The sequence below is a fragment of the Erpetoichthys calabaricus genome, chromosome 2, assembly GCF_900747795.2.
Source record: "Erpetoichthys calabaricus chromosome 2, fErpCal1.3, whole genome shotgun sequence".
Taxonomy (NCBI): Eukaryota; Metazoa; Chordata; class Cladistia; order Polypteriformes; family Polypteridae; genus Erpetoichthys; species Erpetoichthys calabaricus.
Window position 1 is genome coordinate 196059873 of NC_041395.2, and position 72089 is coordinate 196131961.

Genomic DNA, 72089 nt, shown 5'->3' on the forward strand with positions numbered 1-72089 from the left:
CATAAGATAAGAAATAAAAGTGCAGCACTGATGCAAATAAGTAATAAGAAAGGCATAAGGGAACCATTCAACATTTGAATTCAAGAGGTAGTATTGGACTCTGGTGATATTCTGTCAGTGACGGAAGAGATGGAAAAAACTAAATTCTGGAGACTGTTAATTGGCACTACTGGCTCAAACAGAAGAGTCTTTGATTCAGATCCATTGTTTGGATACAGTCTGTGTGGAGACTGTACTTTCTCCCAATTCTTGTATATGTTTCGTTCTTTCTTCTCTGGTTTTCCTTCCACATCCCAAAGAAGTGCTTGATATGGTAACTGGTAAATCTAAATAATTACATTTGAGTTTAGGTTGTTTAAAAGTAAATAAACCTGTTTAATCCAGTTCAGAGTTCCTGAGGGCAGAATTGTACTCATATTTGGAACCATCTCTTGGCTGAGTACCAGCCCATTGGTGCAGCTCACTTATGCTTCCACCCCCGGTCATGCTCCCATGGGACAGTTTGGAATCACTGATTAACCTTCCCTGCACATTTGTGGGGATGTTGGAAGGAAACCAGTGTACCAGGAAGGAAACCCATGTAGGACTGAGAAAATGTGCTAATCCCATACAGACAACCAAACATTGCCTCCATGAGGCAGAAGTGCCACACCTTTAAAAATTAAGACAAATATATTTATGTTAAATTAGTAGAAATAGTCAACAATTAAACAAAAAAAACAAATGGAATAAAAACCAGGAACCCTGCATGAGGTGGGTATTAAACCCTTGTATTAATGGCTACACATGACATGCACTCAAAATGGTAATAAATGACAAAGTTTTACATTAATTGTAATAATAACGAATTGGTAGATTAAACTTCCTTATGACCACAGGGACATTAATGATAACAAATTGAGAGTAAAATATAGAGGTGGTGGTCAGTTATGTTTCTTATCTAACAACAAAGAAAAAAAAATGCACCCACACTATCTGGCATACTCCAACAGCGCAGGCAGCAGAGAGACACCCTCAAACATTTTTTATACTGTACATGACCACACCCAGCTCCTGTTTCAGTTTGTGACTCAGAGACAGACTAGTGTGCCACTTTAGAACCCACTAAGCAGTACAGTTGCATATCTTTATAAGGACAGAAATGAAAGTATACACGTGTTGAAGGAAGGTGACCTAATGGATTGTTTGTCACATTAAATTAAATAATCAAGGAGTCCCTTGAATAAATCAACCAGTTTTTTTTTAATGGCACATTGTATAGTTTGATATGTATACATCTGCTCTACACATAATTGTTATCTGATTGGCATTACTTCCTTCTCCTATTCATCTAACCCAAGTTTAGCTCAAGGAGTAGGTCTCTGTGCCTTAACATTGTATCGATACACATATTTTGGTGATGCTAGTTCTGGAAGGATTGTTTGGGATTTGGTCCATTTCTGTGACAAAAACAAATGCAATGATAATGGAGCTTCACAATGATGAGTCCACAGGGACAGATGATTCAAAAATATTGAAAATGAGAATGTTTTGTTTAAGAGGCCTTTTCCTTTAGACAGTGCTTCATGTCTAACAGACTGGATAGGCTCCACCCATTTTTTATTATTACGCCTATTTGGGAAAGTCTCTGCTGTATTATTACAGGACTAGAAGAAAGACTGCAATCTGAAAGGTTCACCTCAGATTAAGAGGAACCTATCCTGGCAGTGGAAAACTTGACCAATTCTTTTCCCTTGCATGTATATCTGAAGGGTTATGTAAGTTTGTCAGTTTTGCCTACATCTGCTTTGTGAACTTATAGAAAATGTTTATGACTGCATTTCCTCTGTTATCTTGTGAAGGATAATACAAGAATATGGGGTTCTGCATCATTGCTGTTTGTTGATGATATTGTCTAATAGATATTTACAATATATATATCAGATGAAGCAAAAGATAAAACAAAAACAGAGAATGAAGTTCAATGTATTAAGTATGAGATCAACACAGTGATGCTGAAGGTGTCCTGTGTGCCTGCAGCTTAAGCTAGTGGGAGTTTTTACTCTGTCCAAGTAGATTTCCTTTATGTGTTCCTCCTTCCTCCTACATCATTCAAATTACTTAAAAACATTAAATGGGCTCTATATGAGCAAGTGTGAGTGTCATAATTAGTGTCCCATCAAGGAGAAGATGTGGTACCCATGCCTGTATCCTTTGTTGCATTCAGTGCTGCTGGGAAAGGTTCTGGTGACTAAGTAACACTACATTAAAATGAGATGGGTCAGGAAATTCATGAATTAATAAATAACAGAGTCTGAGGATGTCAGTTTCTGAACCATAAAGTTTTGGAAGTAAAACCACAGAGTATGTTAACTGAGTCCACCCGTGTCAGATTTTTTAATCTTCAAATGAACAATATATTTTCTGAAACTGCTTTTTTCTGATGCTATCAATATCATTAGATTAGATTAGATTTTAATTGTATTGGCATTGAACACAGTACAAGTACCATGCAATTAAATGCATGTTTGCATCTAACCAGAAGTGCAAATAGAATTTAATAACAAGTAATCAGATAAATATAAATAAGTACAGCACTGAAGGATTGTATAGACAAGAGTAAGTCAAACGTATATACAAAGTGATAAGTGAGAGTTGAAATACAATATGGCCAGTGTATTCAGTAAGTACAGAATTTATAGAACAGAATAAGTACAGTAAAATCTGAAAACAGTTTAAATAACAGAAACAGTAATGTGCAGGCAGTTACTGTATATAAGTACAAATAAAGGAGTGCTCTGATAGCTCTAAGGTATTAATGGTTAAGTACTATACCACAAATAAGAAAGACCTGCGGTGGATACAGACTTCTACTATGTCTGTATCTGTATACTATGTCTGTATGGTTTTAAGGTGATTTGGGAAGGGTGAATTTTAAGTTCAGCAGGGTGATAGCTACAGGGTAGAAACTGGTTTGTGAGCCTGCTTGTGTTGGCAACATAAGCTCATGACTTTTGTACTGTTTCCTAGAAGGTAAAATGGTAAAGAAAACACAACTGGGGTAAGAGGGGTCCCCAGTGATTCTACCTACTCTCTGCAGGCACCATTTGCACTGGTAGACCACAGTGGGAAGTAACAAGGCACCAATGATATCCTGGGCAGTTTTCACCACTTACTGTTGAGACTTCCAGTCTGTTAGCATGTAGTTACCATACCATACTGTTTATACAATTGGCCAGAATGCTCTTGATGGTGCAGTGATAGGTATTCACTAGAATATGACAACACAGTTGAACTTTACACAGACTCTTCAGAGAGTAAAGGCACTTCTGTGCATTCTTCACCAAGTCAGAGATGTTGAGGGACCACGAAGGATCCTCAGAAATGTGAACAGCTAGGAACATAAAGATTTACACATACTCATCCACATGAATTCCCATTTGCAAAAAATACTTTTTTGTGCACAGGGATTGGTAATAATGGGGATTTGATAAAAAATATACATTTAAATATCCACCAATAACAGCTACTGTGTTAAAAGTGCACATAAGGCCAGAAAAACACTGAAATGTGTACCAGTATAAAGGCAGCATCTACTGTTCCCATCATGCCATTTACCTGCATGGAATGGTGAGGTAATGAGTTGCCCTGGGAAGGGTTCAATGCAAGACATAACAATGATTTCTATCTGTTCTAAACTATAAGATTCTTCAAGTTTACAAATTATAATATGCAGTATCTGATGTGGTATGGGCTCTGGCCTTGAGCAATCCTGTAGGTAGGTAGGTAGGTAGGTAGGTAGGTAGGTAGGTAGGTAGGTAGGTAGGTAGGTAGGTAGGTAGGTAGGTAGGTAGGTAGGTAGGTAGGTAGGTAGGTAGGTAGGTAGGTAGGTAGGTAGGTAGGTAGGTAGGTAGGTAGGTAGATAGATAGATAGATAGATAGATAGATAGATAGATAGATAGATAGATAGATAGATAGATAGATACTTTATTAATCCCAATGGGAAATTCACATTCTTCAGCAGCAGCATACTGATACAATAAATAATATTAAATTAAAGAATGATAATAATACAGGTGAAAAAAAAAACAGACAATAACTATGTATAATGTTAAATATTAACGTTTACCCCCCCTGGTGGATTTAAAGAGTCGCATAGTTTGGGGGAGGAACGATCTCCTCAATCTGTCTGTGGAGCAGGACAGTGACAGCAGTCTGTCACTGAAGCTGCTCTTCTGTCTGGAGATGACATTATTTAGTGGATGCAGTGGATTCTCCATAATTGATAGGAGCCTGCTGAGCGCCCTTCGCTCTGCCACAGATGTTAAACTGTCCAGCTCCATGCCAACAATAGAGCCTGCCTTCCTCACCAGTTTGTCCAGGCGTGAGGCGTCTTTCCTCTTAATGCTGCCTCCCCAACACACCACTGCGTAGAAGAGGGCGCTCGCCACAACTGTTTGATAGAACATCTGCAGCATCTTATTGCAGATGTTGAAGGAAGCCAGCCTTCTAAGGAAGTATAACCGGCTTTGTCCTTTCTTGCACAGCGCATCAGTATTGGCAGTCCAGTCTAATTTATCATCCAGCTGCACTCCCAGATATTTATAGGTCTGCACCATCTGCACACAGTCACCTCTGATGATCACTGGGTCTATGAGGGGTCTGGGCCTCCTAAAATCCACCACCAGCTCCTTGGTTTTGCTGGTGTTCAGGTGTAGGTGGTTTGAGTTGCACCATTTAACAAAGTCATTGATTAGGTCCCTATACTCCTCCTCCAGCCCATTCCTGATACAGCCCACGATAGCAGTGTCATCAGCAAACTTTTGCACATGGCAGGACTCCGAGTTGTATTGGAAGTCCGATGTATATAGGCTGAACAGGACCGGAGAAAGTACAGTCCCTTGTGGCGCTCCTGTGTTGCTGACCACAATGTCAGATGTGCAGTTCCCAAGACGCACATACTGAGGTCTGTCTTTAAGATAGTCCACGATCCATGCCACTAGGTATGAATCTAATCCCATCTCTGTCAGCTTGTCCCTAAGGAGCAGAGGTTGGATTGTGTTGAAGGCGCTAGAGAAGTCTAGAAACATAATTCTTACAGCACCACTGCCTCTGTCCAAGTGAGAGAGGGATCGGTGTAGCATATAGATGATGGCATCTTCCGCTCCCACCTTCTCCTGATATGCAAACTGCAGAGGGTCAAGGGCGTGTTGAACCTGTGGCCTAAGGTGGTGAAGCAGCAGCCTCTCCATGGTCTTCATCACATGTGATGTCAGAGCAACAGGCCGAAAGTCATTCAGCTCACTAGGACGTGATACCTTTGGGACTGGGGTGATACAAGATGTTTTCCAAGGCCTCGGGACTCTCCCCTGTTCCAGGCTCAGGTTGAAGATGCGCTGTAGAGGACCCCCCAGCTCCGATGCACAGACCTTCAGCAGTCGTGGCGATACTCCATCTGGACCCGCTGCTTTGCTGGCACGAAGTCTCCTCAGCTCTCTGCTCACTTGCGCTGTTGTAATTATGGGTGGGGATGTCTTTCCTATGCTGGTATCAGCAGAAGGATGTGTGGAGGGTGCAGTACTCCGAGGTGAGAGTGAGAGTGGGTTAGGGTGGTCAAACCTGTTAAAAAAGTTGTTCATTTGGTTTGCTCTCTTCACGTCTCTCTCAATGGTGGTATCCCGCTTCGAGCTGCAGCCAGTGATGATCTTCATCCCATCCACACTTCCTTCATGCTGTTATTCTGCAACTTCTGCTCCAGCTTTCACCTGTACTGCTCCTTCGCCGCCCTGAGTTGGACTCGGAGTTCCTTCTGCACGCGCTTGAGCTCATGCTGATCACCGTCTTTAAAAGCCCAATCCATGGCTTGTTGTTAGCATAGCAGCGTACTGTTCTTACTGGAACTACAATGTCCATACAGAAGTTGATGTAGTCAGTAGTGCAGTCAACAACTTCCTCAATGTTCTCACTATGAGATCCCTGCAGGATATCCCAGTCTGTAGTTCCAAAACATTCTCTCAGAGTATTCTCAGCCTCCGGAGTCCACTTCCTGAATGATCGTGTGGTTACAGGTAGGACTCTAACTTTTGTTTTATAGTGAGGCTGAAGCAGAACCAGGTTATGATCTCCTTTCCCAAGCGCAGGCAGCGGGGTGGCGCTGTATGCATCTTTAACGTTTGCATAAAGTAAATCAATAGTCTTATTTCCCCGGGTGTTACAGTGCACATACTGGGAGAATGCAGGTAATGTTTTGTCCAGCGTCACATGGTTAAAGTCTCCAGCGATTAGCACAAGCGCCTCAGGGTGCTGCGTTTGTAACTTAGCAACAGCGGAATGGATGATGTCACTTGCTGACTCCTCGTCTGCCTGAGGAGGAATGTATACAATAACAACAATGACATGTCCAAACTCTCTGGGCAAATAGTAGGGACGTAAACTTACGGCCAACAGTTCGATATCCCTGCAGCAAGTGGAGATTTTGACGTTAACATGTTCAGAGTGACACCACGTGTATTAACATAGAGAGCGAGTCCTCCTCCTTTGTGCTTACCACAGGTACTTGCATCTCTGTCCGCTCTAACTGTGCTAAACCCGGGTAGCTCCACGTTGGCATCTGGGATGGTGTTATTTAGCCAGGTTTCGCAAAAACACAACAAACTGCATTCTCTGTAGGTCCTTACATTTTTCACCAGCGCAGCCAGTTCGTCGATCTTATTTGAGATTGAGTTTACATTCCCCAGAATCACAGAAGGCACCGAAGGCTTGAAACGCCACTTTCTCGCAAGCCGCTTCTTTTTTAGCTTAGTGCCGGCTCTGCTGCCACGATATCGCCTTCTTACCTCGTCGGGTAAATATGGAACCACACCGGCACTGGCATTTGTTCTCAGCGCCCGAAGTTGAGTACTTGAATAGGCGAGTCTCGGCGTGTTAAAATCCATGCCCACGTTGTAAAAGTAAGTGTGTCCAGGGAAGGAATCCACATAAAATAAAGTGGTAGGAGTGATCAATAAATAAAAATAGAAAAATAAAAGTAGAAAAGTACACATACATATACAGTCATACACGGAGCTGCTGAAAAGGCTGCCACTCACGGCGGCGCCGGATGCACATATTGTAATAATAATAATAATAATAATAAATTATTGAATTACTTGGATTTGGTAAAGAATAGAATGAATGAAAGAAGTTAATAGCATACACACTCCCTTAAAGACTAAGAAAAAAACAGAAAACCATTTTCCTCTATGGAAGTTAACCTATTCCTTTAACACCTGAGACATGAATAGCATAAACACTATGAGTTTACATGATTTTAAGCTGAAAACCAGGAAAAAGGGCATATGTGCATGTACACATGAAGCTGATAACCAGCAGAAGAATATAAACTGTTGGTCTGCATTTCTGCCATAAGTACTGCTACCTTACAGCTCTAGAGGCTTGAATCTGAATTCATGGTATATGTACCACTGTTACAGAGTTTGTCCATTCTGCCTGTGTACGCATGGGTTTTCCTTCCTAATTCAAAAAATACAGTATATTCAACTTATGTTGGATGCTCCAAATTTAACCAGTATCCATACACATGGCAATATTAACTCCATAAACCTATGAGTGTGTGTGGTTCTGTGTGAGATTGTGCTTTGCAATAGACTGACTCTCCAACCTGAGTTAAACTGTGCTTTTTGCTCTGTACTGCTGGAGTAAGCAGTGACTCTGAATTTCATAAGCAAGAAAAATTAATGGATGGATCCAAATTGCAGTATAGTCTCAAATGAAATAAAATTAAAAAGAATAAATTTAAAATGAATCAAAAACAGAGTCAGCATTTAAAGAGGGGATTACCTGAACTACCCCCCTCCCACCAAAAAATATGAGCTCCATCTCCCAAAAGACAAGAATAAGAACACATTTTTATAAAAAGCAGTAACATAAATAATTAAATGTTTATTCAATTGCATAAAGTATGTGAACACTAAGACTGACGAGAAAGCTTAAGAAAAGTAAAAGAACACGTACAGAACTGCTAAAATGTATTAAACAATGTGGTCATTATACAGATTACTAAAAACAGAAATAATCATGTGTTCTGCAAACAGTTTAATGCCTGATTAATAGCGTGCCCAACAGCATGCATTGCTCAATTCACAAATACTGAACTTGAAATGCTTAGAAGCCAGTCAAGTTCATATGTTTAGCTATGATGTTTTTCTGCTTAAAACTGATTATGGGATCAAACAGGACAAACCGGTTTCAAAAAAGGAACCACTTTTGTATATAGTTTGCCCATATGCTTATCACAGACTTACACTATAGAAAACTATGTAATGAAAATCTAATGTATTGTTGTCACTACTTAGCAATTTAGTTACATTTTACAAATGGTTAAATACAAGAAAACATTTCTTTTAGGTACCATACTTCTCTGCAGCTGAAGCAATTAGTATAGCAATATTTATTACAAAGCCACAAAAACCTACTTATAAGATCTTTTCATTCAGAACATCATCTTAAAGCACCTTGCCTATAATGGCAAAATTGTTCACATATTACTAAAATTAGTGAAAAGCAGCAGGTTATGTGACTCACTCAGTGTCCTTCTCCATGGTGGTCTGGGAGACCTTGACTTGCATGCTTTATTGGGTGCTTCAGTACTATTGAGTTCAGTTGACTGGATAGCAACATAACTAACAGCTCTCATTACAAGCAGACCCCTTATCTGAGAATAATCTGTTTCTCTTATTAAAATTTCTGTACAATTTCCTCTCCAAGACTCTAACTTCAGATCAATGATTTCAAGTGATCTTATGGTTGAATTCTTCTGTCCTATAGCATGGAAATTTTATTAATAGACATTATGCTTGTTTGAAAATATGTTTCAAATGATTTTTAAAGAAAGGGACAATCTAGTCATTTATGTTAGCATGTCCACAAATAATGGGTCCTGTGAAGTAATAGGTTACACCAGGTTACACTCATTTTAGTCTACCATCAACAAAATCCTTGTAAATCATTGTTTTCCAATGTCTATATGTGGCTTGGTTAACTGCCACTATGGGTTCATTCTGAATGTACAGACCTTGTAAATGAACAGGAAAGTTAGTTAACCTAAGTTAAAACCAAAGTTTAAGAATGAAAGCAAATACTAAAAACAACTACAACCCTCCAAAGAGCAAAATGGAAAGGTTCTCACAGGATAATATTAAGTGGATAACAAGCAGTTTGAGACTAACTGATTGAAATTCGTATAGCCTATAAATTTAACCTATCAGCACAGGCTGACTAGACATTATGTGAATCTGCATACTAAACACTGTAGTTCTACTCATGAAGAGTAGATGAAATAGTCCTTTAAAATTCCTGCACCATTCCATATAAGTCTAACAGAACATGTGCCTCTCACCAGAAACAATTTTTTGAGAGACTGACACGATCATCATACTCAGACATTTCTTTTATACAAACATATTAGATTGACCGGGAACAGAATTGTTTACTTTCAGGTCTGCTAGATTTATATACTATTTTTAACATTTTATGAAGTCATGTATTGACTGCTGTTACTCAGACCTCATGGTTATTGTGATATTCTTTGCTAGTGGCACATTTCTATAATCTTTTGATGATGATAAAGATAATAACAAAATATCATCATGACAAGCTGTAAAAATGGCACATCAATGTTTTTTTTGTTTGATTCAATAATGTTGCCTGTGTTATGTTCTCTGCAATTAAATGAAGATATCAGTTTCAAAAAGTGCTATAATAAAGCACATGCCATTATTAAAGATTTTGACCGCCCTGAAAAAAATGTTCTGTTCTTTTCCTTGTGACAAACAGATTTCACAGACGCTTAAGAAATACAGAAATATTGTAACAAACAATAAAGACAACTACCTCAAACACACACAAGAACAACAAGGCTTTTTATTCTGTCCAGTCAATTCTTCCCAATCCTCTCTGCAGTAAAAAGCCACAAATATACAATAAATAACACAATTCTTAAAATTCTTCCTCCTTCTCTCCTTAGTTTGAGTGTTGCCTGCTGCCTCCCAACTCTGACTTATCCATGTGTGGCAGTGGGCTTCCTTTTATGCCAAACCTGGGGATGCTTCTGTGGCCATGCCATGTCTTCCAGGATCACTTCCTGACCATAATGAAAGTAGGGTGGTCCTCGCCTGACAGCACCCTCTATTAGAACGTAGGAATTCTAACTGGTGTCCTGACTGGGTTCTCATGTGAGGACCACTGCCACCTAGGACATGGGGGATGAAACCACTCCCAAGTTCTTGGTTTTGCTGGCCCATCCATTATTTTATACTGACTGGACACATAGTTATCTTTTCGTCCAACCGGCCTCTTGAGCCTCTCATCCAGGTAATAAACCATGCTCCTCCCTGGCCGGGATGTCCATTTTTGTTCCACAAAAAGAAAAAAAAAATTCTGACTTGACAAATGATAAGAAGGTTGCAGTAACAGTGAGGCATTATAAAGTCCTATTGTCATAGGTATGAAGGAACCCCGATAGTGTTTCTTAAAACACTTCTGTGGAATAATTTGTTGGCTGAAAGTACTTAGTGATAAGTGTGTCATAAAGAGGATATGCAGCATTGTTCATAAAAGCACTGAGTTTTTCTCTTCATTCTCACCTGTGTTACTACCTCCAATGGGTCATTTGTGAGTCCAATAACTAAGCCTGCCTTCTTAATTAGCTTGAATTGCTGATCCTCTCTTGAAGTAAAGTTAGCAACCTAGTACACGCTAATTTAGAAAATCACACTGGCCATCACAGAGTTGTACAATATGTAAATGCCACAACCCATATTAAAGGAATGCAGTGTCCTAAGAAAACAGAGTCTTTTCTGCTCTTTCATTTCTACTTCCACTGTGTTAATAGACCAGTCCAGCTTTCCTTCATGTGGGGCACCAAGTACTTGTAGCAGTACACAACCTCCACATTCACTCCCTGTATAGTGACAAAGTGTAGATAAAGTTTGGTACAGCAAAAGCCAATAACCCCTTCCTTGGTTTTGCTGATATTGAGCTGCAGGATATAATTTCCATCAAGAAAGTGATCATAACTCAATTCACTTATCTGACCGATTAAACGCAATAACAGGTCAATCATTGCTTGACCTGTTATGAGGAACAGTCAATGGTTTATTAAACACTGTCTTAGCTACTATGTCACACTGCCTCAGACCATGTATTTGTTTAAAATGCTACATTTACACTACTGGTCTGATGGGACTTACTTCTCATTTTTAGCATATACAGTACATATTATCTCTCTTGCTTTGAAAACCTTGAGGATGCTCACATGTTATTCTTGAAGCAGATATAATTTTGCCATTGTCTGTGCAAAGTAATTTATTAGCATTATCAAATAATGTCTTAAGTAAGCAAAGAGGAATGAAAACTGTCTGAAAAAACAAGTCAATGAAATTATAAAGAATGAATCTGCTTAATTTCACTTTGGGGACATGTCTTCATGTGAAATTACTGTAGATGATATTACTATAATAATATGTATATGAATAGATATCTCCTAATAAGCAACAAAAGTCAACAAACAGCTACATATTGAAGGTAAAAATTCACTTTTTCCATTGTATTACTTATGCTAAATATTACAGAGGAAAATTTTGGACAAGATTAAATAAATAAATGTATTCTGAAATGTGACATTAGTCACAGTTGATTGGTGAATTGTTGGCAAAAGGCATGGTTAAAGATGTGGTTGGGCATGTCTGTGACAGATAATTGTGCAATAAAACATTGCACAGACTTACTTAGTGAAGTGGCTACTATAATTAAAGAAGCTCTAGATTTATAACCAGTGTCTGCTGTAAATATGGCCCTTGATGGCCGAAGATTTATGTCCATGCTACCAATGATTCAATTATTACAGCACTCACTAGAACCCAGGACCATAATGTATCATATGCACAAGCAGTAAATTCAAAAAGATAGTAATAGATAATTTAGTGATAACAACAGCTAATAATAGAGAAAACTGTACTATTTTCTTATGTGGTTTATTTATTTTATTTTGTTTACATTATTTTACCAGTAATTTTAAGTTGCCATTACATTGTTATTTCAGAGTGCTACTTCTAAAAACTTTATATTTGCATATATTTTATAATCTAACAAAAGGTTCATCATTCCACTTTTAAATGGATGATATCCTATAATTCTTAACTGCCCGCCTCTGCCAATAGCAAGTGCAGTCTTCAATTCTCTAAAACATTCACAAATAAAAATTTTTTCACTCAAAGCATTTATCCCACAAGTCACGTTAACCTTTTCCTTTTTAAAGTCCTTATAATCTGATTTATTTTATGCTTATTTCCTTATTTTATTTATAGCTTCCCAAATACCCCATAGAAATGCAGCTGATTTCATACCATTTGCCCATCCCAGTGTTCGTAGCAAAATAACTGAATACTTAAAGAGCAATTTAAAAGAATATTGAGTAGCACAAACCCATTCTGGTATACTACAAATTATAATGATTTTTTTCTCAGTGCGATTTGCATGCAGCAGAAAATTAGGATGGTAGAATTAGTGCAGTAATATGCAACCTAATTACAATGACGTGTTTTTTAAGAGTAAGAACTGACTCCAGATAAAAAGATTAAATTTAAACAAGAATCAGAAACCACTGTGACTCTCTCTGACCACAATGGGTGAACTTTGGAGTGGAGCAAAACAGTTACTTTGAACGCATCTATGTCCAACGAGCTCTGTTTTGTTAATACCTGTAATTTCTGAACATTTTTGAGCTGAATGGACAAGCATATTTTTGTCACTTAACACTGGGGCATATGGGCAAGTATATTTATTTTGTTTGATTTGCGCCCATAGGGAAATGTAACTTTCACATAAGTTCAAAAGCCAAGCAAAATGACACCTTTTATTGGCTAACTAGAAAGATTACAATATGCAAGCTTTCGAGGCAACTCAGGCCCCTTCTTCAGGCAAGATGTAATCCACAACTGTTCAAGAAATACACAGATATTACAAAAAACACAGCCTTGTTCAAGTGCACAAAAAAACACAAAAAAAAACTTCTGACTCGGTAATCAATAGTACAATTTTTTTTTTGCAGTCACTGCGCAGCTGAACAGATAGTCGCGCTGAGAACATGCACGCACACACGTTTGAGCTGTATTCAATGGTAATTATGGTAGAGCCACACCCACCAGAAGGTTTGTCAAACCAATCGTGGTTCTCTGTCCCGGTTCTATGTTTAGCCCCACCTACATGTGTACGTGATGCCGGAAATAACGTCACAAACAAGGCTTACAATAGTAAGCGGTACCGGGAGATAAGTGTCACCTTTGCTAAAAAGTCATTTGGGAAGGGAGTGGGAAGCTGTTGGGGCACCCGCTCAAGGTAAGCAAGCTAGGCAGTGGTATTAAGCTACAGCTTTAATACGAGTATATCTTGCTGATTAATTTACAAATTATCGCGGATTGTCTTGTTTTGTGCATGTTCAGCTCGTTGATTTCTGATGATATGATTGTTGAACTGTCACGGAGCCGTGGAGTTTTCTGGAATGTGAACCTGCAGTAGATTATAGCATGTGGTCGTATCTAAGGCTTAGTGTTCATCCAGGTAGACGCGAGTTCAGTTTTTTAACTCCTCTGCGTGTTTGAGATTGACCTTTGCTGTCCGTACGAGTTAGACAGAGCACATGGCTGCATACAGAGCAGGAAGCGGTGACCTTCAGCAGCACATGTGCTTGGTCTCGTTAAATAATCCTGTTTTTACCTTGTGATGTTTCATCTTAATAAAATGTATAATTTAACATTCATCGTAAATACAATAACTTTTATAAAGTAATGCACAACAATTTCTCATGTAATGCATATATCCGTTGTACGTCGTGCTTCCTGTCTGCTGCGGTATTGTTTCAGTGCAGTATTTTTTTAGTCTTTAATAAGGGAAAATAGACGTTTAAGAGAATACAGGACATAAAGACTGTTGTATTTTGTTCGAAGGAACGTAGTACAAAGAATTGCTTCTGCCACAACTGTCATGTTCGTGTTCATAATCACAAAACCCCCTACGTATAATCAGTGGTATTAACGGCCAAAAATACAGTTGTGAATTTTAGTATGAAGTTGGTATCTTCTTAACTCTGCATGAAGTTAGTTGACATTCGTTTAGAATCTGAAATGAGAAAGCCTACATCAAAGCGCGCCATAGGTTATATCTTTTTTTAACGTTTACCCGATTAACCCTATACCTCAGGATGTATTTGGGATTTCAAAGATGCCAAACATGTTTCTGAATAATAAGGCGTAATAGTTAATAGTATTTTTTTTTCTGCTTCTTCATAGTAAACATTGTATCTAGTTGATTTATCTTGCAGCACGATGTGAATGTTCAGTTTATCAGATGACCCATCATTTGCCAGATTAATTCCATGCTGCCGTCATCTTGTGTATCTGAGAGTTCAGTACAGTAGTCAATATTGTGGTTTGCACCGTGAATTTACACCATAAATGTCCCTAAAATGTGTTAAATGTGGAAGCAGCGGCACAAATGCAAAAACTGTTATTTTCCTTCACTAGTATGTAAGAGTGTTTTTAAATGTTTAGTATCCTAATCTAATCCTTATGTAAATTACTTTGTATAAAATGTACTTTGCTTTGTCAAGTTCAAATTTGCATTTACCTTTAATTTTATATCTTGGAATGCTTATTTCAGAATTGCTTTTCTCGGATGATAAAATTGAATAGAAATTACCTTTTTTTGTATTGTCTCAATTTAATTGTTATCTTGTGTTTAAACTTTCACAGCGTCGTTATTTTTCTGTGTTTCTGATTAATTCAGCCTGTTTGCCTTCCTTTGGAAAATGTTTGAATTCAGTTAGCCTAGTTTTTATTTTTTTTTATCATACTAAACTTCCTTTTGCTGCTTTGAACCTGTCATGCTTTATCCTCACTGTGACTCTCACATGATCAGTCTGTGGGATCTGTGCAAAAGACGCACGCAAGATCTGTTAAGTCCGTTTCATTTATAGAAAAATCTGTGGCCTCGGTAAGCTTTTAACAATTAGTTGCCATTTTCATGTATGGGAATTTGTGGTGAATGGTGCTTTGCACAGCTCTGAAATGTAGATTTAAAAGGATGTTGCTATACTATAATCCCATAATCTACTGTCTTGAGTCGTCTGTCTTAATCACAGATGTGTAGGTGGCAGTTTTTAAAGAAAATACTTTTCCCTTCTATTCATACATTCAATCGATTACTTTGTTTTTGTTTACTTTTTGAGTAATATACAACATATATAAATGCATTTTACCAAAACAATCTATTGGCTAATCTTGGTTTTTGTACATCTTGCAAAACGACAAAAGTACAGTAAAACCTCGATTATCCGTCAAGGGTCGAGACCAAGGCCATGACGGATAAGAGAAAAGACGGGTGACAGAACAGCTACTTTAAAAATGATAGACAGTAGAATAGTATTTATTTACAAAACAAATATTAACTAAATCAATTTATATAATGGTGTAATGACCACCATAAAAAGAAATTGCAATTTTTTCTACATTTTACTTGGAGTCTTCGTACCGTAACAAACGGTGCATGTCTTAATTCCCGTTATTTGGGTTACGGAGCACATCTCCAAAACAATAAAAGGAAGCTTTACCTAACCAGTGATTATCCCCTGCCACTCGCGTTTTGTTTTTTTTATATACCGCAAACACTGCTACTTATTGTCTCCTGGCTCCCAAGTCAAAACTTCCTTACGCCTCACCTTCCTTTTCCTCCTAACTTCTGTCGCTCATCTCCTAACCGACGTGTCCGCCCCTCACAGAACGGAAGCCCTTCACCCAGTCCTATCACTTACATAGCATTCCGCCCTTTCTGCTTATCACAAGCTGCCTGCACATTAATAAAACATAATGTATAACAATTTAAATAGATTACAATGCAGAAGAACATTAACATTAATGCAAAATAACATTCCCGTTAGTGGTTTCCATTTTCGACAAGTTTTACAATTTTGTCGACATCCTACTCTGTAAATTGAAGCAATAATTGAAGCTCTTTTGCCGTTTCGTAAACCTTTAATAATTTTTTTTGGTGACCATTCCAATACCACACGCATATTTATCGGCTATAACAATGCATAGTAGTTTCATTATAACAAAAGAGAAAAGCTATAAAACACTATCAAAGCTGAAGGTATGTAACCGAGACTGATTTCAGAAAGCGGCATGACGCGAACTAGCAAATGGGAGAGTTGTCCTACTTGCAGCTTACTGCATGGCAGTAGTAATCGGTAAGCACTGGTGTGCGCAACCCTTTTTTTTTTTTTTTTTTATTTATTTCTTTTTTTGCCCCGATGGTTAATCGAGGTTTTATTGTAATACATTTGTATGGACGTTTTACGAATTTACCAGACTTTTGTACAAATTATTTATACTAAATGTGTCCTTCATGCATTGAGTTTATTTGCAACTATTTGATTTGATAACACTGGTGTTGTCTACCAGCTGTTTGGATCTAAATGTGCCTGCTTTTTAATTTGGCAGAGTGACCTGCCCTTGGAGTGGGGTTTTAAAATTGGTTTCTATAGAAGTACAATTTTATTGTTATTTAATATAATATTTATTCCAGATAATGTTAAAGTTTGCTGCACCTTTTTAATGAGTTTAGACCATTTAGTACTTTTTTGATTATAATCTTTTGCTATGCTGAAGATGTACAAGATGTATACATTTAGTAAGTCATCCAAAATTATTGTGTTATGGCTTTCTTTTTGGTTAAATGATTATAGAGTGACTGCGGTGCGCTGGCGCCATGCCCTGGGATTTGTTCCTGCCTTGTGCCCTGTGTTGGCTGGGATTGGCTCCAGCAGACCCCATGACCCTGTGTTAGGATATAGTGGGCTGGAAGATGGATGGATGGATTATACAGTGATTGGTGTAATTTCTTCAAACAAGTTAATCATCCTGATATTAGAGCTAGACCGCTGACTAGAGGAGACATTTTCATTACAAATAATATAAAATTTGAAACCTTAGCATTCTATCAAAATTAAGAATACTGTGCTACAAGATAGTAAGCTTTATATTATTCAGGTAAAGCTGGTAGGTCAGTTGGTCAAGGGCAAATAGACTTGGGCATCTCTGTTCTTGTTTGTTTTTCTTTCATTTCTACATACACCTGGCTAACCATTAACTTACCTGGTTAAAAATGTTTGTCTGTACATGCATATATACATTTTGACGAAACTGCATGGACCCAAACTACATACCGTAGGTGTACTTGGTGAGTGGCACCAAATAAGCTCCATAAAAGATAATACTAAGCATAGTGTTGCATGGGCAGACGGCCTTTAACAAGCAGAAAAGGTGTCTGGTGATTGTTGATGTAGATGACCTGCACAGTAACTTCTAGTGCTCTGGCAGTTTGTCATTCAAACAGTAAACTGGTTATTGGGGAATTTCTTTCATAGTGTCAGGTAATTTTTTTTCTTGTAAGATTAACCTTTGTAGCACACTCAGTGGTTGGTCAGCTGCATCTGTCATTGGTCTCGTTTGGCTTATTGTTAGGGGGAATGTCTCAAGTTCGACATTTGGTTCTTGTTAAATTGGTTTCCTTGTTGTACTGCTACTCGTTTTAAAAATTAAGATTAAACTCTCAAGTGGTGACTTTTCAGATTGCTGTTCCCAGACTTTGTGGAAGACATCAGCTGCTTATGCTAGACTTGAAAGCATAACTTTCATATATTAAATAAACTATATTTAATACATTCTGATATGATTTTAGTACTAATTCAAGAACAGATTAGTTTACACATTCTGGTGTCTATTGTAATGTGCTAGTACTTTGTGATTATTTTCATTTTTTGATGGTTTTACAATAAAAAAAATGATCAGTTACATTTTTTCCCATTTCTTTGGCTTAAATATTAGAAATGTCCATGCAGCAAAATAAATTATAATTCCTGCTAATCGCACAGGTCTTTCAAGAATGGGAAATCGATTGGCCTAGTGTTGGGTAGCCTTCCTGGAAGGGTGTGTATATGGTTATATTATCTCAAAAGTGTATCGTCAAAATGCTAGTGGCCATTATCTTCTAAGTGCATTTGAAGGAAAAAGGCCAAAATTTTGACTTTTCTAGGAAAAGTGTTTCTGTGCTCATCCTCCTAAATGACTTATTCAAATTTCAGTGAACCTTTTGGCTTTATTCAAATTTCAGTGAACCTTTTGGCAATTCATTTATACAGTTTGTGTAAATCTGTAGTTTTTATTTTTTTATTTAATTAAATCTTTGTGTAAAAGTGTTTTTACATGTAATGAAGTTAGTCTTTTTACTCTACCTAAAAACATAACATCAGTACATAATGCATGTGCTTGCAGTTGTCACTAATACATCCCATCATTTTACTTTGTCATGAGAGTTCTCCATTGTGTATTCCAGTATTTATATAAAAAAAAAAAAATCAAATGCATGTTTTTGTTTGAATCAGATTTTTCATAAAATGTATGATTGAGCAATTTAAGGCAAACACTTGGCTTTGGAAAGAGGGTTGTGGAGTTCTCTCACATAGTGTAAGGTAGCTTTCATTATGTGGAACATTGTTTGAGTAGATTTGTATTGTTATATTAATTTGGCACATATTTGAATTATGGAATGTTTAACTCAAATTCTAAACATTGTTTTGCTGATATAACTGTTTGGTATTTTTCAATAAAATTTTCCTTTGAAATACAAGTTTTTCATTTGAAGTTTTTAATTTTTTTTAGAGCAGGATGGTGTAAAATTTAATTTCCCCTTGGGGACAAATTTATAATCTAGTGTAATAGTGGTGCAGTAGTTGGAATTGCTGTCTCTGACATTCAGGAAATCCAGCCTGGGCACATATAAGTTTATTTTTTTTTCTGTGTAGTAGTGTTTTTTTTTTTTTCTCCCTCTCAAATCCCAGGTAATTCTAAACACTTTCTATGTGAGTAAGCACAGGGTTGTATGAGAGTGTGTCCTACAATGGACTGGGTCCCTGTCTAGGTTGGGTTCATGCCTTGTGCCAAGTTCTTTTAGGGTACTGTAGTTATTTGCCACCCTCTGCCCTACAAATTAGATTAATGATCAACACTTTTAAGTTGGTAGTTCCCCATTTGCCTTCAGAATAACCAGTACACTGACTAGGCAAGGTATTGAATATGTCTGTCAGGAATAGTAGCCTGAGCTAACCCTAGATTATCTGATAGGTATCACAGATAAAGTGATGGCGAAGTTCTCCAAATAGGTTGTGCAAGCCTATGCAGTATTAAGAGGAAAAAAGAAGAAATCTAAGATCTGGTGACCACATTAAGCAGAATTCATAGGCATGGTTTGTTGGGAAAAAAAAAAAAAAAAAAAAATTACTTTTTTACAGCTCCATTATTAAGGTAGATAAAGACCACTTGTATATGAGTACACTAATACCATTAGGTAAATCCTAACACAATAATGTTCAGATATTTGACTTTTGAATGTTGCTGTATCTTATCAAGCAACCTAGGTTGTGCTACAAAATGTTCCTTACACCATTACACCTGCTAACACCAGCTTGTGTAGTTAAAAGCCACCAGGATGAATTTGTGATCACCATAGGATAATTGGCATATAATGATCTTGCCATTAGAATGAGCTGTCCAATGGGTCTGGTTCCTACCAATGCAGTGATAGTTTTTTCTTAGCCTTAGTGTCCGTTTCAGTACCAGTGTTGTACTTTCTAACCTTTTTTTTCCACTGATTTCAGTAATGATTTTCACTGCCAGTGTTGTACTTAACCTTGAGTTCACTGATACAGTAATGGTGGACTGTTTTTGGCTGGATATTTTTTTTCAGTCTGTCTTGAATGCAATGGCTGTCTGTTCATATACCCATGGCATACACTGGCACAAGTGAAAAAAACCCAGTAAGGTGGCTGCTGCTGTTACTGTAATACCAGCATATACATGTAAGGTTATTTACATGTTTTAGTCTTATTCATGCTACCTCAAAATTGTGCATAGACATCGCCTTTTGGTATTTTCTGATCTGCTTTAAATATCATGGAGCTATTGCCAAATAATCCAGTATGTGGTAGGTGAAGGGGTACCCAAGAAAGGCACCAATGTTGCAAGTCCATAATGTAATATAAGATCACCTGTTGTTACCTGCTTGTTTTATCCACTGCAGTTGTATTGCTTATGAATTTGAACTTCAATTTTTTTTCCCCCAGGTATTGTTACACAGTAAGAAAGTTATTCAACAAGGCACTAATGGATCACGCCCGGTCAACAATTCAAAATTTAGTAAGTTATTTCATTTACATGTAATAAATCTCCTTTATCAGTCCTTTTCATTTAATAGAAAAAAAAGCTGTAAATGAATTTGTCCGTCCTGCGGTGGGTTGGCACCCTGCCCGGGATTGGTTCCCTGCCTTGTGCCCTGTGTTGGCTGGGATTGGCTCCAGCAGACCCCCGTGACCCTGTGTTCGGATTCAGCGGGTTGGAAAATGGATGGATGGATGGATTTTAAGTGTCTTTGGCATTCTCAACAGTAAGACTGAAAGTATTCAGGTACGATACATAACACACAAATTGTTACATAATTTAATTTTTGTGTTAGGTATTGTGACAGCAGAGGTTGAAGTAGTGAACAGGTCAACCAGTAATTTTAAGATTAATATATATATTATGAAATAAATGTGTGTTTAAAAGTGCATATTTATAAGTTGCTATATGGAGACATTTGCCCAATACATTGTTAAACCTTTAAACACAAACAGAATGTGATCAACATCATTAATATTGACAAAGTTCCATGGTTCCATTTTGCATCACCTTTTTGTATGTTAAGGATATACTAGCCATCTTTTGCTCAGGGAGCTTTGTTATAGCTTGGCCATTAATTTTCTCCAGTCCTGACTGGGGCAAATCATGAATCTGTGAAAACTGCAGTAGTACATAAGGAATGGTTCCAGCTGAGGTTTCTTGCTCCTCTGCTTTCTATTCATTACATCAGTTTGTCAGTTCTAAATTAAGTACTTCAAACAGTTGTATCAATTGGCTTTGTCAGGAGTATTCTAATTTACTGGAGTACAAAGCTCTTTCTTTGACATAATATTGTGAAAACAAAAATTCAAAGACTAGAGGTACAGTGTCTCACAAAAGTGAATACACCCCTCACATTTTTGTAAATATTATCTTTTCATGGGACAACACTGAAGATATGACACTTTGATACAATGTAAAGTAGTCAGAGTACAGCTTGTATAACAGTGTAGATTTGCTGTCCCCTCAAAATAACTCCACATACAGCCATTAATGTCTAAACCGCTGGCAAAGTATCTAGTATAGGTATTTTTGCAGCAGTGCTAACTTTTGTGGTATGGCATCTGCTGGAATGTATTATTTTGTTATGCTAATAACATATTGAGTTTTATTTTACTTATATAAATTCTTAAGTCTGAATCTCAATCTGATTATTAGGTGGTCAGTGGTTGGTCAGCCAGTCCGCAAACATCCCCCACGTCCTCTCAGTTGTGAGAAGCAGCTCATAGTTATGTGATACATTGTGTGTGTGAGAGTGTGTGTATCTCAGCCTGCATAGTAATTTACGCTTTCAACAAAAAAGATAACAGTGGTATGTCTCATTTCCTAGGAACATCTGAGTACTGGGGTGTTTTCTGAACAAAGATTTTTAGTGAAGCAGTATTTAGTTGTATGAAATTACATCAAATGTGAAAAACTGGCTGTGCAGCCATCAAATTTAACTGAACTTGGGAGATTTTATATGGAAGAATGGTCAAAAATACATCCGTCCAGACTCTCATCAAAGGCTATAGGAGGTGTCTAGAGGCTGTTATATTTGCAAAAGGAAAGTTCAGCCAATGATAAACAAAAATCCAAAGAATTTAAGAGGGGTTCCCAAACGTTTTCATGACTGTATATAGGTACATACACATCTCTGTATCTATATCTATGTATATATATGTATATGTATTGCATTCGTAGTCCGAGTCTCAACAACCTGAATTGTGTGGGTGGTTACCTACCAGGTAACGCTTGTGGTTGGTCTGCCATTCAGCAAACATCCGCCACGGTGCCCTCTTTCAATTGCGAGAAGCAGATCATGGAACGTTGCATAGTTTACTGTCAAATAAAGCAAAGAGTACGCGACACGTGTTTCGCCCTCATTTGGGCTCATTAGGTGTACACGCTCTACTGCTCCCCTCTCGGATATATACAGTATGTATGAAAAAATGTGTATGTATATAACCATTACTGCATTGGTTCTCATGCTTTGTAGAAAATTCTAATAGTTGTTCTTGGTATATTGACGATACATTACCATAAAAATATTTTGGTATTAAACTGAAAATTTTAAAAATGTTTATTGTCAAGCAAAATAGACTTTGAGTATCAAATACAGGTTTTTAAATTCCTCAAAGGCACTGATAAAGTAGATCCAGCAGAATTCTTTCAACTTAACGGTGAATGGTATACTCAAGGACAACAGTAAAAATTAATGGGAATTGTATTTAAGACTTAAGCCACTTCTTTAAACAAAAGTTGTGGGAATCTGGAACAAACCACTGAGCGATGTAGTTCAGGTGAAAACCTTAACAACCTTTAAGAAGTAGCTGGATAAGATATTTGATTAGCTTAGCTATTGCATAAGTAAATGAGCTTGATGGACTAAATGGTCTCATTTCGTTTGTCAACTTTTGTATGTTCTTATTTGTATTGCTACCCTCTGCCTTTTATCTTCTGGATAAGTTTTAATACTGTAAGAAGTTAAAATAACTCTTATCTCTGGAATAATAAAAAAAAAATGCTTTTTTGAAAGTCTGGCTCCTTAATTTAAAGTTTGGTTTAATTATTTTTTTGTTGTTTGTTTTACTTGCTAGTTTCGTGGTGAGCCACGTACATACACTCGTTTTAGCCTGGCCCAGCAGATGGATGGAGACCATAGCCAAGTAGAAATGAAACTAGGAAATCCTGAGATGGAAGAAGAAATGGGAAACTCCTTTGGAGACACTACAACCACCCGCATTAAACCGAGAAGTAATCCAAGGAGCACTTGTTTTATGATCACAGGGACTTTGCTTGTTTTCCTCATTGGTGAGTTCTTTTACAATTTTGCTTTGTGTTATATTCTAACCCTAGGATCTTATTGTGCCACAAGTCCAATAAATGTTATCCTAATGTGTCTTAAACCTGTTGAGATGTGGGGTGGGGGTTAAGGTGTATTTATATAAATAAATAAAAAAAATTGCTTACACGCATACTGTAACTGTGCACAATTGATTTTTTTTTATGTTGCAAATTATATTAAAATATTCAGTCTGTAAATTATCTTGCTAGTATGTGGGGTTTTTTGTTTCCTATTTTTCTTATGGGATCTGGGACAATCTCAATACTAATGGAGTGCATGACAAGAACTAGCCTTATAGGGAGTATATAAGGTATAGTTGATTACCCAGTAGCTTCACTCACTGAGTGCAGGGTGAAAAAATAAAATGTAGTCTAGAAGTTATTAAACAGTAAAACATTAACATTTAAGAAGCAAAGATATATTGAGCACTACTGGAGTGGTTTGGGGTAAACTACATTTTAAATTTGCTATAACACAACAGGTAAGTAGTACTAACAGCAGCTAAAATGTATTTGGATTATCTCTCGGTAGTAGATCCCTTGTGAAAGGCGCTACACGACTGCTGTGGTATAGAAATTACATTTTCTATGTGATCGTCCAAAATTCTGCCTGACAACCTTGCACTATGTGCCTGTGATTTACTTCTTAAAATAATTCATCACAAAAGGAACCTTGAATGTTGCGGGGTTTTAGTGACCCGAACTCACCTTAAGGGACAGTAAGTAGTAGTGCAGGGTAATTTACAAACAGAGTCCTGCTTCGATGGCGCCGATTACACTCATTCGCAAAAATTTCCACTCTCCCAGGAGCCGACGGGGCACTTGAAGTGTCACAAACAGTGCGAGAAGAGAGGACGCTGCCCAAAATTGTGAAGCTCTCGACCCCGCGGAGCAGCCCGACATTCCGCGCCTCCCAGCGTCCACTTTGTTCTCATGCACATTGTTTACAGCTCGCCGCAGTTAAAATGTAGAAAGATGCAAAGCTGTTTTCCTCATCTCTTCTACTATCAAGTACTGCCAACTAAAAAAAAAAAAAAAAGCTACAATGTGGCAGTTTGTGACAGTCACGTGGACAAATAAATAAAACTTCTCTGTCAGAACGCGCATGGCGGCGGATGGCTCAGTGCTGTAGTCCAGAGAGGAGGGCTGGGAGAGGACGACGCGGGGTGCACTTCTATGGGATAGATCGGCGTGTTTGTGTTTACTTCTTTTCAATATCAGTAAAATAACTCTCGCACAAATAATAACAATTCGTAAAGACGATATAAAAATGGCGTCCACAAAGAAAGGGATTAGTTCCTGTATTATAATATGTTCTGCGGTCATACGTAATTTTTATATATCGTGTGGTCATACGTAATTTCCATTTCATACGTAATTTATATATCGCGTGGTCATATGTAATTTCCGTTTCATCCGTAATTTCTATATTGCGTGGTCAAACGTAATTTCCGTTTCAAACGCAAAAAGAATTTATAATATAATATTTTTGAAGTGGTTCGTCCTGCTTCCACTTCAAAACGGGTCCCGCTGACACGGCATTTCTCGATTCCTATTCGTCCTCTTCCATGTCATGCACTATACTGGCCTGCTGAGCGTAATACATCCAACAAGTACTTGAGGTGCTGCCACAACGATAAAGTAGCTTTACCACCTTTGCGGGAGCCACCTGTGTCTTTACAACAGCTTCTTACACAGCAAACATCAGAAGCTAAAAATTATTGTGAACACATTTGAGAATACAACTTTTCTCTAGCGTTTGCTTCTATGGGTGCATAGATAACTCAACCTCCTGGCCACGGACCATACTGTTTTAAAATACATAGGCAAAATTATCACCAAATCTCTCCACTATATGCTAACACATCTACCTCTCCAGGATATGGATAGTTGCATGTTTTTGACACAGTGCAAGCTACTGAAGTAGTCTTACAAAATAAAGCAAACTCTGCATGCAGCAAAAATGTACTACTCCAGCTAGATTCGATGCTCGGAACCATCAACCTTTCCGCCAAATCATACAAACACATGCATGAAATCGCTCAGTCCAATTCAACAGCATCTGTACGAATGGTTTTCAAGGAAAAGCCTGGGCAGGATTTACAACGATACAATGCCCTGACATTGCAGTGATTTTTGTCTTAGAAGATGGCGAAATGCTTGCCGAAAGAGACATTTGCATCTATCCCATTGGCAACTCCTGTAAACAGATTTCCACGCTGAATATGAATTGCGATCCTATGGTTTACCCACTTATATTCCCTTACGGAGACATTGGCTGGCACAAAGATTTACAACATCTTCCTGATAAAAGAAGCACCAAACGAATACGGTTTACTCAATGCCAATTTTATGCGTACAGATTAGCAATGAAGAATACATTTAGTATTTTGTACTCCAGTGGCAAACTATTCCAACAGTACATCGTAGATGCGTACGTTGTGACGCGCCTCTGTTTTAACTATCTCGGATTACATCAAGATCTGCGCGTGGAACTATCAGACACACTGCAAGCAAACACTGAAAATAACAACGTACATGTAGGCAAAATGATCATATTACCGTCCACATTTCCAGGAAGTCCAAGATACATGCAACAAAACTATCAGGATGCTATGGCCATAGTGCGTAAATTTGGAAAGCCTTATTTATTTATCTATCACTTTCACATGTAATCCTACTGGGCCGGAAATTCTACATGCACACTGCGTCTTTCAAGAAGTATTTATTTATTCTTGATTTCTGAATTCCTTTCTCACCGTTTTCCGTTCCTATTCTTACACCGCCGTTTGCTACGGTGGGCGTCGGCATATGCAGTGGGGCAAAAAAGTATTTAGTCTTCACAAGGTTTTCACACACTGTTGCTGGTATTTTGGCCCATTCCTCCATGCAGATCTCCTCTAGAGCAGTGATGTTTTGGGGCTGTCGCTGGGCAACACGGACTTTCAACTCCCTCCAAAGATTTTCTATGGGGTTGAGATCTGGAGACTGGCTAGGCCACTCCAGGACCTTGAAATGCTTCTTACTAAGCCACTCCTTCGTTACCCGGGCAGTGTGTTTAGGATCATTGTCATGCTGAAAGACCCAGCCACGTTTCATCTTCAATGCCCTTGCTGATGGAAGGAGGTTTTCACTCAAAATCTGACGATACATGGCCCCATTCATTCTTTCCTTTACATGGATCAGTCGTCCTGGTCCCTTTGCAGAAAGACAGCCCCAAAGCATGATGTTTCCACCCCCATGCGTTACAGTAGGTATGGTGTTCTTTGGATGCAACTCGGCATTCGTTCTCCTCCAAACACGACGAGTAGAGTTTTTACCAAAAAGTTCTATATTGGTTTCATCTGACCATATGACATTCTCCCAATCCTCTTCTGGATCATCCAGATGCTCTCTAGCAAACTTCAGAAGGGCCTGCGCATGTACTGGCTTAAGCAGGGGGACACGTCTGGCACTGCAGGATTTGAGTCCCTGGCGGCGTAGTGTGTTACTGATGGTAGCCTTTGTTACTTTGGTCCCAGCTCTCTGCAGGTCATTCACTAGGTTCCCCCGTGTGGTTCTGGGATTTTTGCTCACCGTTCTTGTGATCATTTTGACCCCACGGGGTGAGATCTTGCGTGGAGCCCCAGATCGAGGGAGATTATCAGTGGTCTTGTATGTCTTCCATTTTCTAATAATTGCTCCCACAGTTGATTTCTTCACACCAAGCTGCTTACCTATTGCAGATTCAGTCTTCCCAGCCTGGTGCAGGTCTACAATTTTGTTTCTGGTGTCCTTTGACAGCTCTTTGGTCTTGGCCATAGTGGAGTTTGGAGTGTGACTGTTTGAGGTTGTGGACAGATGTCTTTTATATTGATAACGAGTTCAAACAGGTGCCATTAATACAGGTAACGAGTGGAGGACAGAGGAGCCTCTTACAGAAGAAGTTACAGGTCTGTGAGAGCCAAAAATCGCTTCCCATCCAACCTGATGGAGCTTGAGAGGGTGCTGCAAAGAGGAATGGGGCGAAACTGGCCAAGGATAGGTGTGCCAAGCTTGTGGCATCCTATTCAAAAAGACTTGAGGCTGTAATTGTTGCCAAAGGTGCATCGACAAAGTATTGAGCAAAGGCTGTGAATACTTATGTACATGTGATTTCTCATTTTTTTATTTTTAATTTGCAAAAATCTCAAGTAAATTTTTTCATGTTGTCATTATGGGGTGTTGTGTGTAGAATTCTGAGGGGGAAAAAATTAATTTAATCCATTTTGGAATAAGGCTGAAACATAACAAAATGTGGAAAAAGTGATGCGCTGTGAATACTTTCTGGATGCACTGCGTGTGTGTGTGTGTGTGTGTAAAATTCCATTACAGCAAAGTATTTTTATGGTCCTGACAGCTTCCCCATATGACACGAGTCTATAGAAATCTCGTTACTACGAAGTACATTCAACAGATACTTTCATTACAAAGTGCACAAAAGACCTTAAAATGCCTGAATGAATCATCCACAGAGCAGTTAGTTCTGTGGCCACAGCTCATTTGTGCACAATGATCTCCAAACTTTTTTTTTTTTTTTTTTTTTTTTTTTTATTTCTTCGAACTTTCCTCGTACTGTTTTTTTTGTTTCCTGCGGTTTTCAGTGATACCTTTTGCTTATTGCTCGTCAACATTTGAAAAATATCCATTGGAGTTTAACTCATTGTCACCCTCCTATAGAAACGGCAGACACGAAAACGCAATAACAGTTCATATTAGGAAAAAAAAAACTTTAATTTTTTGCAGCTCTCGATTGCGGCAAAAAGAAAAAAGACGTTGCCAGTGAATTCAGAGTTTCGCCATTTACACTGTCAGCTTTCTTGAAAGACAGAGCAAAAAAAAGAAGAAAAATCTCAGGTTGCAAACGTGTACTGCTGCATTTGAAGACATCGAAAAAGCCATTTTTATGTGGTTCAGTGATGCTCGTTCAAGAAACATTCCTATTAATGCGGCACTCATTCAAGAAAATGAGGTTTGTAAACTTTCTTGGAACCTCCCACAACTAGACAGCAAACCGAAGAGCGTCCCGAAGTGCGATCTCTGTGTCTGTGCGGGGCAATAGCAAGCTCACAGATATGCTGCGTCTCTCCGCCAAAGTAAACAGAAAAGATCTCGATGGGTGATGCAAGGTTAGGAGCACGTACATTGTAAATGCAGATAACAGGATTACTTGATTACTGCCTGCAGGACCCTGCCTGACTGCTGTGTCTGTGTATAGCAGAGTGGCAGATCACGCTACAATAAATAACTGTGCCATTCCTGTTTCAAGCTGAATAAAGCTGGTTTTGCTAAAGTACGGAGACTCTGCCTCATGTTTTGGGTTGCAAGACAGGGACTTATAGCACGATCCCGATCTTTTATGATTTGCTTCTGTGGCGCTTCACTGCAGTGCTGTGAGCCTCCTATTGCCCTGCCCCAGCAAAGGACAAACAATCTTCCACAGACGCCGCAACCGCGCTTCAGGACGCACTTCAGCGTGTCGTTCCCATTGGGGGGGTGGGCTCTCAAGAGTTCAGAAACCTCACAATATGAAGAAAAAATAAAGGATGATTCGGCTTCTGATTGATAGCTGTGCTGCCCACAACATGCTTCCACATTTAGATAATGTTCTCGTTGAATTCCTCCCACCCAATTGCACGGCAGCACTTCAGCCATTGGATTTGGGCATCATTTGCACCCTGAAAGAGTATCATCATAAGGAAATGCAGAGAAAAATTCTCATCAGCATAACTTGTAGACAGGAGGAGATTAAAATTAACGCGAAAGAAGCTATTGACACCTGGATACAAGTTAAAGAAAGCACTATAGTAACAAATACAGAACCTCATTACAACAGAATTTTCGTTACAATGAAATATTTTTTTAGGTCCCTGGGAGTTTGTTGTAACGGAATTTTACCTATATAAAATATTGCTTAGTTTGCTGTCAAATAATGCAAAGAGTACACAACACGTGTTTCGCCGTCATTTGGGCTCATTAGGCGTGCACACTCTACTGCTCCCCTGTCGGGGATTGAACCTCGGACGTCAGAGACGAAGCCCCTTTACGTTGCGCCACGGCGCGTGGTTTGTTTATTTGACAGTCTGTAGGTCCAGAGTAATTGCATTCGTAGTTTGAGACCCGACCTGAATTGTGTGGGTGGACCAACCACAACCGTTACCTGGTAGGTAACCACCCACACTATGTATGTTATGTATGTCGGTCGTTCGGATTCAGCGGGTTGGAAACTGGATGGATGGATGTTTGATAGTGAGGATGTGTCCTGCAACTGAAGGTCTGAAAATACTGTGATATACAGAAACTTTTTTAAAGAGTGGGTTGAGGTGGTAGGATGAAAGATTGTTTTTGGGACTTTCCCTTGAAAGTGCAAAAGCTTATAATAAGGACTTTTTTTGTCCCCCCCCCCCCCCCCCCCCGGTCCTAGGCATTTCAGATTATAGATACTGCGTTTATTTTATGTTTTTAGTGGTTTTTTTTTTTTTTTTTTCTATTGCATAGTAGCAGATCCAACATAAACATCTTCTGATACAATGATATATAGTATATCTTGAGATTAACTTCTTTATTCTTGAAAAAGTTGCTTTTTTTTGTTTGTGTTTTTTAAGTAATTTTGTCGTTTTTATTTTTACAGGATTTTTGATTGGCTACTTAGCATTTCGAGGCAAGGTTGATATTACAAACAATATTTGTTCTTATGGAACTACTTTGCCATCTTGTCAAACTATTCCGTCAGATTCAGAAGATATTCCTGAAGCAATTAATAATGATGTTGCACAAGTGTTGAGTTTGGCTGAACTGAAAGATCAATTTACTACTAAACTGACAAATTCCAATTATAGTGATCGTATTCAGTAAGTTTTTGTCTTTTTATTGAATACTGATACAGATTTTGACACATTTAACATCTTTAGTTAAATCTGGATTCCTTGTGAATGTGAAATTCCTTCATTCTCTTAAAGGAAGATAGCAGTCGATGGTCATGAGGCTGGATCTGACCGTGACGATCAGATAGCAAGGTTTATTACTGGGGAATTCAAGAGCTATGGGTTGGACATTTGGAACAATGAACAGTATGTGACTCTTCAGCAAAGTGGAAGGTTAGTGTTGATGACCTTTGAGATTTCTAATCCAATATTTTGAAAGTGTGACATTCAATTAAATACCTTTTTTGTATTTTGCCTTATTTTCTTATATGAACAGTGACAATAAAGTAACCATTCTGGAAAATGGGGTACCAGCAGATTCTTACACTACAGCCCGATACTTGGCTTATAGTGCTTCTGGGAGTGTCACGGTAAAACCTAAAGATTTTGTTTTCTTATGTCGCTATTAGATGTTTCTAGGGATCCTAAATAAGTGTGTTTTTGTGTGTGTAGAAGTGGGAGATTTTTAACTTTGTATGTTGACTCGCATCTGATTGGCTTTGTTGTCCATGTATTTCATATCAATATATAGTATTTTTTGGGGGTGAATTTTGTCTTTGTATTGTATATATTTAAGTTCAGTTTGCAAGGAATTTTTGTCTTCCAAGCTTGAAAAGAAAATGAGATGATGTCCTTATTTACCATTTAATTACTGTTTATTTATATAACAATTTATTTTTCTTTTATAGGGCAAATTGGTTTATGCAAATTATGGAAAAAAGGATGATTTTAATGAGCTGAAGAGAAGAAATATTGCAGTCAATGGAACAGTTGTTTTAGTCAGAGATGGCAAAATTAGTCTTGCAGAAAAAGTGAGTGGTATTCTTATTTTAGATGATTTTTAATATTGTAAAACATGTGCATAGTAAATGAAGTTATTAGTAGGAATGTTCCAATCGGGTTATTCCAAGAGTGACACTGATCACACGCTTGATGAGCCAATACTGATATATTCTCTCTCTCTCTCTCTCTCTGCCTCGCCAAATGCATAGAAACCTTATGTCCTATATTACAATCTATTGTTGTAATTAAACTATAGAACACAGGGTTTAAGTGTTCATTTTTGTTGACAAAATGAATTCTGTAGGCTTATTGTTCAGTGACCATGAAAATACCAAAATTATTTTAAAATACATACTATAATAATATGTACACAAATGTATCCATAGTACATATTTTATCAAAGAAAATAAAATGCTTCTCATAATTGCAAGTTGTAACATTGTTAAATTTTTTTTCTGTAATGTAGCCATCTGAAACAAGGCATAATTTTAAAAATTTAAATAAAAATAGTTTTCACTACATTGGCAGACACCTTTTGTAGAGGATGGACGGGGTAGAGAGCATGCACAGGACATTATCTCCCCCGGATTGATAGAAGTCTTGACTTGTTGGTCTTTGTTTTTATATTGCAGGAAGTTTTTATAAAAAAAAAAAAAAAAAACACACTGGCACAAATACCATACATAATACCTTGCATAAAGGGGCACTGCAACTAAATTATTATAAAGCTTAAAAAAGCAGGGGCTGAAAAAAATATTTTTTTGTGATCAGCCCATTTACCGATCAGTCTTTTTTAATTAATTGAAAATTGACTGATCAATTGGAGCGTCATTTTCTATTAGCACTCTGTTGTAAATTGATTTTTTTTCTGATGGCATTACACTATAGCTGTGTCTATTTAGGAAAATATACCATATATACGGTATAAATTTATAATCATTTTTTCACCACCAGAAAAAATATATACACTGGTGAGAATTTCAGTGTTACATTTTAAAAAGCAGGTTCCATAAGTATGTGTTTGGAGTATAGGTATGCAATTGTCATACCTCTGTAGAGTAAGTAATGGACATCCCATTTAAGACGCATGTTCACCTTCTCAAGTCTATTGTTCAATACATATAAATGTGTTCTGTAACTGGCAGTCTTCCACAGTAAGCAGTAACGCACATCTGCAGAGGTTAAAGCTTTATCTGCATTAGCTACTTTGTGTAGAGTAATATTTTTAATCCTCTAAAAAGTGTTTGTTTTAAAAAAAAATTTTTTTTTTTCTTTTTAGGTTGCTTTTGCAGAAAGTGAAAACGCTGTTGCAGTTTTGATATACAGGGACCAAAAAGACTATCCAAATCTTAATAAAGGAGATGACTTCTTTGGGCATGTAGGTGTTGATTGTTGTGCTGGTACATATTCAAGTCAGTGCTTCCATACCTTGATTAGTCCAAAGTAAATACAATTACTTTTTGAATCTATTTGATTGATCAAACTGAATTGAAAAAGGGTAACACTGGTTATATCTGCTGCTGAAGTGATCTAGTGTCCTGGTTCAAATCCCATACCTTTTGTTTGTGTGTGTGTGTGTGTGTGTGTGAATTTTTCTGTAGATAATTTGTGATTTGGGAGGAAACTGTTGATTTAATTGGAGATTGGCCTAGCAATTGGTGTGGGGCCCATGATGAACTGATCTTTTTTTCTATGAATAGTTCATTCCAGTGCAGCAAAGATAAGTGCCAGTCTCCAGTGATCTTTAATTGGGTAAATCAGAATGTTATGATAAATAATACATAAATGTTATAGAATGTTTGTTGTTATTGTGTGTACATAACTATATTTATTTACATATGTATGTACGTATGTAAAGCTCAAGTTAAACTCGAGTGAGGTGTAATTATTAACTCTCGGTACATTATTCTGCTGCCACCTAGTGGATGAAATAACATCAAGCTGCATAATATAATGAATGTTTCAATGCGTTCTTCCACTTTTTTGTTGGTGTATGGTAATTCATCAATATTCATTAGTGGCGCAGAGCCTGAAAACCAAAAACATAGTAGCAAAAAAAAAAAGATGTTAAGCCAGTTTTAGAAAATGAACCTTTACACAATTTGGTATTGGGTTCTACATGCTGCGTAAAGCAAGCTCTAAGGTACATCTGGATTTCGATACCGATAAAGAGACTAAGTGGGATGGCAAGTATAGTCAGTATGACATTGCTACATCACCTGTGCTGTCATTTGTGGACCTTTTTGCTTGTTGTGTTTTTTGAATCTGATGTGCAGAATTTCATCTTCAAGTGTGAAAAAATATGGTTAGGTATAATACATGTCCCTATTAAATATATAATGCAAGTGTGCCTAATTTGTGACTGCATCAGTCCAAGATGGAAGAGCTGGAAAAATTTCAGTTGCACCTGAACTGAAACTAATCTTTATTTTAAAATCTGTAATGTTAGATTTTACATATTTTAATTTTGTGTAGTTTTTATGTGTAGCAAAGGTTTTTATAAGTTGTAAAAGCCATATAATAATTTTCATGCAGTAGTGAAAATATCATACACCCATTGTCATGTTATTTTCTATGCCCTCTTTGCCTAAAGTTGAATTTCTTCAGTTGAGCTTATTCAAGCAGCATAAGGTACAAAGCAGTTTTTAAAACTGGTTGAGGCATTGCAGTGGACATTTTATTCTCTCATGAATAAACTGTGCAGATAGGACATCCTGTTTTGTGACAGTACTTGCATACTGCTTGTAGTTGTCAAAAGTACAAACTTGTCTGCTAGAAGAAAAACAAAACAATTGCATCACAAGTATAAAGTATTTACCTTGAAGCCATTACATGTGATAAAGTCAAGGCCCAGAATTCCTTTACACAGGCAATGCTGCTTACAGAGGATGCAAAGAAAATATAAGTATGGTAGTGATTTTTTTTTTTTTACATTATACAATATAAATAGATGGCATTCTACTTGGAAGAGGTGGCAGCAATATATCATCTAGAACTATTAAACTTATTTTGGATACCTTTTCTGGATTGTTGACTGGTACAGAAATTATTACTTTGCAAAGCCAAATTTGATAAGCAAGTTGGGGAAAAAACAAAATGGACAAATTAAAAAAAGTATTAGACATCCAAGAAACTATCCCAAAGCTGTATTTGATTATTGTGTTTGATCTCCTAAAATCATAGTGGTTTCTAAATATTAAATACTTTTATGTAGTAATATTTGATTAGAATTTTAAATTCCTTCCAATGTGCTGATGAATGTTCATAATCTTTGCAGGTTCACTTTGGTTCTGGTGATCCTTTTACTCCTGGCTTCCCTTCTTTTAACCACACCCAGTTTCCTCCTGCTAAATCATCTGGATTACCTGGTATTCAAGCACAGTCCATTTCAGCTAATTTTGCCCAAACACTTCTAAAGTAAGTTTTTTTTTTTTTTTTTTTTTATGTTTATTTTAATACATATTGCTTTTTCTCTACTTAAACTAAGGATGATTGTTTTTATTTGTATATGTGCTTAGATAAGCATATATTAATAATTAGGAAAAGTAACTTGATGTGCCTACAACTGTTTGACAATTCGGTATATATGCTGGGGCATGTTGCAAAATTTCAGGTAGTTGCATTTACTGTTAAAATTTCTTACTAGTGTCCTAGACATAATGCACAAGGACCTTGGACATTCAGGTTTTTCCTAAAAATGTTACCTTATTTTTTAATATTTTTCTTTACTCCAGTAAAATGAATGGAGAACATGCACCCTCTGACTGGGAAGGAAGTTTCACATCCTACAAGTTAACAGGAGATGACAGCTTAAAGGTCAAAGTAGAAGTTAACAATGTTTTTCTTGAAAAGAAGCTCTACAGTGTTTTTGGTGTCATCAAGGGCCTTGTTGATCCAGGTAGGAAGTGAACAAATTATATGTCCTAATTTTGCAGTGCTACATTTTTACAAATGGCTACAAGTGAAATTCATTATCCTATTATGTTGGATCTAGATTTTTTTTCAATGTACAAATCAGACCCTGTATTTTATTCTGTATCCTAAGTAAAAAATGTAACCAGATTACTCAAGGATAAAATCTTAGAGTTTGGTCCTGCATAAGAAATTTATGGTGCTTGCTGTTAAATTACACTTTACAAAATAGTGCATAACCTTTCTATGATTCAACATTTTTTAAAACAAGATGCACCCTATCTCTGAAAGATTATTAACCTTATACAAATATTGCATTTACATTGTATCTTGATTTATATAAAAAAAAAGTCACTTGAGGGAGAAATTCTTGTATCTACTGGATCAAGTAGTATTGGCCTGCATTTCCTTCAAATATTGAGAGATAATGAACTTAAGTAAAATTTCAAAGTGAAGATTGTGTTCTGTCATCGTTTTAACATGTAATACAGGTAAATTGAGTCAAACTGTTTCCTTTTCCTGTTTTAACACTTACTTAAGAAGTGCCCTGTACAAAATCTGTATTTGTATCAACATTGTATCTTTAGGGTAAATGCATTGTCTATATTAAGGGGTTGCAGAAAAGTAGACAAAAGGGGTAACTGCTGAAATGCAAAGAATTTTCAGGTTCAGTACCCAAGGTGAAAAAAGTGGTTTACATAAAAACATGAACCTTTTTAATATTATGACAGAACGTAAGCCAGTGTAGCCTATCCATGTGAAGTGACACTTGGCCATTACATGTTTGGATACTTTCCAGTATTCTACATCATGTATTTTAGATTCTAGTATAAAATGGTGTGTGTTGAGGGGAAAAATTGTCTGTTTGACTTTTAGCTTTAATGTCCAGCTGTATTCTGAATCCAAGACTTCAGACAACTTTATTGGAAACTGACTGCAATATCCTCCCCTCTTTATTTTTGCATGTATTTCTTTCCAGAGCGGTATGTTGTAGTTGGTGCTCAGAGAGATTCGTTTGGTCCTGGTGCTACAAAGTCTGCTGTAGGTACTGCTTTACTTTTGGAACTTTCCAGAGCATTATCAAGTTTGGTGAAAGGTAAGTAGTGTTATCTGAGGTATCTGGATATATTTCAGCATTGTATTACTCAGAATATTTTTGTAATAAATGTGCAAGTCAACCATATTGAAGTACAAGTTAAGTTTAATCTGAACTGGTTGCATTAAAAGCACATGTACACATTTTAACCTTCCCTATAGGTTTATATTTTGGTTTCAAGTCTAATAAACAGATTTTGTTTGGCTGCACAATTATTAAGTTTACATTATATTTTATACATATGTGCAGTGAAATTGGTTGTATAGATTGTTGTTTTAGGAAAGGCATGATTAATATTTAATTAATGATATCTTTTCCAGAGTATTTAATATATACTTAATGAATCTCACCAAAATCATTTTATTGTTTATGAAAGTCTGTCCTTTCTCCTGAAAAATATCTATTGCGCATTCGAGCACTCTTGGATCTCAACTTTTACACAATTTTTTTTCCATGCCCAAGCATGTTTGTCTGCATTTAACCACGTAAAGTCTAATTCATTTAATTAGTGTGATTGCTCCATGCCGGGCCTATACCATGCCCTGACCTGCTTGGAAGAGGTGGGCCCAAGCACAGTTCAGTAGCATTCATGAACAGTGTGATTTGCTAGACGTGCCCAAGCACGGAAAACAGACATGATGTCAATGATGCAACAAGTCTGATAGTCGATACTTAACAGGTTTTTATTCTCACCTTACACATGAACGTGAATTGTAGCTGACAAGAAAAGCTGCAAATTCCTCCCCTAACGTCATTTGTCTCCATATGTTCCGCATAATTAACAGCAAAATGCTGTGCTGCACACTTAATAAATCTGTAAGAGGTAGTGTTACCCTGCCTTACATGACCCCAAAACAGCCATAAAATAAGTAAAAACATGCATGCTGTCACTCAACATGGTGATAACAAAATGTGCCTGGACCCAGAACATTAAGCACAGTGTGAGTGCAGGCCAGTGGGGGAGTAAGGAGGAAATGGCATCACGTTTGGGCACGGTACAGCGCAAACATTCCTAGTGTTAGTAAACCTTTTGAAATCCACAACAAATTTGTCATTGATTTGATAAAAAATGTATGTTTTTAAAGTCTCTTTAATATCCTGCTTCCCGATTTAACTTGGATTTTGAGCAGAAAGTCTAAAATGTAGTAGACCTATTGGATCATCATTGTATCCATGGCCAAAAGATTGATTTCCGCAAAACAAAAAGGACATCAAATGTGGATTATCTAAGGAACTGGGGTGCAGGTTAAGGAGGAGTAGTCCATCTGCTTCTCTCCATGCCTAAATAAGATTGTGCCTTGTGTGAACAAGTGAGTCATTTTGAGTGGTAAAATGTGATTGGGGGGGGGGGAGGAGAATAACTACAGGTACAATTTCTATTACAAATTAACTGCCTGGGGCCTAAAAAATATTTTGTTGTAATGAGATTCTATTTTGTTGCTATAGTGCTTTCTTTAACTTGCGTTCAGGCATTTGCAATCATTTCAATAGCTTCTTTCACATTAATTTTAATCTTCTCCTGTCAACAAGTTATGCTGACGAAAATTTTTTTCTCCGCATTTCCTTGCGATAATACACTTTCAGTGTGGGAATGATGCCCAGATCCAATGGCTGAAACACTGCTGTGCAATTGGTTGGGAGGAATTTCAACACGAACATTATCTAAATGGGGAAGCATGTTGTGGGCAGCACAGTTATCAAACAGAAGCCAAATCATCCTTCTTCTTCATCGTCATCATCATATTGGGAGGTTTCTGAACTCTTTTGGGATCCCCCACCACCCAACGGGAATGTCACGCTGAAGTGCGTCCCGAAGCGCAATTGCCGCATCTGTGTAAAAAATTCTGTCTGTTGCCAGGGCAGGGCAACAGCAGGCTCACAGCGGTGCAGTGAGACGCCACAGAAGTGAATCCTAAAAGATTGGGGTTGCGCTATATAAGTCCCTGTCTTGAGTCTCAGTACTTTAGCAAAACCAGCTTTATTCAGCTTGAAACAGGAACAGCATGGTTATTGTAGCAGGATCTGTAAACAGACACAGCAGTCAGACAGGGTTGTGGACAAGTAATCCTGTTCCCTGCATTTACAATGTTCCTTGCATCACACATCAAGATATTTTCTATTTTGCTTGGGTGAAGAGCCGCAGCATGGCTGTAAGCCTGCTGTTGCTCCGGCAATGGATAAACTGTCTTCAGCACGGGACGCTCTTCACTGTGTTGTCCAGTTTGGGGAGGTCCCAAGAGAGTTTAGAAACCTCACATTTTCTTGAATGACTGTCGCATTAATAGGAATGTTCCTTGAACGAGCATCACTTAACCACACAACAGCTTTTTCGACGTCTTCAAATGCAGCAGTTCAAATACATTTGCAACATGAGATTTTTCTTCTTTTTATTGCTCAGTCTTGCAAGAAAGTTGACAATGTCGAAGGCAAAATTCCAAATTCACTGGCAATGTCTTTTTGCCACAATCGCAATCTTTTTTTTTCCCCTCTTCTAATATGAACTGTTAGTTTTTTCATGTCTGCCATTTCTATAGGAGGGTGACAATGAGTTAAATTCCAATGGATGTTTTTCAAATGTTGACGAGCAATAAGCAAAAGGTATCACTGAAAACCATCGAACAGAAAACAGCAAAATAAAAACAGTACAGTCGACCCTCGTTTATCGCAGTTAATCAGTTCCAGACTCTACCGAGATAAATGAATTTCCGCGAAGTAGGATTCTTTATTTATAAATCTATTATCTTCACAGAGCATAGAAAACCTGTTTACGACCTTATAAATACGTTTTTTAACATTATTAGAGCCCTCTAGACATGAAATAACACTCTTGTAGAGACAGGGACTTTTAAACACTACAAACAAACATTTGTCTCTTTTTCAAAAAGTTTAATCTGTGCTCCATGACAAGACAGAGATGACAGTTCCGTCTCACAATTAAAAGAATGCAAATATATCTTCCTCTTCAAAGGAGTGCCCGTCAGGAGCAGAGAATGTCAGAGATTGTTTTCTTTTCTCTATCAAAAATCAATAGGTGCTGTTTGGCTTTTAAGTATGCGAAGCACCGCCCGACAAAGCTGCCGTAAGGAAAGGAGCAATGTGAAGGTAGTCTTTCAGCATTTTTTTAGAGGAGCGTCTGTATCCTCTAGGCCAGTGTGCGAACAGCCCCTCTAATCAGAGAGAGAAAAGCAAACAATCAAAAATCAATAGGTGCTATTCAGGCTTTTAAGTATGCGAAACATCATTGAGGAGTTTTATTTAATACATAATAACGTGCTCTGATTGGGTAGCTTCTCAGCCATCCGCCAATAGCGTCCCTTGTATGAAATCAACTGGGCAAACCAACTGAGGAAGCATGTACCAGAAATTAAAAGACCCATTGTCTGCAGAAATCTGCGAACTAGCGAAAAATCTGTGATTATATATTTAGATATGCTATCCTATAAAATCCGAGATAAAGTCGAAGCGCGATCTAGCGAGGGATCACTGTACAAGGAAACTTCGAAGAATTTTGTGTTTTTTTTTGTTTTTTTTTTACAATGTTTGTTTGGGGATCGTTGTGCACAACTGAGCTGCGACCATAGAACTAACTGCTCTGTGGATGATTCATACAGGCATTTCAAAAATGTGTTTTGGGCACTTCATTGTAATGAAAGTATCATACGAACGAGATTTCTATAGACTCGTGTCATATGGGGAAACTGTTGGGACCATAAAAATACTTCGTTGTAATGAAAATTTCGTTGTAAAGATATTCATTGTAACGGAATTTTACCTGTATATAGTTTAATTCTGCAAGCCATTGGCTAATGGCTCCTCCAGTGTGTGTAGGTTTAAGTTTGTTAAGAATCTAATTTTGAAACTCCTTTTGTAAATTGACTTTAATCTGTCTTTCCATCTGTTGAGCTTTAGTTAAAAACCCTCTTCCATTCAAAGTGAGAAAACAAATGGAAGGAGGTTACTACCATTTAGTGCAGAAATTTTTAAATTTTGTGATCTTATATTCATCAATGCATTATTTAGGCTATTGTGCTCTGTGCATTCTTATCTTGTATTCTGTCAGTAAAAGATTCTTCTAAAGAGAACGATTTCCACTTGCCCCCCCTATCTCTACCCCCTTCCCTTAAATTAAGATTATACCCATAGAGAATGTAAATCTTAATTTACATAACAATTGGAGCAATATAGCTGTTACACTGCGGTGGGTTGGCACCCTGCCTGGGATTGGTTCCTGCCTTGTGCCCTGTGTTGGCTGGGATTGGCTCCAGCAGACCCCCCGTGACCCTGAGTTCAGATTCAGCGGGTTGGAAAATGGATGGATGGATAGTTGTTACATAAAATGTATATAAGAAATCTATTAAACATCACATTGACTAAGATTTGTGAACATTAAAATTATAACAGTTGTGCATACCCGACAAATGTAAAAAAAATAATCGTAGCTTCCTCAGACTACACAAGAGAACCTGAACATTCATTGTTTTACTAGGTATATTTCCCCAAGCTCCCAATTTCTCCATTCAGTTTATTTCAAAATTGTTTTCTACCTGACCAGGTTCTGCATAATACATTTTATTTTTTACTTTGATAATTCATTCATTCTTCTTCTTAAAATGCAGATGGCTATAAACCTAAAAGAAGCATTGTTTTTGCAAGCTGGAGTGGTGGCGATTATGGGCACGTTGGGGCAACAGAATGGCTAGAGGCAAGTTTAAGGATGTTGTTATTCTGACAGTCTTCACATCACTGAATTTTAATGGTATATTGTTCACATATGAATACAGCTCACCATTTACTAAAATGTATCTTTCGTCTCCTTAGGGTTTTATGTCCATGTTGCATTTAAAGGCCTTTGCTTACATAAACCTAGACAGCACAGTGCTGGGTAAGTACATTGTAAACGGTAGGTATGATATAGAGGGAAAAATGCTTCTCAAATCAGTTTTTTATTCCTTAAATTCAAGGAATGTCTTTTTGTTAGCCACCGCAGTACTTTATCATATGAAAATTCCTTTGCTTTAGAATGAAGTGCAGAGGATATTGTTAATGTACTAGTGCATACAATGGCATGTAATAAACAAACTCTTGTCCGATACCAGGAAACAATTTAAATAATTATGGTTTGTGTTTAGTTTTATTCTTATTATAAATGTCAGTTTGTGAAACTCATTTCATTAAAAATTTTCCTTTTTAAGGATCCAAAAAATTTAAAGCTTCGGCCAGCCCTATGATGTATAGCCTTCTGAAAACTGTTTTGAAAGAGGTAAGAAAAGCTATTTTTAAATTGCAGGTTTTGATGTCTTTTGGATCTGTTTCACATTGTAGTTAATAAGTGATGCATAAAATGTTGAGTATTTCTTAACCCAGATCTGTAAATATGTGAAATAGTGTGTCTTGGTAGTTAAAAGCTATGTTGAACAGAGCCTAAACATAAGTATCTGTTGCACTGTGCTATACTGAATTTGTTTGCAAGTTGGAAATACAGTGGAACTTCTGTTCACGACCATAATTCGTTCCAAACCTCTGGTCGTAAACCGAAGCAATTTCCCCCATAGGATTGTATGTAAATACAATTAATCCATTCCAGACAGTACGAACTGTATGTAAATATATATTTTTTTTAAAAGATTTTTAAGCACAAATCTAGTTAACTACACCATAGAATGCACAGTGTAATAGTAAACTAGTGTAAAAACATTGAATAACACTGACACAAACACCCAGGCTCCCTGCTCAGCTGCACGTGCAGGCTCGCTCTCTCTCTCTCTCTCTCTCTCTCAGCAGCACGCGAGCCCCCTCTCTCTCTCTCTTTCTGTAACATTGCAGCAGTTCGCGCTATAGCCTTACAATCCGATCGCTGTATAAACACTTTTTTTAAATGAGTTTTAAGCACAGGGGGGAAAAAAGGATCATTTGAACAAATCCGAACTTTATTTAAAAGCCAACCAAGAAAGTAACATTACAGGAGTTCACGCTAATAGCCTTACAATCCGATCACTGTATAAACACTTTTTTTTAAATGAGTTTTAAGCACAGGGAAAAAAATTAACATTTGAAAAAGAAAAAAGTAACATTGCAACACTTTTTTCTCACCACTCTTCACTTGCTTAGAAGCCATGGTTAACTACAAAAGCACACGAAATACTGTAGAGCACAAAGAGTTAACAGGTAAAGCACGCACGTCTGACTGAGAACAATGAACAGGGAGAGGCTGAACACTTGCTTAAGTACAGTAATCGGCACGTACGAACCGGAAGGGAAATGAAATAGAGCACAAAGACTTCACAGCGAAAGCACGCACGCACATGCAAGCACACACGTCTGACCGAGAACAATGCTACACGTGCGGAAATCATTGGCACGCACAAACCGAAAGGGAAACTGGCTTGTTCGTATAGAGTGTGTGGTCGTGAACCGAGGCAAAAGTTTGGCGAACTTTTTGGTCGTAAACGGAGTTGTACATGTACCGAGACGTTCGTGAACCGAGGTTCCACTGTGTATTTCCTTTTATTTAAAGAGATATTCCCCTTGCACCATATCAGGGGTAGCATACTTCTGGGAAGTGACTTGTAACACTGTTTTCACAAAAGACCATTTTATTACCATTCCTTTTGTAATCTTAGTTACTTGTTGGAATTGCAAGCTAAATCAAATTCAATTAGTTGAATGATTGTAAATACATTACTGTCCTGCTCCACTGACAGATTGAGGAGATCATTCCTCCCTCAAACTATGCGACTCTTCAATTCCACCCGGGGGGGTAAACGTTAACAGTTAAAATTATACAAGTTATTGTCTGTTTTTCACCTGCATTATTATCAATCTTTTTAATTTAATATTATTTATTGTATCAGTATGCTGCTGCTGGAGAATGTGAATTTCCCATTGGGATTAATAAAGTATCTATCTATCTATATGTATATATGTATATGTGTATATATGTATGTATATGTGTATATATATGTATATCTATTGTACTTCTATTTTAAGACTCTAGATTGGTTGTTTGAGCACATAAGTAGTTACCTGTTACTTTTTCAGAGTTTCTTTTAAGAAACCTTCCTCTATTCATCTGTGATTTAACAGGTAAAATTTCCCGGTGAGCTTTCAGTATACCAGAAGTATGCTGAATCAGATGATTGGGAGAGCCAAATGTAAGTTTGTATTATTGATATTGTGAAATACATTGTTTTCTATGAGGGGTTTTGTATTTAAATGTGAAATTTATACTTCCATATAGTTGGAATTTCTCCCTTGTATTTTTAAATGACTGGTTTTAAATAGTTAATGTTGTCTTCTGCTAAAAATCAACAGGGGATATTTAAGCACTAATTTACTGATTTGGGTTGTGGCTAGAAATCTTCCTATAGTGGTGTTTTTTCATGTTTGCTTACAATGCAATCTCTTATCCAGTCACAAGATAGAGTAGAGTAGAAGACTATGAAACAAAAACCTTATGTACATCACCTTTTAGCAGTCTTTCTGTCCACCACTGTATGTTGCTGGTAGAAACACATTTGACACATTTGCAAAACAAAGACTCTGCTGAAGTGCAAGGGAATTTTAAAATGGCCTGGCATTACAAATATTTTCATTGGCTTCAGTGATTCTAGTGTTAAGCTGTAGGACAGGGGTGGGCAAAGTCATTCCTGGAGGGCTGCAGTGGCTGCAGGTTTTTGTTCTAACCCAATTGCTTAATAAGAAGCACTTATTGCTCTAGAAACACTTCTGCTTCATTTTAGTTGTCTCCCTCATTAAGATTTAGAACCCTTATTGCTTATTTAAGGCTTAAACAGCTGCATTCACTGTTTTTAATTGCTCCTTATTAGCAATAAGATGCAAATAACAAAAGAAACCAGCAGTTATCCATTTTGCTTGTTACCCTTTACACCTGTGTGTATTTATTGTGCACTATTTGGTTTAATTAAATACTTGGAAGGAAAGAGAAGAGAAAAAAGTGAAGGATTGAGAATTACCCATCCATTTTACACTTCAAAGTATTTGGATGATATCCTTAGAATGGGAAAAAAAATCTAGGATATGAGAATGACTTGACAAAGCAGAGTTAAACACTAATAAGCCATGAAATGTAATTATTGGCAAGGATTGTTTTCTAATTAAGCAACTGGGTTGGAACAAAAACCCGCAGCCACTGCGGCCCTCCAGGAATGACTTTGCCCACCCCTGCTGTAGGAGATGGTTCTGTGTGAATGAGAGTTGACTACCAATGAGCTACGACCCGGAAGTGCAATGCATGTAATGAAGTGATGAGAAATAAGGACTGAAGAGAGGATAAAACATCAGATGTCTTCTGTTTTAAGTACTATGATAGAATGGGGAAAAAGATTAGTGATAGGGTTGAACTTCCTGTAGTTGTAAACCTTTTGCAGATGCCCCTGCTCTGTCCTGTAGCACATTATTGGCTGTCCAAAAAGGGTAAGCTTGCAATACTGTAAAACTGTGCTGGAAAGTCGTGACACAGCCCCATATTTTTTCAATTTCCATATTTTTCATTTTCTGAAAAACCTATGGGCCCAGAAGGAGGTTTTAAAGTGGTTGTAAACCCTTGATGGGCAATGTTTTTTCTTTCAACCCAACACCCACCTCCCAGTCACTCCCCAGTAACTTTGAAACTCATTAAAAAGGTAAATTGAGATTTAAAAGTTGTATGCTAAACTTTGATTTGCATGTGAATTTACATTTTGCAAAACTGAGAAAGAATATTCAGCTGTTTCACTTTCAACTACCCATTATTTTGTGATGTGAGCAATCTTGGGCAGCAGATCAAGGAATGTGGCAGTTTACTCTGTTAGTCAAACGTGCAGATAGTGTACACATTTTAGCACAATTGTACAACTGCATATCATTAATGTGCTTAAGGTAAGTAGCAATCAAACAGACTGAAACCGGTGTGGTGTGTTTTTGTAAATGTAGGATGACAGGAAATGCAAGAAATGTTGAACAAACAGCTAAAACAAACTTTTTTTTCATGTTGTACTAATGACAAAATTTTGACAAAGTGTATAATGTGTGAAGACTGAAGTCTAAATATCAAACACTTTCACAGAAGATACACATTTAACAAAACAACTGCACTTTTATTCAAGAATATAACCGAAGAAAATAAAATTGGGTTCGGGTATGATGCTGACATTACCACTTGGGTGGTGCAGCAGTAAGAGCTGCTGACTCAATCAAGAGATTGTGGGTTCGATTCCAGCCGCTTCTCAGAATTACCATTTTGAGTAGTGAGCTGATCTTACTACTATTGTACAATAAAAACATACATTTGATTTGACTCTAACAGCCGGTGTAAATTTTTTTTTTTTTTTACTTGTAATGGTTAGCATGTTTGTGTGTGTGTGTGTGGTGTGGTGTGGTGTGGTGTGGTGTGGTTTTTATTCAGATTTATTTTCTCAATTACATTCACGCTCCCCCTGATCTGACACTGCTGTTTTCAAATAAAGGTGTGCTATAACGGAGGTGAACTCAGATGAGAATGAGGGTTCTACATAAGAGAAAGAGAACAGAAGCCCTTCCCACAAAGAACATCCACTCACACATAAGAACAGTGCAGCTGCACCAGGTGTAAAGGTGAAAGATGGCACTGTTTTGATGCTGCAACATGTTGGCAGTCCTCCTGCCAGTCAGTCTGCCACACGCATGTGCTTTAAGGAAACAGCAGGGCTTTCAGAGCTTGCCAAGATATCATGCAAAGTTTATTTGCGATTTGTTTCTTGATGGTCTTTATATGAAAAACATATGTTACTTATACAAACGCCACATTGAATGTTTACCTATATTTATTTACTTATCCTATAGCGTAAAGTCAAGTAGACTGCAGAGATTCCTGTGTTTGATCGACATGGGCATGCTGACAAAGTGCATGTCACTCCTTACTCAGGAAAAGATCAGTTAAGAAATGTGCGACAGCAGATTCCACCTGCAGCTATAGATTCTTCAATATGCAAGCGACTCTCCATGCTAGTGTTTAGATCTGACTGTATGTGCCCAAAAAAAGAAATCGCATAACTTCATTCTCGTACCATTGCTCGCATACTGAAGTGCAAGCATGGCACTGCCAGATCTAAACACTAGCATGGAGAGTTACTTTCCCCTTGGGGGTTAATAATCTCTCTCTCTCGGTGGAAGCTGCCATCACTTTTTCATAATTGGTAATTTCCTGAATAAGGAGTGTCATTGCACAAGTCCTTTGTCAGCATGCCCATGTTGATCAAACACAGGAAGCTCTGTAGCCTACTTGTTGACTTTATGCTGTAGATAAAACTGAATTTAATGAAAAACAAAACACTGACCTTTACAAGTACCATAAATTTACACTGGCTGTTACAGACTGCAATCAAATGAATGTTTTTATTGTATAATGGTAACAATAAGAGCCGCTCACTACTCAAAATGGTAATTCTTGGAAGCTGTCAGAATCGAACCCGCAACCTCTTGATTATGAGTCAGCAGTTCTTACCCGCTGCACCACCCAATCAGTCCTGTCATCGTGTACCCAACCAGATTTCTTTTTCTTCACTTATATTCTTGAATAAAAGCACACTTGTTTTGTTATACATGTACCTTTTGACAAAGTGTTTTATTTGATATTTGGACTTCAGTCTTCACACATTATACACTTTGTCAAAATTTTGTCATTAGTACTATAACATGAACACATACCTAAAACAAACTTTTTAACATTTCTTGCATTTCCTGTCATCCTACATTTACATAGATCATTGTAGACACAGAACACACATGAAATGAAACTGTTCGAAATAATGATATACAGTGCATCCGGAAAGTATTCACAGCGCATCACTTTTTCCACATTTTGTTATGTTACAGCCTTATTCCAAAATGGATTAAATTCATGTTTTTCCTCAAATTCTACACACAACACCCCATAATGACAACGTGAAAAAAGTTTACTTGAGGTTTTTGCAAATTTATTAAAAATAAAAAAATTGAGAAAGCACATGTACATAAGTATTCACAGCCTTTGCCATGAAGCTCAAAATTGAGCTCAGGTGCATCCTGTTTCCCCTGATCATTCTTGAGATGTTTTCTGCAGCTTAATTGGAGTCCACCTGTGGTAAATTCAGTTGATTGGACATGATTTGGAAAGGCACACACCTGTATGCACACCTATATAAGGTCCCACAATTGACAGTTCATGTTGGAGCACAAACCAAGCATGAAGTCAAAGGAATTGTCTGTAGACCTCCGAGACACAAATCTGGGGAAGGTTACGGGAAAATTTCTGCTGCTTTGAAGGTCCCAATGAGCACAGTGGCCTCTCTCATCCGTAAGTGGAAGAAGTTCAAAACCACCAGGACTCTTCCTAGAGCTGGCCGGCCATCTAAACTGAGCGATCGGGGAAGAAGTGCCTTAGTCAGGGAGGTGACTAAGAACCTGATGGTCACTCTGTCGGAGCTCCAGAGGTCCTCTGTGGAGAGAGGAGAACCTTCCAGAAGGACAACCATCTCTGTAGCAATCCACCAATCGGGACTGTATGGTAGAGTGGCCAGACAGAAGCCATTCCTTAGTAAAAGGCACATGAAGGACTCTCAGACCATGAGAGAGAAAATTCTCTGGTCTGATGAGACAAAGATTGAACTCTGTGGTGTGAATGTCAGGCGTCACGTTTGGAGGAAACCAGGCACCGCTCATCACCAGGCCAGTACCACCCCTACAGTGAAGCATGGTGGTGGCAGCATCATGCTGTGGGGATGAAAACCTGCTCCAGAGCGCTCTTGACCTCAGACTGGGGTGACGGTTCATCTTTCAGCAGGACAACGACCCTAAACACACAGCCAGGATATCAAAGGAGTGGCTTCAGGACAACTCTGTGGATGTCCTTGAGTGGCCCAGCCAGAGCCCAGACTTGAATCCGATTGAACATCTCTGGAGAGATCTTAAAATGGCTGTGCACCGACGCTTCCCATCCAACCTGATGGAGCTTGAGAGGTGCTACAAAGAGGAATGGGCGAAACTGGCCAAGGATAGGTGTGCCAAGCTTTTGGCATCATATTTAAAAAGACTTGAGGCTGTAATTGCTGCCAAAGGTGCATCGACAAAGTATTGAGCAAAGGCTGTGAATACTTATGTACATGTGATTTCTCAGTTTTTTTATTTTTAATTTGCAAAAACCTCAAACTTTTTTCACGTTGTCATTATGGGGTGTTGTGTGTAGAATTCTGAGGAAAAAAATTAATTTAATCCATTTTGGAATAAGGCTGTAACATAACAAAATGTGGAAAAAGTGATGGCGCTGTGAATACTTTCCGGATGCACTGTATTATTTACCGTATACAATTGAAGGTACCTCACACACAAAGAGCCTTGAGATGGGAAAACTTTTCCCCCAGAATTGAGTTGTGGTGGGGGGATGGGATAGCAGGCTGCTTGCTGATGACACATTTACAAAACAAAAAACGCTAATGGAGAGGTGTGAAGGAATTTAAGGTGGCCTGAGTTTGTTTTTTTCGTAGGCTTCAGAGATTCTAGTGTTAACTTTGAATCTCATCAGCATATTTCCACTGGTGGTGTCTTTTGTAATAAATAGAAAGAAGTAGCATTCCTGGTTCAAACCCAGCAACTTATGTAATCCAGTCACACACAAAAAGAACATGTTCTTGACTAATGAAAGTACAGATATTGATAGTTATCAGAGATATACTGTAGATAACAAATGGAACATTATATCAACATTTATACAATATCAACATTTTAACAATACACAGTTGCTTTCTTTCCTTAACCCATTATGTAGACATAGCTGGGTAATTCTGGGCACTTGAGCTAGTTTGAAATAAATTCAAAAAGGAACAGTATTATTACAGGGTAGAGTTTTGAGTTTGTGGGTCTGTGTTTTAGTGGCAGCTAAATCAGGATTTAGTGAATCTAAACTAGATAAAGGTGTTTCCGTGATGTACAGATGAAGCCAATTTTTAATTAAAAAGTAATTTTGATTGTCCTTAATTTTGTAATTTATGATTGCCCATAAGTGTGTTTTGTATATGCCACAGCACGCATTGACCATGCTAGCAAAATGTCATCTGGCCTAAGCAATATGTGTTATAGGATGTCTGTAGCTGAAGGCAGTTTTACTGTGGGAGCCCACTTATTCATTCTGCATAGTTTTCTTTAGTTACAAAATGTAACCTTTCTAATCTTTTTTTTTTAATATAATCTGCTAAAATCTGCAGTGATTTTTGAATATTTTTCAGACTTGTACCCATGTCAATGGATGATGCATCCTACCCATTCTTGGCTTACTCTGGAATCCCATCTATCTCTTTCAGCTTTACAGAGGTTAGTTATTTAGCAGAATATCTTTGTCAAATGCTAATTCATTAATTGAATTAAAACTTTCTCTACTTTTTTTTCCCCAGTGGAGCCATAAAACATTCAGAGTATATTGGTAATGGTCAAAGTTAGCATTTTTTAGTTTTTGTTGAGTTTTTTTTTTTTTTCTTTTTTGTGTTGTATGTTTTCATTTTAGAAGGATGATCGTAGTTATGACTTCTTTGGAACACAACTCGATACATTATCACGGCTGATTAGTACATTAAATGAAGATGAAAAACTGAGACCACTACTTGATTCTGCCATGAATGTGGCTGGACGCATGGTTCTGAAATTGACTCATGATAACCTAATAAGTTTGGATTGTGAGAGATACAGTAAAGTAGTGTCAGCATTTGTGGTCCGCTTCAATCGCTATATTCGAGAAGTAAAGGTAAGTGAAACTAAAAGTGTGTCATCCCCTAATTTCCTTTTAATTTTTTACCCTTAGCATTGCTTTTTTTTAAAGTCTAATTAAAAATAGCTTTAATTATTCTGTAGATTTCATCCTGTGGTTTTCAAAGTAGTGGATTTACTTGAAATTGCTAGTCATAAGCATTTAAATTTTGTTTTAGGCGGCAAATCTATCATCCCAGTGGCTGTTCTCTGCTAATGGCGACTACAAACGTGCTGTTGGATCACTAAAAAAAGACATAATTAACAGCGACTTAAACGAAAATAACATGGCTAAAGCCATTAATGACCGTATTATGAGGGTATGTATGTATTTGCCAGTTTTACACACTTGATAGTGTTAATTTTAGTTAACATAGCTTAACTTAGAATATCTTGTGTTTTCTAGAAAAAACAAGTTGTACTGCTTTGTATTCTATTTTTAAACCTACAGACATGAAGGTTAAAAATCCTTGTAATGATGGCATTATCACTTATCTAGATGAAACTACAAATTGATCTTGGTGAATTAGATGGCCTAGTGCCAATGCCTAGAATATTTAACGACTAAGAAAATTAGAATAGTAATAGATTTAGTAAATGTAAAAAGGCAAAGGTTGTAATTTTTCCATGGGACACAGAGAGGTAATCCTGACTGTTTTAAAATTCCTTTTTTATTTTTTTGTTTATTTCAGGTGGAACATCAATTCCTTTCTCCCTATGTTTCTGCAAAGGATGCTCCTTTCAGACACATTTTCATTGGCAAAGGTGGTCACACTATACAAGCTTTGCTTGATAACCTGGATCTTCTGAAGAAAAACAAGGATGCAGTTAATGTTGATGTCATGAAAAACCAGCTTGCACTAGCCACTTGGACCATACAAGGAGTAGCTAATTCACTGTCTGGAGATGTTTGGAATTTAGACAATGAATTCTAACAAGTAATCATTGCTTGTGTATGTGTAAGGTTTCAGGTGTAACAATATTAGCACTGAGATTACTTTCAATCTAATATAAAAATGTATTTTGGCGTTAAGTATTAGTAAAAGTAAAATGTTTATTAATGATGCTGTTCATTCTGAATGAACAGGTCTCTGGAATGAAATTCCAAAGAGCAAAAGAACCTACACAAATCCTGAGCACATCTGCTTAGATCTTCTTTCCTTGAATTTTCCATGCTCAGTGTATGATATACTTTTAAACCTGCATTGATGTTCCTTTTCGTTCAAATTCATTGAAAAGGTGTTAGATGAGTCCTCTAAAATAGTATTTTTTTGTAACATGCGATGGATCGGTCATCTTGAATCAGATGTTGACTGCATAATCATAGATTTTTTTTTTTTTTTTTTTGCATGCCTCCCTTACACACAAGCTTTTTAGTAATAGGACAAGTTTTCAGAAGCTCTAAAAATGTGAACTTTTTCTGTCGAGTTGACATTTCTCTTTTCACTGTTTTAGATGTAGGTAATTGTGCCAGCTTAAGTTGTGTAGATGTTTCTACATATCAATATGCTTTTGTCCTGTAATTTCATAAAGCATATAGTTCTGTAGTAAACATTGTTTTACATTTTCAAAATGACAGTACAGTAAAACTAGGTGAACACTGCTTAGGTTTGAAAGAATAGTGGTAGCACTGCATATTACTTGAAAAACCTCATTTTCCTGAAAGAGAGTTAGTAATAAAGGAAGTCAGTTTTTCACCTTGACAAATATTTGTTTAAATCCTCTATTGATTTATAACTACCCCACCCACATCAACTGACATATGACAATAAGTAAAATGTTGCAGTCCTGGTCTATCGCTAGTGAGGTTTTGACTATTTTTCCTGTCTGCCAATGTCACTTGGCCAAAAAAAGAAAAATCAGGAAAGTTGTGTGTGTTGTGTGCTGTTTTATTTTTGAAATCTGGCACCAAGGTATTTATTTGCATTTATTTATTTATCAGTGACCGTGTTCACTATAAATATTCTGTCTGTTTTTGTATTTTTTTTATTTTTATTTTTTATACATAATATAATTATCGGAAGCAGTGCCTACCATAATTATGACAGTTATACTGTCGGTTAAATAAAAGCAGCATCTGCTACCGGAACAGTTGTGACCAAAACTTATTAACCAGAAACTTTAATCTTTCAACAGTGTTCCAGGCCAAATTAGAACAGCAAGTATAAAATAACATGAAAGTTCTAAAGAATTTAGCTTTTTAAAGTATTTTATTCCTACTCCCCTACCCAAAAATGACTAAATATCAGAACCAGTTATGTTGTTGATCTGGTACTTCAGTGGATATTTTGTCCTTGCCCCTCATCTGTGACACTGAAGAGTTGACATTTTTACTTGTTCAAGTTTGAGAGGTTTCAGTTTCTGGTCTGTTAATTTTGGCACATTATATGTAATCCTAGAATTATCGGGAGCAGTGTCTTCCATAATGTGAATTTTAAAAAGGTAGTTTTTGCCTACCAATGTGTATATATCGGGGGCAGTGACCGCCCATATTTCACACTGAGGTGTATGTAATTATCGGGAACAGTGTATTCCCATAATTTTATATATAATATATTTGTCATCATAAATTAAGTGTGATTGCTTCACTTTCAACAAGTTGATTCCTGGCTTAACTGTGCCTTTGATATGATCCTTTTTTTAGCTTTTGTATAACTGAAGCTTATCTATCTTTATTCTCACACACAAGGTAAACATTAATGATGTAGGCTGAGTGAAGGTTGGTTACTTATTTACCTGATTTTTGGGCTTCTCTTACTTTAAAAGTACACCAAATGTTTGTCAATACAGTCTGTAATAAGATGTACACTTTATAAACAGCCTTTGGTGTTCAAAGACTTTTCTATCCTAATGATGCTATCACTTACTTTTAAAATGACATCTATAATAGAAGTGAATGTGAAATCCTTCAATTTTGTCTACAGTGGAACATTTGTATGTAGAAATATGCATGGATGCTTTCTTTTTCAAGTTTTGTCTAAAATGTGTTTGTGGTGTGCTTTCCTTTCTGCATTGTGCAAACAGCTTGTACTTTTCTGAACTATTAGGAATTAGCTAGGTTTAACCAATATATCATTGTTCTGATTGACACCACTCATGTCTGTCATGTGGCTGGCATATCGGACTCTCACCTTTTTCTGCCTTGCAGGTGATGAGTGCAAAGAGCAGCACCATTCAACCTTTTTTAGGTTCAAGCCCAATTTAAAGCGAGTATTGCCACCTAGTGCTTGGTGTAAAAATAAATAAATACCACCTACATACTAGCAAGAACTCCTGGTATCCCTCCTAAAAAAGTATTTTTGTTTAATTTACAAAGCATGGTGGTCTATATTGCATCATGATTTGCACTTCTTGTAACCTTTTTCAGAGGATTTGGGTGGTAATCCTCACTAAGGTATGCTTTAGTAGAAAATTGAGGGTTGGATCCTTTAAATTGGTAAAGTTTTTTTTGATTTGCCTTTTGAGAGCCTCTTGCTGGACAGAAGATACAAGCCTATGTTTCATGTCTAAAAAAATAAAACTAATTTCAGCTTAATTTCGTAAGTGTGTGCTTCAGTTATTCAAAACTCTTGGCTTCCTGTTTTCACACCCACAGTATTAATCCGTCACCATATTTCAACCCATCCAAAATGTTTAAAAGATTTTATCGTTTTCTAGCATGATACTAATTTCCACAATGTGGAAAACACAGACGGAATCACGGAATTAACTCCTAAAAAATGGATTCCTAGATTTAAAAACTGTGCAGAATTTTAGAGAGTAAAGGGGTGACTGTTACAAAACTTACCAATAAATTAAACGATTGAATAATCTCTAGTTCTATTATTCAGATACTGTTTTCTAGTTTGTTTATCAAGCAAACGCAACTCTTCGTAAAAATTCAATGGTGCATCAATCTGATTGTGCACGTGTTTTCTCGTTAAAGGCATGCAAATTGCCAAGCTGCATGAGACAGAAATGTCGAAGCGAGCAGTATCAGATACCCTAACTACTTTGAAACAAACTAAAAACACCAGCTTAACTGCAAGATTGAGGGCACATCAATATCCCTGTGACTTTTATGAATCTCGATAACTTTTCTGCAAGTTTTGACAGCATACCTTAGGCTGGACATGAAAAGATACTTGCAATGACGATGTCAAATCTAAAATCCTATCTCAAGAACAAGGAGAAATTAAGATCAAAAAGTGTTCCCCTTCAGGTAATCGAGGAAGCAACAAAATTGTCAGATGCAAGACGCCAGTTTGTGGCCATGTGAGCTGGACATACCACTCGAAAAAATGATTAAGATGCATCCTGTCATTATTAAGCACTGTGTAAACAAGGTGGCATACTGCCAGAAAATGAGAGCAGCCTTTGTCAAACTCATTTGCCCCGTGTCTTTGAACAAGGTATGGATGGCATTCTTCGAAAAATTTGTGGCAAGAAAATTAATGTTGTAGTTGATGAAACCACTGATAGCCGAGACCACATACAGGTGCTGGTCATAAAATTAGAATATCATGACAAAGTTGATTTATTTCAGTAATTCCATTCAAAAAGTGAAACTTGTAAATTAATTAGATTCATTCATTACACACAGACTGATGTTTAATCAAATGTTTATTTCTTTTAATGTTGATGATTATAACTGACAACTAATGAAAGTCCCAAATTCATTATCTCGGAAAATTAGAATATTGAGAAAAGGTTCAATATTGAAGACACCTGGTGCCACACTCCAATCAGCTAAATAACTCAAAACACCTGCAAAAGCCTTTAAATGGTCTCTCAGTCTAGTTCTGTAGGCTACACAATCATGGGGAAGACTGCTGACTTCACAGTTGTCCAAAAGACGACCATTGACACCTTGCACAAGGAGGGTAAGACACAAAAGGTCATTGCTAAAGAGGCTGGCTGTTCACAGAGCTCTTTGTCCAAGCACATTAATAGAGGGGCGAAGGGAAGGACAAGATGTGGTAGAAAAAAGTGTACAAGCAATAGGGATAACCGCACCCTGGAGAGGATTGTGAAACAAAACCCATTCAAAAATGTGGGGGAGATTCACAAAGAGTGGACTGCAGCTGGAGTCAGTGCTTCAAGAACCACCACGCACAGACGTATGCAAGACATGGGTTTCAGCTGTTGCATTCCTTGTGTCAAGCCACTCTTGAACAAGAGACAGTGTCCGAAGCGTCTCGCCTTGGGACTGCTGCTGAGTGGTCCAAAGTTATGTTCTCTGATGAAAGTAAATTTTGCATTTCCTTTGGAAATCAAGGTCCCAGAGTCTGGAGGAAGAAAGGAGAGTCACAGAATCCATGTTGCGTGAGGTCCAGTGTAAAGTTTCCACAGTCAGTGATGGTTTGGGGTGCCATGTCATCTGCTGGTGTTGGTCCATTGTGTTTTCTGAGGTCCAAGGTCAACGCAGCCGTCTACCAGGAAGTTTTAGAGCACTTCATGCTTCCTGCTGCTGACGAACTTTATGGAGATGCAGATTTCATTTTCCAACAGGACTTGGCACCTGCACACAGTGCCAAAGCTACCAGTACCTGGTTTAAGGACCATGGTATCCCTGTTCTTGATTGGCCAGCAAACTCGCCTGACCTTAACCCCATAGAAAATCTATGGGGTATTGTGAAGAGGAAGATGCAATACGCCAGACCCAACAATTCAGAAGAGCTGAAGGCCACTATCAGAGCAACATGGGCTCTCATAACACCTGAGCAGTGCCACAGACTGATCGACTCCATGCCACGCCGCATTGCTGCAGTAATCCAGGATCGACTCCATGCCACGCCGCATTGCTGCAGTAATCCAGGCCAAAGGAGCCCCAACTAAATATTGAGTGCTGTACATGCTCATACATTTCATGTTCATACCTTTCAGTTGGCCAACATTTCTAAAAATCCTTTTTTTGCATTGGTCTTAATTGATATTGTAATTTTCCGAGACACTGAATTTGGGACTTTCATTAGTTGTCAGTTATAATCATCAAAATTAAAAGAAAGAAACATTTGAAATACATCAGTCTGTGTGTAATGAATGAATCAAATATACAAGTTTCACTTTTTGAATGGAATTACTGAAATAAATCAACTTTATCATGATATTCTAATTTTATGACCAGCACCTGTAGTTCTCAACATAGTGATAGGTGAGTAAATATTTGGCTGTATGGTAATTCCTTTTTATGTAGGCAGTTCTATTGTAACGGGATGTATTTACTGTGAATCATTTTACCGATTTATATTTAACCAGTTAAGTCTTTCCCGTAGAAAATGTTATTGAATAGCACTGGTTGTTAACGGGTTCCCTTTTAAAAATTTAATGGATTTAATAAATGTTTTGCCTCACGGTGACAAGGCACACAAGGTCCACATTTGGCTCTTCCCTTATAAACTCGCCACCTACAAACCTGGGCAGAAGAGCAGGCTTCTCCTTAGATGCAACAAGTCCTTAACGCGGGTCTCTGTTTTTCTTTTTCTGTTTAATTCCTGAATTTAGCGTCTTGCAGATTAGTTCGCTTTTGCTTTATAATGAATTATTTTAGGATATGCAGTAGATGAAGCTACAGATGTAAAAATGCATGTTTTCAATCAATAAACATTTAAGGTTTAAGAATCAGAAATAATTTACATAATTACAATTACTGGTACTGAAGTCCAGTAGTTTTTGGCCGATGTTATCTTTATGGAGAGCTGCAACTTTTCCACCTTCTCTCAGGCAGCACTTCAGTCCCTTCACAACAACCAGCTGAATCTTAATGACATTTTAGCAGTGGTTACAGACAATGCATCATACTTTCTGAAAGCATACCAGGAAGTTTTAAAGGGGGTTATGCCTAACAGTGTACATTCAACCTCCTTGTGTCATGTCACCATTTTGGGGGGAGAGACCTGGCAGCACTATAAATACTTTAGTGAGGCTTCACTAGACTTTTACTTCACTAGAGATGTGGGTAAAGTCTGCTGCCTTCAAGAAGCCTGACCTGAAAAGGAGATGGGCAACCTTCTTGTCACTGAAAGAGATTCTGCTGAGCAAGGCATACCCCCTGGTTTGAATCCGTAGGGTACCACGCTGAACATATTCACCTCTACAAATGGTTCTTTCTGGCTGAGAACACATCAGCTCAGGCTGTAACAAATATCCTAGTTCCTAAAAGTGAAGTTAACCTTTATCTCAAAAGGATGCATCAAACTAGTAACAGCTCTTAAAATTCTGGAGGACACTCGCTGTCCTACTGCAGTCTTGGCATACACCATCATGGAGGATCTGGGCTCCTACCTGATGAATGGAACTGCAAAATAAGGTTCAGTTGTGCTAATGAGCCATTTCATTATAAGGAATGGAAAATGTGATTTCATTATTTTTTGTTTTGTTGTAGCTGTTACAATCTTACAGTAAAAAAGGAAAAACCCAAAAATCCGAATCAAGGAAAAATAAAACTGTGAAATCAGAAAATCAAAAAAATATAAAACTGATTCCATAGGGTCCTACTTAGGAGGTATCAATTGTACTACTGCTTTAAACATTACTGTGGCTTCTACTGATTGTTTCTCAACTGTGAGATTACATGTTTAGATTCTTCCTTTAAGGTTGATTATACTGTATTTAATACAGTGTGAAATTTTGCTTAGCTAATGAGATTCCATATAGTTGTTAGATACATAGGGGGTTTATTTTTGTTATTAAGCTTTAGTCAGAGTTGAAGAGAATGCAGACTAGTTACATGCAGACAGGGCTGCACAAATTGCTTCATGACTCTTGTTGCATGAAACCATGTCAGTAGCAGAATTTAGTAATGTTCTAAAGATGGTTGAAAACTGATACAAATTAGCAACAAATCACAACTATATATTGCATTAACAGCCTAAAATTTGATATGCCACGTGAACATCAAAAATGTCTACTGAGAAGAAATAGAAGTTACTAATTCTTTTCTACAGTATTTTTTAGCAAGGGCAACCTGTTGTGTGGAATTAAAAAAAAAATTGTTTTGTGGTAGCCTTGTTTCATCTATCGCTTTTTGAAGACATTTAAATTGTGACACCATAGAGAGCACGTAATGAGTGTAAACTTTTAGCAATGATGTGTAGGTAACCAATGGCTTTGTCTCTTGTAAAAATGTATGACCTGTAATTTGTTTGGGCCTTTCATCCACACTTTACAACCACGAAAAACATCATTTTGGAAACGCACTTGAAAGTGAAAGTTTGAAAATACCAGAAAAAATATTTGATATATAATTGTGATATCAGATTCAGAGTTCGATGTATTATGCTTATTCTCTTATACACTGCCTGGCCAAAAAAAAAAGTCGCCACCTAGATTTAACTAAGCAAATAGGTACGAGCCTCCTATTGGATAATTACTGCATGGGCGATTATCTTTCAGCTGGCAACAAGTTATTTAACCCCAACTTGTGCAATGAGTTGCTTCTCATTTCTTAAACAACCATGTCAAAAGACACATCTCGTGGTCGTGGAAAAGATGTTAGTCTGTTTGAGAAGGGTCAAATCATTGGCATGCATCAAGCAGAGAAAACATCCAAGGAGATTGCAGAAACTACTAAAATTGGGTTAAGAACTGTCCAACACATTATTAAAAACTGGAAGGATAGTGGGGACCCATCGTCTTCGAGGAAGAAATGTGGCCGGAAAAAAATCCTGAATGATCGTGATCGGCAATCACTTAAACGTTTGCTTAAATCAAATCAAAGAAAAACAACAGTAGAACTCAGGTCTATTTTAATAGTGAAAGTAAGAGCATTTCCACACGCACAATGCGAAGGGAACTCAAGGGATTGGGACTGAACAGCTGTGTAGCCTTAAGAAAACCACTAATCAGTGAGGCAAACCGGAAAAAAAGGCTTCAATTTGCTAGGGAGCATAAAGATTGGACTCTGGAGCAATGGAAGAAGGTCATGTGGTCTGATGAGTCCAGATTTACCCTGTTCCAGAGTGATGGGCGCATCAGGGTAAGAAGAGAGGCAGATGAAGTGATGCACCCATCATGCAAGATCTTGGTGAAAAATTAATGCAACACTGGATGGAACTAAATCTTGTGACAATGCCGAAGCTTATTGAAACAATGCCACAGCGAATGCGTGCCGTAATCAAAGCTAAAGGCGGTCCAACAAAATATTATAGTGTGTGACCTTTTTTTTTTTGGTGGCGACTTTTTTTTTTGGCCAGGCAGTGTATCATCTTTATAATGGGGAGCTGTCATTCCCTAGCTTAAATTGCAGCAACTAATGGGCACTTTTGCCTTGAAATGCCACCAAGGCTTTAGCAAACTTATACTTGTGGAAAGCCTTTAAAAGTAGTTGTATTTCACTGTAGGTCCAGACAAAGAAATAAGTCTTTTGTTCCTCAGTGAACAAATTGTGCACCTGACTAAACTTTGTATGTTTAATAGGTGAGATGTTTTTTGGCGTTGCAATGTAGATGACAAACTGGTATAAAACAACCTGAAAACGTTAGTGTGAGGAGAAGGCTTTTCAAATGAAGACTGCGTTTTTTCTTATTCATCCTTGTTAATGTGGACTTAAACTAAGGCTTTGATTTACAGTATATTCAAAAAAAAAATTGCATATGATTACATCAGATTTATTGTCATGTATACAGAGTAAAACGATGACATTCTCCTTTTAATACTTGACCAAAATGAACCACTCTTTGCTGTTGTGTAAAATCTAATCCAGAATGTAATAGGAGAAAAGCGCTATAATATATAGCGCTTAATTATGACAGGTGAAGTTGATGCTTTACAATAATAATAAAATAATTCATTACATTTATATAGGCTATATAAATGTAATGAATTATTTTATTATTATATAAATGTAATGAATTATTTTATTATTATTGTAAAGCATCAACTTCACCTGTCATAATTAAGTATATAAAGAAGTGTCTTAATTTGTCAGGCACAAATATTACGACGTTGCTCCTTTTGATTCTCGTAACAATTTTTAAATGAAAGCGTTCGCTATCTTTTGGTGATACAATATTTAATCGTGCAACACTTTTACAATTGATTTTTCTTGGTTGCTATATTCCTTTTTGTTTTTGCCACGTGTAATGTTGAGGAATTTGCGCATACGTATATGCCTTTGCATTTACGTCTTTTTTATTTAGTTCGAAATAAGCCATTAATTTTGTATTTTTTGTTTTTGCTACTTGTAAAGCTTCTGCTTCTTCACCTTCTTTAAATTGAATCATATTCTTTCGTGGTAAAAGAATCGGTAATAATTGTACAGAATGACTTCGTCCGTGCATTGGTAATTCCATTAAATGCCACCCGCTTTCCATTGCACTAACGTATCGAGTATCTAAATATGCTTGAACTTCGTCCTGTGCTTATTCTTTCAATAAAGTTACACGTACTCTATCGTGCCCTTTATGAATGTACTTGTAGATGTGCTTAATACTCATCACTGATGCACAATACTCAACATTAATATGACAATCAAATCTTTTTAGCAAATACGGGTTATATGGTACAATCATTGAATTATCGATCATCACAATTTTTCCATCTTTCTTTCTGTGATAAGTGTGTTGTTTGTGACGATTATCTCTTCGGCGATAATCTGGAAAGCCAGCCTTAGTCATATCTGTTGTTTGAACGAGAGCTTTTGGAAATTTTTTTAAACACTTTTTTTCTTTCGAGTCCCAACATGCTGAATCTTTTAAATGAGGTCAGTGAGACATGTGTTTAATGACTTTGTACCATAATTCAGGATTGATTTCTCTGTTTGGAATTTCAGCACAGACAAAACGGTCTACATCATCAGCAGTTAATAATTTTTTTTGTAAAGTAACCAATAAATGCATGTGAGGTAAACCCCGTTTTTAAAATTCGATTGTGTAAATATATGCTCGGATTTGACCGAACACCGTTTCGAGTTCTTTCAATAAAATTAAGTCTTTCTGATAAAACAATCTACTTACGAAAGTCGGAATATCTGGAGCCGATGTAGCTGGTGGCATTGTTTTCAGGAATCTCCAGATTTCTGGCCATTGTGGATTGCACGTCATTGTAATAAATAAATCTGGCCGACCGATAGTTCTGCATATTGCCATTGCATCATGATATAACTGTTGCAATGCTCTTGGACTACCTTGATATGATGATGGTAATATTACTGCTTTACCTATCTTGAATTTGTCTGAACTATTGATATTTGAATTTTGAACGTGATCAATGAGACCTTGCATATGTTCCGTTCTAAGTTTTTCTTGATTCGATTTAATAAAGAAAAGACGATTAGCTTCGACTTTTAGACAAGTATTAATAATGTAATGTTGCGTTAGACATTGAGATGACAGTGGGTTAAATACATTGGAACGTATCGCTAATTTTGCCCCGAAATATTGTGTTGGTGTTACTCGTTTTTCTGAATTTGTGTTTCATATTGTATGACCATCCTGTTTCTCCATCTGGGAAAAGCAAGGGAAAGAGTAATGGATCGGAATGTGGTGAATTATTAGACAGAAATGTCGATTCATGTTCAGCTTTCGGATAAACACGAATATCTACTCTGTTTTTGATATTTCCATCTTTCGAAAGTATTATCACTGATAAGTCGTTACATGTTGGTTTATTATATATGCGTGCGTGATCTTTCTGATTCATGTAGAAATCCAAGAAAACTTATTTGTCCGTGTTTTTCAAATAGATTTTGTGTAAAGTGCGATACTTTTGGACTTATGGATTTGTATCCATTATTGGCTGTATAATTTCTAATACGTCCAATCGTTTAACTCTTTCGATTCTATGTGGCATGGCTTCTCCGTGATCATAAATATACACCTGCCCAAACTGTGGTTTCTTCGAAATTAAACTTGTCGTTGCTTTAATGGATGCTGGACCCCAGATTCTCATAGCGTATGGTCCATTCTTGTGTAAATCTACGTTTTGCATATTGAATGATGCAAATGCGAAAAGATTATTGTAAACTCGAATATTTTGCCTGTAGTTCTTGTGGATTTCACTTTCCCCAAACATCAAATCTTTTAATTCTCTTGGATACGCCTGCTCATTGTTTATAAACACTACTTTTCCTTGATGGCAACACAAATTAGAGAATCTACAGGTCTCTGACTTGAACTTCAAAGTCTTACAATATTTTCATACTTCTGACATATCACCTATGTCCATATATTCGATCTCTATTCGCCTTTCGTGGTAGCACTGCTGCCTCGCAGTTAGGAGACCCGGGTTCGCTTCCTGGGTCCTCCATGCGTGGAGTTTGCATGTTCTCCCCGTGTCTGCATGGGTTTCCTCCGGGCGCACCGGTTTCCTCCCACAGTCCAAAGACATGCAGGTTAGGTGGACTGGCGATTCTACATTGGCCCTAGTGTGTGCTTGGTGTGTGGGTGTGTTTGTGTGTGTCCTGTGGTGGGTTGGCACCCTGCCCGGGATTGGTTCCTGCCTTGTGCCTTGTGTTGGCTGGGATTGGCTCCAGCAGACCCCCGTGACCCTGTGTTCGGATTCAGCGGGTTGGAAAATGGATGGATGGATGGATATTCGCCTTTCCGTTATTTCTCTGAGTAATAATTTCTTTGTTTGCGCTAATGCGATCTTTAGGTTCTTTTTTTTTTGACCCTTTATTTTTTTTCTGTTTTCATATTCTGTAAATTGCTCTGCATGTGTTTCACATCTACGTTTTTTTTGCGTCTTTTGAATTCCACCGTTTTCATTATCTGTCACCTGCTCTGCATGTGTTTGACCCACTTGTTTTTTAATCTCTTTATGACGTTTTACTTTTTTTTTGTACTTTTTTTTTTATTTATGACCTCTCTTTGTCCTGCTTTTTTTCAATGACATCTGTTCCTTGTTGTTTATTTTCCCTTTTTTCGAGTAATATCTTTACTTTCTTTTTTTTGATACTTTCTAATTTTTCTGCTTTCGTAGTCCTTAACTTTCTCTGCCTTTCGAATTCCACTGCTTATATAATCTTTAACCTGCTTCTGCATGTGTATCGCGCCAATGTTTTTGAACGTCTTTATGAAGTTCTACTTTGTCTTTTACTCTTTGTCTTTTAATTCTGGGCCCTATTGGACATGCTTTTTTTTTAATTGCACTTGTTCCGGGCTGATTATTACTTTCCGTATTTTCGGAATTTGTACCTAGATTATTGTTTTTCTTTTTAGCATTTTTTTCTCTCCAACGCTTTTGAGTCTCTTTTCTCCGCTGCTCTTTCTTCTTCATTTAGTCGTCAACGTTTCAATTATAATGTATTGTCCTTATACACTTTATATGCACTGAGAGCCCTGCATCTGTGTGTGCTGTGTGCCTTTACACTACTGATTGTTTTGCTGGCCATGGTGCTCTTATTTGATACAAGGGGGCTCCGCCCCCTGCTCGCTTCGCTCGCCTACCCCCGGTGTTTTGAACCCGTGCTCGCCAGGCAGCCGTAGGTTGCTTTTGTATTGGCCTCTCTTTCAACCTCATGTAGCATTTTTATAGACTTAGCTAATGGGTGATTGTTTATGACCTTATTGACGTTTTTCATTATAAGCTCCATGCATTGTTTGTTTTCAGGAAGGTGCACTTGTTGATAGATTTTGTCATCTGGATCTAAGATGTATATTTCTGCAAATTTGCGTTCGTGATTTGTTTCAGGGTGCACTGTTCCAATGCGATGTAATATTTGTCCACATACGCGAAAGCAGTATGGGCCATTGCCAGCTGATGGCCTGATATTTACTCCGGTAGATGCAAAAGCAAATGAAACATTGTAGGATCTAATGCAGTTCATAAAGTTTTTACTTTCAGGTACATCGTTAGTTAGAAGCTTCCATAGATATTCAGGATATTCATGTAAAGGAGGCAGTCTAACTTGACCCTTTTGACAACAACATGTAAACTCATTAGTTGTATTGCCAGTTGTTTCTTCAGGGAAGTTAAGTGAATGACAATGATTGCAAATGACATTCATTAATTCCAATGAATTTTCATTAATAGTGGACTCATTATAGAACACGTTGTCAGCCAATTGGCGGAATTGTTTAGCAGGTGTTTGTCGAGCTCTTTCCTTTTGAACCCGTGACTGCTTCGCTTCCGCAGTTTGAGATGCGCGCTGCATGCGTCTACGTTCATTGTATCTGTCTATTTGGGCTCGTTTCTGTACCTGTGTTAGTCGAGCTTTTCGTTTTTTGGAGCCGAGACAGTTTTTCTTCCACGGTTTCAGAAGCGCGTTGTAGGCGCCTACGTTTATTGTTTTTTTTCATGCGGGCTCGTCTTTGTGGTCCCGTTACTCGAGCCGTATCGTTTTGCACCCGTGATCGTGAATTCATGACTTGTCTGTTCTTTATCGTTAGTAATATGGGTAAGTAATAAGGATGATCGCACTTACTGTTAATAGGGAGCGTTTTCTGTGGTTGTACGGTTAATAGTGCATCACTGTAATGAGATTAACCTATACTGTATAGTTTGTACGTGTTCAGATGATATATGTTTAATACGGAGCATTCGTTTCTTCTTATTATTACCCATCAGGTGTTGCACCTGTGTTATCTGTGGTTGTACTGTTAATATTGCATCACTGTAATGTGATTCCAATATGTAGTGTAGTCCGGTTTCTTGTTGTTTATGTATGACGTCGGGTGTCCGCGTGTGGTTTTTTAGAAGTGCGTGGATTATGCTGTGTAGTGTGTACGTTGATTTCAGATGCGCGTTGTAGGCAAATGCTCCTATCGTAGTATCTGCCGTTTTCCGTACCACAATTCGCTTTCCGTAATATCTCGGGGTTGATGTGTGACCCTTTGTGGACTCCGTAGTCTGTCCCATTTTACTCTGGTGTGGGGGGGTAACTCCTCTTTTTCCGTACCATCTTGGGCTTGATTTGTGAACCTTTGTGGACTCCGTAGTATGTCCCGTTTCATTGTGGGGCGGGGATAATGTGATTCAAATATGTTGTTTTGTCCGTATTTGTGGGGTTTCTGTATGATGTCGGGTGTTTGCTTGCGGTTGCACTTTCGTTTTTGAGCGGTAATCTCGGGCTTGATGGGTGACCCTTTGTGGACTCCGTAGTCTGTCCCGTTTCACTCTGGGGCGTGGGTCTGACTCCTCTTTTTTGTGTGGCGCCTGCGTCTGACTCCTCTTTTTTGTGTGCTATGGGCGTGTTGCCTCATTTCTTATTTCTGTTAGTGGAGGGGGGCTTTGTGTCTCATTTCTTATTTATGTTAGTGTGTGTACCCCCTGACCCGGAAGTGGTTCCTGCCCAACAGTCCACAGTTCCTTATTCCTTCCGGGTCAGGGTAAACAGTCCTTTTCTTCACCCCGGGAGCACGTCGTTTCTTCCCGTCACGTGACCATGATGTACTCCCTGGTTATAGGGCATATACGAGCCTACGAGCCCCCCTACAGCGACGCCTGGTGGCCCCCAAGGTATCCAGCAGGGCTGCATATAAAAACTACATAGTCCATGAGGCCCTGCTGGAACTCGGGGGATGTTCACGCTGTTGGAAGAGCTCCTCCTGGCGGCCTGGGGGTGAGAGCCGGAACCGAAAGCCGGCAATCCACCACAAGAGGCATGCTCTCTCTCTCTCTCTCTCTCTCTCTCATACACTTCCCACACAAGCAATGATGAACTATATTTGAACTCTGGTGATTACTCACAAATGTTACTTAAAGAGCATTGCTCTGTGACACTGTTTAATGTGTGTGGTTTTTTTTTTTACTTTAGGTCATAATCCATGGTATTTTGTCTGTTTTCCTTTTGCATCATCTTAGTGCATAATCTATAATCTTTAGAATGATTGATAGATTTATAACTTCTAAGGGATTTTGGTACAGTACAGATAATAATCCTTGCACATATTCTTATGATCAAAGCTTCTAGGACAAGTTGTCCGTCATCACAGTAGTTAGCCAGTTAGCATGCAACATAATAAGGTTCAGATCTCCATGTGGGTCATTTAGCTTAGAGGATGTATCGCCGCACTTCTGACTCAAAACAATCCACCTAAAAGATGCTTCCTCTCTTCTCCTTTCTCTGTCTCTCCCTTACATGGTGTGAAATAGCGGGTCCACAGCTCAGAATAAAAGCCCAGTTTTTAAATAATCGCCGCACTCATGGTATTGTGGCCAGAATGGTTCCTGGAAGCTATGTGAGGCGGGCGTTTCCTCGCTTATGTGCACAGGTGAGGAATCGTCCGCATCTGTAATTGAAGCCAGGAACACTACTTGCCACACCTGAGCCACGTCCCCGTAATAAATAGAAGTGCGAGGCGGAAGGTGAAAAACGGTAAAAGAAAGGAAGAGGCAGAGAGTGAGAGAGCAGCATTGGGGGAAAAGTGTGCAAGCCAGCCAGCCAGCTGAGGAAGAGAAAGGTCAGCATGGTCAGGGGTCCCAAATGGAGCGAGTGATCGGCGCTCGTGGGAAAGGATTGTGCCCACTGAGTTAATAGAATGGGTATGATCGGGGAAAAGTCCGCCCTAGGGATCTGAGGAACGACTTAGAGTGCGAGAAGGAAGACTGGAGGACAACCGACCCCGAGTGGTCAGGCAGACGCCGGCGGAGGCAGCCATGACGGGGGTCGGTAGAATGAGGACCATGGCGGTTGAAGTCTCTCCTGCTGAATATACATTGGGTGAGCTGGAGAGACTGGCAAGAAGCAGAGCTTGGCTGGTGTGACCCCAATGTTGTCAGCAGGATTTTAATCTCATTTTAGTCTTGTTTTAAACATCTGGGATTTTTACCTGTTTTTATGGATTATCTAGTAACGTTGTGAACACTGCACTATTTATTTTGAACATTGTTGTTGTTTTTGCTGTTTTAAATAAAAGCACCTTTACACCTTTAGGCACCATCACCTTGTTTTGTTGTGGCCTCACTGTCCAGCTCATCCAGTTACATTACCAACGGTGTCGGGTTCAAGAGCTCCCCAGAAGCCAGATCGTCACACATTCTTTAGCTTCCATTCCTTACAGAAAGTATTGTTTAAGCTTTTTGATTTTCAAACAAGAGTGTATTTTACTATGGTTTTACCTCCACACATTGCTGTTCCTTTATATTTCATTTCTTTCATTCTGTATTTTCTGCTGCTGTTCTAATTTAATAAGTATGGCATTGCTTGTAAATGTCTGTACGTATCTGTACATCCTGAATAATTGAATTAACACAGTAAATACAGGGATTCTGGTGTGTGGGGAAAAAGCCACGTTTCCACTGGATTAGCAGCTGAATTGGGATGCCTCCAGTAGTGACCAGCACTGTTAAGAGTAACACCATTTTGGTAAGTGTCATTACTCAAAGATGTGTAAGCCTCCAGTGTCTAGGATACATTCAGGGACCAAGGGGTGCCTATAGCATGTAGGTTACATCTAGGCACACCCATGTGAATTGTTCAAGCCAAAGCTAATGAGTCTTTGTATGCAGTACTGAGGAGGGATAGGTTATGTGGGCATTACTCATAACTAGTTAAGTGAACAGGGTGTGTGTGTGTTAAGCTTAAGGTGCTAGAGTAGGCCAGTCTATAACTTGGCTAGTCCCTCTTGCCCTTCCATAATGCAAAATATATACAGTCTGCATATATATTAATATACATGTCCTCCCAACAGTACATACAGTCATATGAAAAAGTTTGGGAACCCTTCTCAACCTGCATAATAATTTACTCTACTTTCAACAAAAAAGATAACAGTGGTATGTCTTTCATGTCCTAGGAACATCTGAGTACTGGGGTGTTTTCCAAACAAATATTTTTAGTGAAGCAGTATTTTTAGTTGTATGAAATTAAATCAAATGTGAAAAACTGGCTGTGCAAAAATTTGGGTCCCCTTGTAATTTTGCTGATTTGAATGCATGTAACCGCTCAATGCTGATTACTTGTAACACCAAATTGGTTGGATTAGCTCATTAAGCCTTGAACTTCATGGACAGGTGTGTCCAATCATGAGAAAAGGTATTTAAGGTGGTCAATTGTAAGTTGTACTTCCCTTTGACTAGTGATGGGCGGAATGAAGCCTAACGAAGCATCAACACGTTTGAAGCAATTGTGTCAGAAATCGTATCGAAGCTTCGAAGCATTTGACACTCACCTCTCTAGGGACACCTCCTGGCCATTTTCATTAATGTTACACAAACTTATGATCCACTTCAATGACGTCTGTTACAACTCTTATTGCTTTTATTTTTTCGCAGCTACAGACTGACAACGAAGAGAAGGGTTCGTCAGCAGCTTCTAGTGTCTGATGTCTAAAAAATATAAATATAACTAACGCCGACAGGCAGAATGCACTATACGATAGCAAGAGTTAAACAAAATATGACGCCTCACTCATGGATTCCCGGCTCTTTCAATTAGTATTTACTTTTGCACTGTATCATTATAATCGCTCCTGTTATTAGTATTATAATTAACCCTCATCTTTTCTTGAGATCACATTTAATAGCCTTAAATGTTTTCTTTGGTCTGACTTAATTAAAACGGAGTAGACAGAAAATAAAAATCTATCCCTGTACTTTGCCATGATATAGGTAAGCACATTTGAGAAAGAAAAGGTGAAATCCTTAAATTACAGATGTTATTATTCAATCAAGTATTAAAATATTTAATTTAGTAATACTTTACTATATTTTTTGGAGCTCAAAAGTAACGAGTTCGCTACAAAGAAAAGACGCCGTCAGTGGCTCAATTAATTAAGGAGGTTGCTTTTCAAATTCTGAGTGTAGTGCTAGCCCGAGTTCGATCCATCATAATAGTTAAAAAAAATAATCTTGAGTGAAATCTTTATAACCAATTTGAACTAAATAATTTTGAGAGATACTGTGAAAGGATAGCATAAGAGATCTGTTTGGGAATCATCCCCACTTAGAATCCCCATCAAAATGCGATGACTAATTGCGTAAGGCAGCTCACGTATTTACATTAATTCATCTTCTATTCATTGCTATTTGACGTCCACGAACCCATCCATTGAATAAGGTGATAACAAACCCACTGTGGTGGATCAGGTTGAATTTGCTCTGCTGCACCAAACATTCAAAGGTGTCAATCCGGAGCACATCAGACAGGCTGAGAGACACGGTGCAGATCAGTCACAGACACACACGGGACACTCCAAGGTGAGCAGTGCATGGATCAAGGTCGGCATTAAAGATCCTCTTGAGTGCTGAGGCAACAACAAAAAGCAGCGGGATAAACACATCTGGAACTGCTGCCGAAAAAGCATTTGCTTTTAACAGCAGCATCCCTCCATCGTGAATACATCTTCAAGGTCCAGACAGGCGATCAGTAAAAAGTTGTCTTAGTCACAGCACAGTGCAATAATAAAACCTTTCCTAAAACATATAGTTGTCCAGTCTGTATCATTCCTAAGCAATCTTCCAGTTATAGAGGCGCAATCCCAGTTACTAACACATTTACCGTGCAGCCCCCACCCCCAACACTCAAAGTAAGAACACATTCCACCATATTAATGTAATATTTAAAAATTTAAACCACTAAACCCGCCATCAACAACTACAATAACAGTTGAAATCGTCACTCAAATATTTTTTTTTGTTATAGACATAAAACAAGATGCCCATTTCCATTTGATATATCTTTACTAGTGTTCTCGCCTTGCTCGCTCTCGGTCCACAGTGGAATTTGCTGTTAAATGGGAAAAAAAAAAAGAAAAACAGACTCTTTTGGGTCACAATTCACAGTGGGTGGACGTGGGACCCGAACCCACATAAGCCTTATTATGGAGCAGCAATGCTACCGCTGCACCACTACTGTTTTCAGATGTATGTATGTATGTAATGAAGACAAAAACAATTATATATAGATGTATACTATATGACATACGTTCAGTGTTGCATGAAAACGTTGCATAAGGCGAAGAATGGCTATTTATGAGAGTATTATAGTGAGAGATGTGTCGTCACCCGTATTACTAAAGCTCTTCTTTGCAGCATTATGCATTCTACAAGTCAGCATTTGTATGATGTATAATTTATAATTTTCTTTTTTGCCACAAAGCATTATCGGGCACAATCATTTAACATGTATGGATCATCCACAAACATTCATTTCAATGGGAATTATGTTGAGTTTTTGAACTCTGTTGATGCCATATGTACTTCAAACGGAAGCTTGATGAATAATGATTCGAAGCACTAAGCAGACATGCACACTGGAATCGTCAAGCTTGGTTAGAAGCACTGAGCAGACATGCGTACTGAGATTGCATCATGACGGGGCTTCGAAGCCTCGAGCAGACATGCGTAGTACTGAGATTGCATCATGATGGGGCTTCGATGCCTCGAACATGCGCACTGGGTTAACAGATGCTTCGAAGCCTCAAGCAGACATGCGTAGTACTGAGATTGCGTCATGACGGGGCTTCGAAGCCTCAGACATGCACAGTACTGAAGTCATGACGGGGCTCCGAAGCCTCATACATGCGTAGTACTGAGATCATGACGGGGCTCCGAAGCCTCAGACATGCGTAGTACTGAGATTGGATCATGACAGGGCTTCGAAGCCTCGAGCAGACATGGTCACTGGTTACTGAATCATTGTGAAGCCTCAGCACACTCAAAGGCATTGACCTCTATATTTTGAGAGTCTATCTGACACTTAACTCTCTAATTACTGTATATTTTGTAATTCGTATTGATATTACACACTTCAGTTGATATACAGTAGTTAAACTACAATTCAGGTAGTTGCTGAGAATTAATTATTGTTCTTGTGGATTGCTGTGATTTCCTTTGTCTGATACATAGTGTCAAAGATATATTGTCATATATCAACTTTATATATATAAAAAGATTAGGTAAATCGTGCAAACTTTTTATGGAACGCTTAATTTTGTTCAAAACTGAACGTCATATAGTATACATCTATAAATATAACTTTTTCGTCTTCATTAGGAGAATACAACAATGATACTCTCGTGTCAACTAAACCAATTTAACATTTATATGTCAAACAACATATTTCTACATCTGCCACAGTAAGAACAGTAGTAGTAGTTCAGTTGTGCGGAGCTCGTTAATTATCCCGATTAGGTGGGTCAATGGTATGTCACCCCTCCCCCAGTAACAACACCAGGGGTTCGCGTCGTTGATCCTCCATTTAACAATATTTTCAGCTCGGATGGATAGCGAGCGAATCAAGCTATCGAGGGAAGGTTGGGTCGCCGTAGTCGGGCAGGGGGCACACGTCCCTAATTATATTGTGTATGTAAAGAGTTTCACTGTAAAACGTAATAAGATTCATATTTGTGTGTTTGGAGACCCTGGTGTTGTACTGAATTTGTATTGTAGAAAAACAAACTACTGTGCAGCATGCCTAAATGTGTTTTCGTTTCTGATCGCTATACAGCACTTCCAACTTGGGACAATTCACTATAAACAGTTTCAGCCAATCAGCGCCTTCTAAACATGCAGAATGACAGTGTGAACCTTTATTGTAGCGGCGCAGAATCTTCATTTCAGTCAGTCATTGTCCTGTTAGACTATTTACTGTTAAGTGCTGCTTGAGCTACCGTTTATAGTACAACAGGTGGCCTACCTAGTTCTTAAATCGATATTGAAATGCACACACAAGTCTCCTAAATTATTTATTGAAATGCCTATACATTTACAGTGTCAGTTTTAGGAAGTCGTAGTTTTTACTTGTTCCCGTTATTAGGAATTATAATTTCTCAGTGTTACATATTATTCGTTACTACTCGCGAGTCCCGTATCATTGAGATTCTGTTTTATCCACATTACTAACCGAGAATGATAAACCGGATGGACGCAGGGACATCCGGCAATGGGCCGTGGACACAAAAGACGTACTACGCAGGCGCCCCACAAATCCCCCCCCCCCGCAAGCAACAGGAACCGGATGGAATGCAACCTAAAATAAGAAATGAGGCACCGCGCACAGAAAAAAGGAGTCAGACCACAGAAAAAAGGAGTCAGATGCCGGCGCTGTGCACGAAACCCATTGCACACGAAACGGGACACACACAAAGAGCAGGATTCAACAAGCCCCTACCACACAAAAAAAAAGAAGCCGCGAGCACCACACAAAACCCATTGGACACAAAACGGGACAGACTACGGACATAGCACACGAAACATACACACGATTCAGACCCACGACCACACTAACATAAATAACAAATGACACACAAAGCCCCATTTCTAAATGAACCGTCCCTATTAAACATACGTCATCTCAACACGTTCACACTATGCAGCATAGCTGGATCTCATTACAATGTGGCACTATTAATCGTTCAACCGCAGAAAAGGCTCCATATTAACAGTGAGTGCGATCCTCCTAATTACTTATCCATATATCTAACGCTGAAGAACAAACAAGTCATAAATTCACGATCACGGGTACAACATGAACGTAGACGCATGCAGCACGGTCTCACAGTGCTGCATCGATACAGGCACGGGTTCAAAACGAAACACCTCCCGTCTCAGACATACAGAAACGACAGCGAAGGGACAAAATAAATAAACGCAGACATCTACACCGCGCATCTG

The 72089-nt window shown here is 37.9% G+C and overlaps 1 protein-coding gene across 1 annotated transcript; it reads left to right on the top strand.

Annotated features, from left to right (window-relative positions):
* The first annotated feature begins 13246 nt into the window (after positions 1-13246).
* Positions 13247-52860, top strand: LOC114646641 (transferrin receptor protein 1-like). Its single transcript, XM_028794921.2, has 19 exons — positions 13247-13374; positions 20213-20285; positions 22886-23099; positions 29782-30001; positions 30110-30247; positions 30351-30444; positions 30763-30885; positions 32136-32234; positions 34134-34273; positions 34591-34754; positions 35748-35864; positions 40481-40566; positions 40683-40746; positions 41057-41124; positions 42948-43015; positions 49100-49184; positions 49375-49611; positions 49793-49933; positions 50306-52860. Exons 2-19 carry the CDS (start codon positions 20253-20255, stop codon positions 50546-50548), a joined length of 2334 nt encoding a protein of 777 aa, XP_028650754.2. The 5' UTR covers positions 13247-13374; positions 20213-20252; the 3' UTR covers positions 50549-52860.
* The last annotated feature ends 19229 nt before the right edge of the window (positions 52861-72089 follow it).

Bases quoted from the DNA above. Each gene is read 5' to 3' on its own strand.
- LOC114646641 (XM_028794921.2), top strand. From the start codon at position 20,253: ATGGATCACGCCCGGTCAACAATTCAAAATTTA. The intron at 23,100-29,781 runs GTGAGTTCTTTT...TTATTTTTACAG, and splicing joins TTTGCTTGTTTTCCTCATTG to GATTTTTGATTGGCTACTTA. The intron at 32,235-34,133 runs GTAGGTGTTGAT...TAATCTTTGCAG, and splicing joins GAGATGACTTCTTTGGGCAT to GTTCACTTTGGTTCTGGTGA.